Genomic DNA, 71,252 nt, shown 5'->3' with positions numbered 1-71,252 from the left:
CTCACAGTGGGGTCCTTTGACATTGCATGTCTGAATCACCTGGCATGTGTATGGGGGAGCACAGGAGATGGTGGTTGTGGTGAGGAGAGTTGCTAAAATGCAGATTGCTGGGCCCTACCCCAGACCTACTGAATCAGTATCACCAGGAGTGGTTCCTGGGAACCTGTATTTTAGCATCAAGCAATTCTTATGTAGTCCTGCTTCATTTCAACAACATCTTGAAGTGTTGCTTCTGAATGATCGATGCAGAGTAGCTATCATTTATAAACTGTCTCCTAGGAAATATAAAAAGAACATACACTATTAGTTGTCACTGGACAATGCCATGCCCTCAGTTAGCTACAATGTATGACAGTTAGCTATTGTCCATTAAGCCACAATCATACAGTTGAATATTCTGAACAATCAAAGCAAGTGGGAAACAAATGCATCTTGTGTGGCCCCTTTAAGAATCCTGCTTTGCCTGTGTTCTGGGATGGGTGTGTTCGCCTTGGCAGGTCACTCCTGCCTTATCTTACCATACCCACCACCTCTCTGAGACATCTTGCTTCATACATGTGTCTCTGGCCCGAGAGCAGATGATTTCTGATACAGGGCTGAACCCACCCTTCCCCTAATCAACCAAAAAGGACCTGGCACGTCCATGGGAGATAAACATAGCTGGGATCTCCCCTGTAGGAGCATCTTGGGAGGTTAAATATGGCATGTAAACAAGTGATGGACAGGCCAGCAGTTTCCACTTAATGCCCACTGAGGGCCCTTTGCACAACTTCGTCAGCTGTGCTGGGCACTTCCAAACAGAATTAAGTCGAAAGAGAACCACCTCTGAACCCAACTGGATCCCTGGGGACTCCATAATGGCTTGAACCTTGGGGAGGATTTCTCCATGCACCTGATGGCTCCCCGACTGCCTCCCAGCAGGTCCTCACCTGACTCCAGATGGCCCCCTCCCACTGGTCTGTCCAGGTAGCAGGCAGCAAAGACAGAGCTGATTTCAAGAAGGGGAAACTCCTCATTCAAAGACGACCTTCATGTCAGCAAGGCATTAGAGCGGGCAGGACAGGACTGCAGAAGTTTTCTTCAGCCTGTACTTATTTCATTTTTGTCAAAAAAGGTAGAGAAAAGGTAGAAAAAGGCTGCCACTTTAATTTCTCTGAAAGTTGCGATAGTAAACAAAGCCAGAGGCTCCAATGGTTTGGGGGAATGGTATCCCCCAAATCCAGCTCAGTGTCCAGCACTAACATTAGGTACTCAGAAAAGATGTGCCCAACAGAGACGCCGCTGTCTGGGTGAGGCCATCAGGGGGAAGGCCACTTCCTGCTGGCTGGCACACGTTAACACCGGGGTGACTGACCACACAGTTTGGGTTGTGGGCCAAAGACGTCCAGGCTCAGAAACCCACTTTTGATTTCTCAAGGGCTATTTTGTATTTATCAAACACACAGGATTAATATGTGGGACTGGAATGCCAAGGTGCCCATGGGTTTACAGTGAGAATTAAATGTGCTGGATCCCTGGCATGTTCCTCTCTGCAGGCCATCCTCATAGGAACCAAAGGGTGACCTAGATTGTGATGTGATGACATGGAGCCAGAAGCAGGGAACTAAACGACTCAGACGTGTCTTGACATCAGGATAACTGAAGGGGCTTCACACAACCATCCAGCCAAAGGCAACCGAATGCTGGCATGCCACTGGCTCCCATGTGACTTGGCATCATGGAGGCTGCCAAACGGTCAATGTCAAGGTCTTACGCTTCCTTCATCTCAGCCCCGACAGGTGCCTCTGAGGTTTCTATCTATGACTCTCCTTTTACTTCCAGACTTAAAAACCCTTTCTGATCAACCCCATTCTTTTTCCTCCAGTTTTATGGAGCTATACTTGACATACAGCACTGTGTAAATTTAAAGTATACAGCACGATGACTTGACATGTATATTGCAAAATGATCGCCACACTGAGCTGAGTTAATATCCATCATCTCATACAGGTACACAATTTTTTTCTTCCCTTGTGATGAGAACTTTTAGGATTTACTCTATTAGCATCTTTCAATTATACCATACAGCGCTGTTAACTGTGGTTAACACATTGCACATTACATCCCCAGTGCTTATTTATCTTATAACAGGAAGTTTGTGCCTTTGAACTACCTTCACCCAATTCCCCACCTCCACCCCCATCTCTGATACCCACAAATCTGATCTTTTTTTCTATAAGTTTGGGTGTGTTTTTTTTAATACCACTTATAAGTGAGACCACATAGTACCCCCAAGTACTAACTGACAGAAATTACATATCAGGCTCCTAGACAGAAGACCAGTTTAGCCATTTTTGTTTGATCTCTTTCTTCCCTGCCCTCTCTGTGCTGTGGTATACAATTTTTTCTTTTCATATTTTTAATATGGCTTCCAGAAAATTTAAAATCACATATGTGGCATGCATTGTATTTCTGTTGGGCGGTGCTGGGCTAGACTGTACTTCAAAGCATTTAAAGACCATACCCCATATAAAGCACAATGCTCATAAAATTAAAATGGGCTTTTAAAGAGTCTGTGAAAGAGCTGTGTTCTCCAACCATCGTTCACACTCACCTTTTAAGTGAGGGGACACAGAAGCTGTGACGTGGGAAATCGTGATGGAACTAACAAGGTAACTTGCTTATTCACCAGTAAAATTGACCCTGAGAGTACAATCGTGGTATAGCCAGTGCGATGCTTTATGTCTCTCATAAGACATCCTGGCCATAGTAATATCCTCAGAAACTATTTGAGGGAGTGCCTTCCTGAAGACAGCTTAGCACCCTCTGTCAGTGGCCAGGAATGCCCACATGGGGCAGAAGAGGAAGAGTGGGGGGCAGTACAGAGTTCCTGGAGGAGCCCCAGACAGTATCAGAAGACCTGGGCCCTGACTCTAGCTGGGCGTGCCCTTGTGTCAGTCAAAAAGCACTCTAGGTCCCTTCCTTTGTGCAGTGTAGGGGCTGTAGCACAGTCCTTACACTTAGTACCTGGGAGGCCTAGAGCAAATTACTTGACATCTCTAAGCCTCAGTCTCCTCATCTGTAAGATGGGGCCTGTGATACTGATACGTTATAGAGTGGCACAGAGGTCATGAAGATAATCCATGCACAGCAGGACTCAGTAAATGTTAAAACAAAAAAATAAGAACCGAAAGGTACCTTAATAGCCATTCTGTCCAACTCTCACCCAACCTCCAGAACGCTCCTATATGCTCCCTGATATCCAGCCCTGCTTGTTCACTGCCAATGATGGGAAGCTTACTGTCTCCTAGGGCAGATCCTTCTGTGTTTTTTAATTTTATTTTTATTGTGGGGAAACATCCATAACATAAAAGTTACTATTTTAACCCTTTTTAAGTGGACAGTTCAGTGGCATTCAGTACTTTCATGTTGTTGTTCAATCTTCCCTCCATCCATCTCCAGAACTTTTTCATCATCCCAAATGGAAACTCTATACTCATTAAACACAGACTCCCCATTTCCCTGTCTCCCCAGGTGCTGGTACTTACTATTCTTTCCGTCTCTAGGATTTTGACGACTCTAGGTGTCTTAAATAATTGAAACCCGAAAGTATTTGTCCTTTTGTGACTGGCTTATTTCGCTTAACATCATGTATTCAAGATTCATCCACACAGTAGCATGTGTCAGAATTTCCTTCCTTTTCCAGGCTGAGTACTAGTCCATTCCGTGTGTAGACCACATTTTGTTTATCCATTTATCCACAGATGGACCCTCAGTTCTTGAATGTCTTTAATTGTCTGTTCCCCTACACAGTGAGCGGAAACCTGCCTCCCCGTGACCTTTGCTCCTGTGTCCAGCTCTGCCCTTGGTGCCCACAGCGGCAGAGTGACCTCCTTCCCACAGGAATCCCTGGTTTGAAGAGAGGTCCTGACCCCGCACCACCATCTCCTCAAAAGTTAAACCGTCTTTTGACTATTTCATAATTCCCAGACCCTTTGTCATTGCAGTTCTGATCTCCTCTTAAATAAGCATTATCCTAAACGGTGCTGACCTGTACTGTGCTTTGGGGCTACAACCTCTCTTATCTCAGTCCTTTACTAACACAGCCGAAGAATGCGTTGCCTTTATTTTGGCAGCCATATTTCATTGATTCATTTATTGAACGAGTTTTATTGGGTACCTCATAAAAGGTGAGGCAATTCAGTGTCGGCAATTCAGTTCAAGCTTAGAGCTTAAACTCTGGAGTGAGACTTCCTAGGTCAGATTCCAAGATCCTTTCCTCACTATGTGCCGTGGGCACGTTTCCTGAATTCTTAGAACCTCACTTTCCTTATCTATAAAATAGGAATAATACTAATAGCGTCCTCTTGGTTGGGTTGTTGTCAGGATGAAATAAGTTAGTTCACGTAGAACATTAGACGAGTACCTGGTCCTCAACAAACATGTGATTTCTCCATGTAGAACTCCGTGCCAGGTGCTGAGGGCACAGCAGTCAGCCAGGCAGACCAGCTCTGGGCTCCTTGTGGTTTCCAGTCTAGGGAAATGGTTGGACAAGTAAACCATTACATGACAACCAGAATTTATTCATGGGCAAACATATAATTAAAAGATCTTTTTAAAGTAGAAATAAACCCCAATTACACCACAGTGTAGGAAGTCTTATAATGAGAGAATTACAGGGTGATATGGGAGCATGAAAGTGGGGTACCTAACTCTCCCTCATTTACTCATTCATTCATTTATTAAAAAATGAATATTTATTAGGTTCCTACCATGTGTTCCTACCATACTGTTGTAGCGTCTGGGAAGCAACAGTGGAATCAAAGATCTCTCCCAAGGTGCGTACATTCTCTTGGAGGAAGACAGACAAAAGCATAATAAGTAAAACGACAAATGATAACATGATATTATCCACTAATAAATAATAAATACAACTACATTTACCATCTACCGGGTGGTAGAGCTGGCACGGTTTTTGATAAATCGTCTGTTCCATGGGAATGACAATGAAGACTTTGGGATGACTCGGGGCTTCTGGCTTGAGCAACAGGAAGCAAACGTGTGATCTCAGGGTGGCTTCCAGAGGCGCTGACATTTACATGGGGACTGGAAGGACAAGTAGCACCTATCCAAGTGAAGAGAGCCAGGAAAAACATTCCATAACTAGAGCTTATACCAAGCTTATGGACAACTACCGTGTTGTGTGAAGTCTTATAGCCAGTTCAGGAATGCCCTGTCCTATCTAGCTTATCCATTATGTTCAGGATTTAAGGGTACAATGCTACATTTTTAGAAATTTTAAAAAACAACCTTGACTTTTAGCATTCCAAGAAGCTCCTCCTCCTAATATTGTGTCTTCTAAGAGGTTGATAAGTCTGCATTCCATGGCCTTTTCCAGTCGTTAGATTTAAAAAAAAAAAAAAAAAGTTGAATTGAACCTGGTCAAGGACAGAGTCCTGTGTCACACCTCCCTTCCTGCTGATATTGGCCCCATTAATCAACCCTCTTGGGGGTAGAGCTACAAATCAAGCCAACCGTAAGGTAATATCACACTGCCTGTGTTTCTCCATCCTGCTCCCTTAATAACAGCCCTAAGGATCAAACGAGATAAGATATGTGAAAGTGCTTGAATGTTCTCCCGAGTTACACAAGTTGTCATTATTTACTATAACTTGGCCACCAACTTCTGAGAATGGAGAGACACAGGGACTAAGGGAGCACCCCCCAGTCACAGGACAGAGCAACCAGGCTGTCTTTGTACCTGAATAAATGTGCTATACTGTTATATCCTGTATGGCTACCAAAGATATCAGTTTTGAGAGCTTGCCATTGCTCTTGACGTAACTTTTGTGGAGGTGAAACTAATGGTGAGAATTTGAATTGGTCCTTTTGATTATAACACTGAAATTAAATTTAGCAAGTTGTGTTCATGCCCTGGTTTTATATACTTGCATTTATCAGAAAGATTTTGATAAAAATTTTCTATACTTGCATTTTTTTTGGGGGGGGGGCAAAAGAAAACACTAAGAAAGCAGAATTAACTGCTCCTTAAGCCACATAAAATCTCTGGTGAACATAAACATGCTATGAAATATGTCCTGACTATAGGAAGAGGTGATAAACATTTGTCAAACACTAAAGGGAAATTGACATTAAAAAATATATACATACCTATATATACACACATACACACACATATATAATTTTTAATCCTGTGAAGTAGGAATTCCTGTGGCCACTTTATAATTGAGAACCTAGACTCAGAGAGGCTAAGGAATCTCTCCAAAGACACACAGCTAGGGAGCAAGTAGTAAGTCAGGACTTCTGACTTCAAAGTTCACCTCTTCTACTACGCTCTGTTTCCTCCTCAATCGATTGCACACATGTTTATTGCTGTCCTGCTATGTGCAGGAACCTGTGCTAGGTTCTGGGGATATAAAGGAGTAGAAACCAGGGACTCTGGTCTCCAGGGACTTAAGATCTAGAAGGGGGACCAAGGCATGCACCGAAACAAGCCGCAGTACAAGGTAGTAAATGATGACTGTCATGTGGGTGACGTAACACATTCGCCCTAGAGAAGTTCAATGGAGAGAGATGTGTGTGCGCTGTCAAAGGTCAGGGAAGGCTTCCTGGAGGAAGTGACATTTTATTTATTCTTTTGCATCTCTTTGGCCAATTCTGTGCCAGTCATTGTTCTAGGCATTGGGGACACAGTTGTGAAGATATGACACCCAATGTCTGTTTTTGAAGCTTACTCTGTGTGTGTGTGTCTCTGTGTGTGTGTGTGGTGTGTGTGTGTAAGGGACAAAAAGGATAAACAAGATAATTTAAGAAAGCCCTGGAGGCTATAATTTTTTTTTTTTAAGTAATGGGGGACTGGTTTAGATAGTTCTCTCTGAGGAAGTGACATTAGAGCTGATACTTGAAAGACAAGAAGCCACCCATGGAAAGAGCTGGCCCTGGATGTTCCAGGAAGGGGAACAGCAAATACAGAGCCCCAAGGAGGGAGCCAGACAGAACACGTGGCTGGAGCCTGGTGTGCAAGGGACTTGGACAGTGAGGGGCCAGAGACCATGCAGGGCCGGGGAGAGCCCGGCCTGAAGAGTATGGCTTTGGTTCCGAGGGCAATGGGAACTCGAAGCTGCATGCTCCTTGAAGACTGTGCAGCTTGGGATAGCAAGAAGGAGTACAGATGCGATTGGGGTCTTGAAAGTCCCTCTGTTCCTAGCCAGGAGGAGATGATACCAATGGAGACATAGGAGACATAGGAGCAGCGGTCCACCTGGATTCACTTGCAGCGTGTTGGACGAAGACGAGTTCATCAGTGAATTTTCTATGGCACTGGTTTCCTAGACACCTCACGCTTGTCTGCAGGGAGGGAGGGAAAGAGGATAAGTAGGGTCTTCTCGTTCTGGACTGACATTATCTACAAGTCTCATCAATACATGGGGATAGATCCTATTTTCCCTCCAAAGTACATAAATATTTCCTCATTTATAGTTATGTACTGACTTACACATGTAGGAAAGTGTAGACATTTTCCAAATTTCCACAAAGTGAACACACCTGTGTAACCAGTACCCAGGTAAAGAAACAGAACACAACCAGAACCCCAGACGGTCCCTCTTGTTTCCTGCTGTCACAGGGTAATTTCTAACACTACCACTTAGTTTTGTCCGACTTTGAACTTTACACAAAAACAATCATATTTGGTCGATATTTTGTGTCTGTCTCCTTTTGCTCTATGTGAGGTGCGTGAGATTCATCCATGTTGTTGCCCTGAATTGGTGACCATTCATTCTCATTGCCATGTGCCATTCCATTGTGTGAACATAGTACTGTTTATGCATCCATTCTGCTATTGATGGACACTTGGATGGTTTCCATTTCGGGGCTATTGTGAATTATGCTGCCACAAGCATTTTTGTACATGTTTTTGGCATACAAAGCATGCATTTCTTCTGGGTATATATTAGGAGTAGAATTGCTGGGTCAAAGGTTATGTGTATGTTCAGCTTTAGTAAATACTGTCAGCCAGTTTTCCGAATTGGTTATGTCAGTGCTGCTTAGTTTTAAAAACCAGACTAAAAATACTTCTTCTGATTATGTTGACTAAATACCCTGGTTTCTGATAACCTGTTATAGGTAGGCAGACATCTTGGGGAAAACCTGCTATGTAGTATACTGCTACATAGACAGACTTTTCAAATGACCACAGTTGGGCTAAATTGAGAAGGATGTATTTCTTGTATCAAACGGGACTCTGGTAATTAACAAAGCAGATTTAAGGACTTCACAGCTTGTGTGTCGCAGGATTTTCCCATAGCGTGGGCCTTTAATTTAGGAGAAAGGTACCTTCCAGCCTATTCTAGCATAACCACATTGAAAGGCTTGGGTATTGATGCTCGTCCCGCCAACACAGTAGCTGGGGAATGCAGTCTGCGAGCCTGAGAGAAGGGAGAAGATCTGGCTGTTCTCTGAGGCTACTCATAGGACTCTTCCCTCCTACCCACCATTCTAAAGGGAACTATGGAGATGGGTAAGTCCGTGGTGAGAAGGTTAAGGTAAGGTAAGGTAAGGAAGGTTAACCCTCCTTCCTTATCTGAGAGACGCCCACTGCCGACTCAGCCTTTGCTTTGTTCAGTGATGACCCTGGACACTTCCAACAGCACCCGAAAGTGAGGTGTACACTCGAGAGACATTCTATGCATAACAGGATGCTATGGACAGAGAAAACAAATAGATAACCCAAATGCATCATCACAACAGTGGGTACTCCAAATCTCAAAGGACCTGCTTCTGACAAGGCAACTCTTGGAAGGAGCAGATATTTAGTTATTGAATCCCTGTCTGTCTCCAAAGCACATGCTTTTTATTTTTACATTGCACCATCTCCGGTCTCCTAGAGAGCTCTTTTTCTGTGCTCAGTGGTCTTATTAGAGGCATTGGGAATACAGCAGCCACACTGTCTGAAGGACTCTGAGCAGCAACCTCTTATGAATGATGCCTAGTTCTCCGTGTAAAACTCACCTGTGCTAAATATGCTGTATCATGCGAACCTGGGCAAAGTGGAGAATTGATGACTATTGATTTTTACAGAGCAGGCATTAGTCTGAGATAATGACTAATGACAGCAATAAAGGAGTCTTATCAGCCTTACAGTTTATTTTAAAGGTGGGTCGGTGGAGGAAAGAGTACTGAATGAAACCCCTGGTTTTTTATCCCAGTTCTGCCACTAACCACTTCTGTGTCCTTGGACAAGTTACTTTATCTCTTGGATCTCTTTTGCTCACCTGTGAGATGGGACTTCCAGATTATATCATATTCTAGGTCTTTCCAGTTCCCCAGCTTTGCAACTCCATGTTCCTAAGAAAAGTCGCACCCTAACTTAGCATTTGTGACATCTACTTTGGAACACAAGAAAATGTCACTTTTTTGGTCTCTATGCACTGTGTTCAAAGCCTCAGAATCTAATGTGCAACATGTTTTAATTTCCTGGAGATCATGAATGTCTGCAATACTATAATATTATTATAATATAATAATGGTATTACACAGGAATAAGGAGCTCTTTTGAAGGAAGCATTAACTCCTTTAATAACTATTTATTGTTCATTCAATTGGCATCTGCAAGAAACTTAGAGTGTAATGGGACAGTAAAGGCATGGCTAACGTGAAGTGGAAGGTGGTGAGGGCCACGAAGGAGACATGAAAGAGTGACAGTTTCAGCTCATGTCTTCCACGTCAGGGAAGGCTTCATGGAAGGGGAGCCAACGGAGCTGAGAAATGAGTACCATTTAGACAGGTGAAGACATGGAGCGCCCTCCCTTAGAAGACAAGGTAAGGAGGGGACAGAGACACAGGTTTAGGGAGATGGTTTTGGGGTGGAAAGTAAGGGCTGGCTATAAGTAGGGTGACCATATGTCCTAGTTTTCCTAGGACAGTCTCAGTTTACACTTCCTGTCCTGGTGTCATGACTAACAGGGCCTCATTTCATTCCCAAAAAGTGTCCGAGTTTGGATGACAAGTTATAGTCACCATAGCTCTAAGTGATGCTCTTGCAGAGACCAGGTCCACACATGGCTAATAGGATCTGAGAGGTAGAAAGAGAGAGGAAGCAGGAATGCCTCAAAGGTTGCAGCTGGTTACCTGGTGAAACAAGTAAAATACAGTGGGGAAATGGCATTAGAAAGAGTCACTGATTACGAGGAATGTTTATGAATTCAGTTTTAAATCACGAAGATAGAGCTGGAGGGAGCCCTACATACCTTTGGGTCCAATCCCTCCTTTTACAGGTAAGGGGACTGGGGCAGAGAAACTAGACAGGACTAGCACCTAGGCCTCCTGCCCTGTCGTTTGCAGCTCTTGCCTCTCTCCCTCACTGTAATGAGTTGAAGAGTGTCCCTCCAAATTCATGTCTACATGAAACCTGTGACTACGACCTCATTTGGAAATACGGCCTTTACAGATATAATCAAGTTAAGATAAGTCAGACTGGCATAGTGTGGGCCCCTGATTTAATATGACAGGTGTCCTTATAAGAAGAGGGAAATCTGGACAGAGACACACAGGGAGAAGGCCATGTGACAACGGAGGCAAAAATTGGAGTGATGCATCTATAAGCTAAGGAATGCCGGGAGCCACCAGAAGGTAGGAGGAGGCAAGAGAGGATCCTCTTCCAGGGGAAAAGCCTTTTGAGGGAGCATGGCCCTGTGGACATCTTGATCTTGGACTTCTAGCCTCCAGAACCATGAGAGAGTATATTTCTGTTGTTTCAGGCCACCCAGTTTGTGGTCTTTTGTGATGGCAGCCCGAGGACACTGATATGCTTTCTGAGTTTTAGGTTCATGTGGAGTATTCAGGTGGAGCTGTCTGGGAGGCATGTGAAAATGTGGGGCTGGGATGCAGAGGAGGGGTCAGGATTTAAAACAGTCAGCGTTGGTAATGGGAAAGTGGGAATGGAAGAGAAGGGAAGGGAAGGGAAGGGAAGGGAAGGGAAGGGAAGGGAAGGGAAGAGGAGGGAAGAGGAGAACCTCTGAGGACAGGGCATGGAGAGGAAGGAGAGGTAGAGAAGGAGGCAGAGGGCACTGTAGAAAGGGCAGGAAGCAAGCCGAAGTGAGGGAGGGAATTCCAGAGGAGGCAGAGGTCACACTGGGAAAGGGGGCTAATTTAGCATTGAGATCATGGGTGACCTTTTCAAGATCGAGGGGGATCACTTTTTCAGGGACTTCAGGACAAAGAGAGAAATAGGGCAATAGCTTAAGAGGAGGGATTTTATTAGGCTGTGGAGAGTTGAGTATATTTCTGGGAAACAGTGAGGACAGGGTACAATCACAGATGTAAGCTCTTGTAGTGGGTGGCTATCGGATGGCCCTAGGCCCACGCATGCAAACACACAGATTTGGCACAGCCTACCCAGGATGCAGCCAACACTTTGCCTCAACTGAGCATGAGAGCTCCTTTGCCACCCCCTCTGTCTACCTCTGGGGCCTTGAGCCGTCCGCTAGGGGATGGGCTCTTGAATGAGAGTGGGATCAAGAGCAATTCAGTGACAGTGCGGCCCCTGGCGTGAGGAGGGGGCAGCTGCCATCGTTGGGTCTCGTCAGTGAATTGGAGGACGGCACAGGAGGCAGGGCACTGTCTCACAGCACTGGAGCCTGGGCCACGTCACGTGGGATGACTGGACTCAGCCGTCATGTCTGCCGGAGCATGAGCACAGCAGGCTCTTGGGAGGCAGAGTAGGTCAACATTTCTCTCAACCCTCACGTCTGACCCTGGCCCATCACCACCCTTTGTAAGCCTGGTAAAGGGAGGGAGATCTGCCTTCTCTGTACCTGACGGCTCTCTCCCACCCCTTCTTTGTTTGCCGAGGCTCCGGAGTGAGGCTAGCTTTTCACCTTCGTTTCTTCTTTTTCACGGGAGACACATGCCTAACTATGAATCACAGATAAGCTTTTAGGAAACACAGTGCTGTCCTTGGGAAATTGAGAAATTCTGGGATTACAGGCCAGATCTGTATGTGAGGGAGGGACCTGCATGTCCAGAGGTGCTTGCAGCCCTCACAACATATAAACTTGACTTCAAATTAATGTGGTTACGTATGGCATCCATTGAGAAAAACAAAGACAGGAAACACACCTCCCACCCTGGTGCCACACCACACGGTGCTCCATGACACATCAGACCCACGGCAGCTGCTCCATGACACGGGCCTCCTCTCTGGTAGAGGAATGCCGGGGCCCCAGTGGGAGACACAGCGTGGGCCACATTTCTGAGTAGGGTGTTAGGGTATCTGTGTGGACAGGCAGATGTCAGAGCTAGAATAACTACTGTGAAAAAAGTAAGAGTTTCGAGAAAGACTGAACCTCTTCCCTTTGTACCCGTAACTCCTTTCTGTCATCTTTCCTCCCAGCACCCCAAAATTATATATACTTCACCAGGATATTGTATTTTACCTTTTTTCTATATTCCCCTCACCATGTGTTAAGTATCAATGCCCATGGTCAACCGACGAGGAGGCACGCCAACCAAATAGGCCAGAGCCATACAGCTAGTAAATGGTGGAAGCAGGGCTTGAAGGGCCCATGACTCCAAAGTCAAGTGCTCGTCACCCTACAATGTCTGTAGTTTCCCCTTTCTAAGTGGAGCTTGGTTCTCAGTTGAGTGAGGGTGGTATGATGACATCTCCAGAACCTTAACGTTCAGGAACTTTATGTAAGACTCTGGTGGAACTAGCAAGTCATTCTGAGTCCCACAGGAGAGGATCACTGCTCTGCTCCTGGGTCCCCATGCTGCTTCCTTCTTGTTGGCAGTGTGGCCAAAGCACTGGGTTATGGTGTCTGGGATGTCACCCTTCTCCCAAAAAGGCCTTCTGCACAGCTCTAGGACCAGGGCTGGCTATTGTATTCTGACATCCAGGAACGGCTCCTTCATCAGGATGCCCTCTAGCTACTATACACAATACCATTGGAATGGGCAAGGAGTCGAAGCTAGGCTGGGCCACCAGGGATAACTCTCAAATCCACACTGACAAACTGGCTTCTGCAGGGGACTTCCACCACTGAGGTAAGGAAGGCCATCTGCTGAAGCTGTGGTACAGGGTTCAGGAGACTGCTACCATCACTGCTGCCACCCCCACTGCCACAATTGCCTCACAACACCCATGAATGTGGTGACCAGATACTGCAATGCTGTGGCAATAGGGAAGCCACTGCCACCCCAACTGCTCCTAACCCAAGTAAGTGTCTGTGACCTTGCTAGGCAGCAGAAACCATCAAAGCAGCCGGAAGGTGCCCTCTATCTCTCTTCCACCTCCCAGATCTTCCTAGTTCGTTGAATTGGCAGAATCTAACTTACTCTAGACTCCTAGCTGCAAGGGAGTCTGAGAAACGTAGTTTAAAATTTTCTGGCCACTGCAGTACAAGGAGTTTGAGATGGATGCTGAGTACCAAACCTCTATATTTACCATATATGGTGAGAAAAAATATTGCTTATAATAAATATTCCAAAAACTTTCTAAATGGTTCTGGATTCACATTTATTTACTAAAATTAAAAAAAATAATCTTATGTCTCTGAAGATTATGAGCATGTTCACATTTGTCAAGAGTCTTCTTAACCAGCCCAAGGGTGACTTTTTTCCACCAATATCACCATGGTAAAGTTCAGAGGTTTTCTCATCCATTGGGAGATTATATTCTAAAAAGAGTGACTCATTTTCATTTTTTATATTATAGAAACAATAGAAGTATTACTTAAGTCTGAAAAACATAGTAAAAGTTGTTATCTATAATCCTACATTTCTATCACAATAAGCACTTCACTCTTTTCACATGCATATTTACATTTTGTAAATGTAATGTTTATAGAATCTTATTTGGTTTTTTCGCCTAATGTGCCTCATAATCATTTACCATGTTACATGATATAACCACAGTTTTTAATGGCTCCATATTTCACTAATACATGTGTCATTAATTAGCCATTCCTGTCTAGTTAAACATTTGGACTGTTTCCATTAAAGCATTACTATAAATAATGCTTTGAAGAAGAGCTTCATGCATATTCAGAGTTTTGTGTCACATTCTCAGAAGTGGGACAACGGGCTAATATGTACTGGGTATCCATTTCAAAAAAAAATTTTTTAAAAAGGATATCCATTTTTAACTGAATACTAACAGCTTTTGATCAATGTGTTTTAAACATCAACTTTGGCAAAAGCAGGGAGTTCTTCTCTAGCGAACACTAAACACAGAGCTTGTTTCTACCCATCACGTCTTCAGCACTTGTCTTGGGAGCCACCATTGGCAGCTGTCAAAAACAGGGCAATGCTGCCTTGGCCTTGAAGCCTCTATTGACAAAGCTCCCATCACGGTATCTCAAATCCCTGAGAGCTGCCTGGGTTGCTGTGACACGAACCTTGGGACCAGGCAGAGGGTAAAGAGCAGGCGCAACATCTTCAAGGTCTCCTCCCTCTCATATCTCAAGGCCCAGTTTTCCTAACCAGAAGTCTTCTCTGAATTAGGTGTCTGGTGCTGTAGAGGTTGATCAGCTAGAGGCAAGTCTTCAGCTCTGGAACATGGACATTTAGACGTGCAAATGCCATACTTTCACGGAAACTTCCATAAACAGGTCACCTCCCTGCTTTTTCATTCCTTCTCTTTCCCCCAGATGGAGCAAGACAGTATTATTTAGGTTGAAATAAAGCAGCCTGGGTTACACTTTATTTAAGAAGCCAGCTTGGGATGAGTTTAAGATCTAGGAGGGTTGAGTCTTAGAAGACAGGAGGAGATGTAAGATTGCAGGCTGTTCTCTCAGCCACTTTGCAGCCCTACCCTGGGACTTCCCAGGCATATCATCCCAGAGGAAAATGTGCTAGAGGTGCCTCATCAGAAGGGCTCCATCCTGGTTACTAGTTATTGTCTTGGTCAGTCCAGGGCAGGGTGGATGTAGTCTCTTTGTGAGAATAAGGGGAAGAATAAATTTAGCTATTATGTGTTTGCAGTGAGAGAAAACATTTCGAAAAGGGTGTTCTCGAAGCAGCCTACAAGAGGGCCTTGTTTTGAGGCTCTCCACAGTATTTGACCTCGTGTTGCACAAAAGGAGGTGCACTGCTATGGCGCAGGGTGTCCTCAGTTCTAGAACTCCACTCCATCCCCACGTGCACCGCCCCCCCCAATATGGCCACATAACTGCTCCATAAATGACATTCGCAGTAATTCTCCCCACCTCCAGGCCTTAGGAATGCCAAAGCCTGCTGAGCAATACTGTTTGCAAAACCATGGGCTCTGGGGGCCTATTTCTCCTGAGCCACTGTTCCTGCTCTCCCTCCACCTCTAAACATACCCCCTCTACGGCCCGGCTGACTTTCCCCATGGACCGCCCCCCATTGCCTGCCCCAAGCGAGGCAGCACCACCTCGCTCGAGGTGGTACAAGTTCCCGGGACACCCCAACGTCTCCTCTCGCCCCCGTCCGGTTGCTTGGAAATTTGCACTGGACAGTGACGTCACACAGGGAGGCGGGTCCACACTGGCCCACACACCAATGGTGCGGCCGCAGCCGGCCTCTTCTTTTCCAGTGATTGGTGTCTTGGGCCCCTCCGCTCCACCCCAGCCCGCCATGGCGTCAGGCGCCGCAGCACCCGGGAGGTGGTTCCCACTTTAAGAAGTGAAGTTTTTCGCCCCCTCCCCCTCCCTGCCCACCTCCTGCAGCCTCTCGCGCCCTGCGGAGCTGGCGGATGGAGCTGCGCTGCGGCGGCGTGGGGAGCCAGGCTGTGGGGCGCAGGATGGATGGGGACAGCCGAGATGGCGGCGGCGGCTGCAAGGACGCTGGGTCGGAGGACTATGAGAACCTGCCGACCAGCGCCTCCTTATCCACCCACATGACAGCCGGAGCGATGGCCGGGATCCTGGAGCACACGGTCATGTACCCGGTAGACTCAGTGAAGGTGAGGCACGAGGAGACTTTAGGGACTGAGCGAGCAGAGAGAGAGCGCGCGTGCGTGCGTGTGCATCCCGCGCAAGAGCACCCTGAGGCAGCGCCCCGAAACCACGCGCTCCCGGCGCCGCGGCGCCCAGAGTCGATCCGCGAGCTGGCGTGCGCAGTTGGGGCGCTGGGGAGCGCGCCGTGCGGCTCCTTCCGCCCCGGGGCCGTACCCCCGCCCCCATCCTAAGCCCACGAGGGTGCCCAGCCCGCACTCCATACGGGCGCTCCCGCCGCGTTCCTGGCCAGGGCTGCGGCGGGGGAGAAGTGGTGAGCAACGCTGGCCTCGGTGGAGGCAGCGGGGTTCCCTACGGAGGCGATCGGTGCAGCTTTGCAGTCTTACCACGCCTGCCCACGCGATCCAAGGGTTTTAGGGTCCTGGCTCGTCGCTGCTTCAGCTGGCGTTCCCGCTGGCGCTCCTGGTGTCCGAGGCGCTGCGAGAGGCGTCCACGGACTTGTGCGGGATGGTGGGGGCTGCCCACACGTGCGCGGTTTCTGAGGGAGCTCGCCGCCGGGGAGCGCTAACCACACTCGCGCTGAGAAACGTGGCCCCGGCCGGGGCAGCTCTCCCTCCGGCCCTGGTGTGTGGCTTCTGCTTCCCGGGTGTTTGGGGGGTTGTGGGAGTGGCAGGGTTTCTCGGTTCTTGGCAGCTGTCTTGGGGGGTGCCGGTTCAGCGGCGCGGAACCCTTTTCTTTGGATTTCTGCACTTTTTCCCTTGGAACTTTTGGGCAGCCAAGCAGCAGAGTCCGTGAGACCTGCGGTGACATTTGCCTTCTCTTTTTCTGTTGCAGGGAAGTGGGCCGGCAGGGAGAACGGTGTGTTATCCAGCCCTTGCTGTGGGTTGTGTAATAGTCACTCACTGCGCCCGACACTTCTTCAGGCAGGTAGTTTTAAATGCATTTCTGCAAGGAGGCAGTTTTAGACAGGCAGAATTTGTCTGTTCGACAGAGAGCTGTCAAAAAGAGTAGTGAAAAGAGTAGTGGAGGGAAGTAATAGTAGTGTGGACACGTTGCATTTGTGTAGGCATAACTCATCTGATAATTCATGCAGCAAACCTGGGGATTAATAGATGAAGAAATCGAGGCACAGAGAGGTGAACTGATTAACCTCCCCAGGCTAACACTCCACCGTATCCTCTAGCTCCAGCCCCACTGTGCTTTGGAAGGCTGGGGGCCTCTCTAGGTGTCAGTTATCTTGAAAGGCAGGGCCCACAGAGCCCTGGCACTGGCAGCTGTATCTTATTGCTGATGCTGGCTCCACATGAGCGTTGTGAAGGCCAGAACGTCTAACTCAGAGGGTTTCCCTGCCCGGGGCAGCTCTCGGAGAGCTGGCAGTCAGTGACTAGAGAGGCACACGTCCAGGGAGAGAAGGCACAGGCATTTGCAGGGAGGTGAGGCCCGGAGTCTGTGCTGCTGGGCCTGAGCCATCACCCTTTCTGTCCCTCCAGTGTCCCTGTGTGGAATTAAAGTAATGATCCTTGCCTGCCAGGCGTGGGGGAGATCTACTCTCTTAGGTTTTCAAAGCTCCTCCGGGAAAGACCCTGGACAAATACCAGGTGACATTTGTGTAGGAAAGAATCCCTCCCATGTAATAAAATTCCCCATATTTGAAGCTGTTGTCTCAAGTGCCTTGGACAGAGTGTGGGGAAAGTCAGGAGCAGGGAGATGTTATCTCAACGGGCATCAGCCCCACTGGGTCGTGGAGATGTTCCTTCCGTCAAGGAACGACACCGCTTCTGAGGCCCTCGGCCTCTGCGTGGAGTTTGGTTCAGAGCATCCTTTTAGTTTATCCTTAGGATTAGAAAAAATTAGTCATGCCTTTTGAGCTCCCTTTGACAGGTTAAAGAGGCATTTGTCTCACGGGTTTAAATTGTGTGATCTGTGTTTAGTTTTTTCCCTGCCCCTTAGACACTGGTATGTTTTGATCCAGTCATCACTGTGTACTTAGTATTACTTCCTGTGGCAGTTTTCAGCCATGGACAGGTGAACGTAACATGGTGTATGTGGTCGAAGGAGCTGGTCTGGCTGTCACCTTATGGGGCTTTACTGTGACGTGAAGGCGTGGGTTCTCTAATGATTCAGTCTTCTGGGTGCTGGCATTCTAACTCTGACCCAGAACAATGACCCGTGGAGGTTCTTCTGTTTTTAAGCCCATAGATTTCGTTTTAAAGGACCTCTCGTTGTTCACTACAACATTTTTGGAAGGGGTAGCAAGGCTTAGTCTTGTATATTTTTTTCAGCTGAGACAGAGAGAGAGAGTGAAGTGGCGGAGCCCCTGTATAGGACCCCCGTGAGGCTGTAGCAGAATGCCAAAATCTGCCAAGGTCAGCACGGTTGTCTGTGCCGAGCCGGAGATAGCAGGGATGCATCCAGGCCTGAGTCATGGCGATGCTTGGGGACTTGACTGTGATCTTAAGTATTTTGGATGATGGAGACTGGGAGTGAGTCAGGAGCTCTGGGTTGGGTTTCAAGCCCTGCCCAGGACTTGCTTGATGCCGGAGGCACTGTGGTGTGCCTTCGTTTTGTCTGGACCAGTACAGTGTTTCTCCCCCTTTTAACTTGTCCCCCTTACTATGAACACAGAACACCCATTGTCCTCTTTTCTGTTACTTGAAATTGCAAATAATTATGTCAACTTGAAGCCACATCAATGTAAATTGTATCCTGGAAGAAAAAGTTAAGTATTATTTTATAAGGCACACATTTTTCACTTTGATGTCGTGAAGTTCAATGAGAACGTTGGGTGGCCTGGTTTTTCCAGTTTTTCTATCCTAGATGGTATGGACCATGGAATAGAGACCACGATGCGTGGTGGTGTGGTCGTAAGTGCTGAAAGCCAGCCTTGCTAAATGCTAAACATTACAGTATTACATACCTTTTTCCCGTGGAGTCCCATCCCACACTCCAATGTCAGTCACTTTCATGACCTGCGGTTTTCAAACTGTGGGTCATAACCCGTTATTAGCGGGATCAACATTTTATTTATTTATTTATTTTGGGGGATCAACATTTTACAAACATCTTGGCCAGAGTACAAGTGTGTATGACGTGCAGTAATGAGAAGCGTTGCTCCATGAAATTCTATTTGGGTTTTATGGGTATGTGTGTGTGTACCTGAATGGCTGGGTGAAGTGTACTTCTGGCTTAGGGTTATGACCAAAAAAGTATGAAAAACACTGAACCCGATGGTCACTAATATCAATCTCTGGAGCTCCAGCCATCAACAGCCTGTGATTACTAGATAGGCGTTTGGAAGACCCTCGGCAACTTTTCTGCCCCTTCCTATGTCTTCCTCTCTCACCTAGGCCCACGGTGGTGGGCTATGAGTGCTCGCTCACTAATCTTGAAAGGGCCAGACTTCCAGGAACCTTGCTACGGATTTTCTCCTTTAGGTTCCGAGCCCCCACCGTAGGACCGAGGGAGAGAACCTGGGGACTCTCTTGGGCTTTCGCCAAATGGTTAGCAATTACTTGTTCCTTTCCCACTGGGGTGGGCAGCAAGTTTTCCATGACCTTCTTCCTGGTGCTCCAAAGTGGCAAGTGGCGTAGTCACCTCGATCAGCTCTTGGGATAGATGTGAGAGCCCCTGGTCAGGAGTGCTCAAGACCGTGGGGAGAATGCCAGGTGGGTGGAGAAGGAAATTCCAACCCGATTAGGCATACCACTTGTAGACCATGCTGAGTCCTGTGGTGGTGAAAGCAGGAGCAAAAGGAAACAGGAAAGATTTGAAGCGAGGGAACTTCCGTTGACCTTTTCACAGCCCTTCTCTTGCTTTGCTTGTCAGGGAAACTGCTGTCCTGAACTCGGCTAGGAAGAGCCCTCCTTCCCAACCAGGGTACAGACGGCTAGGAAGAGCCCTCCTTCCCAGCCAGGGTACAGACGGAGGGCTGACAGCATTCTCTCCAGGAGTTGGTGGGGGCTGAGCCAGGTGGAAGCTTCAAGTTGACCTGGGGGTTTGTAGTGGGCCCTGCTGGGCTCTGAGCAGCACTGAGCCAGGCAGGTGCCAGGACGGCCCAGCATTCCTCAGACTTCCGAGTCTGCTCCTGATGGTTCTCAGCAGTGCAGGCTGACTGTTGGGAAGCGTGCTCAGGGGAGTGAAGGCAGCTGCCCGGAGTCTCCTCCTATCCACTTCATTGCTTTTGAAACAAAGTATAGTGTTGTTGATGCCATTCAGCTTCAAAAGGGCGTGAAATCCCGAATTGCTCTAGTTCCAGCAACAAAATTACAGTGATTTTTCTGTCTCTACCCCTGTCTTGTCTGCTTCGGATCCCTCCCCTCCCTTCTCTTCTGCCCTTCAATAGGAGGTGCTTTTTCTAAAAGGTGGGTTTGGGAAGGGTATGGAGTCAGAAAAGGAGCATTCTTGAACTTTTCTCCTAGTCTTTGTGTCATGGATTTCCAGGCCAAATGCTAGTACCCAGAGTGGCATGGGTGCCCTGTAGGCTTGCTGCTGGAGGGGTGTGGGCGGGGATCTCACCCAGTCCCAGAGTCAGCACTTGGCCCCAGATGGCAACTTTCCTGCCTGCTCTGGCCCTCTCTGCCCAGAAATGGGCAGGGGTAGGCTGGGGTGGAGGGCTTGGAGGGGAGCCCCTCGCATTATAGTGAGTAGTGAAGGTGACCTCAGGTGACCTCAGCTCCAGGAGGGAGAGGCACTTGGGGCTTAAGGGGGGGATTTAAGCGACTGCTTTGTTTAAACCCCACAGGGGTGTGAATATGGAGGTTGGGAAGGGGTGTCACATGGAGGGAAGGTGGTACTCGGTCCAGAATGCTTCCCATCCCTTTCCTGGTTTCCACTAGGGCACATTTTAGCTACCTGTGGCCATCTCATTTATGAGGGCTTTTGTCCCATTGCTCTTTGAAGCAGTAACCAACCTCAGGACTTTAGTCCCACTTCCCCTTTTTGGACAGGTGTGGGTTCTTGACCCTTTTCCAACTTCAGGAGGGTTGCCTTGCCCTGACCCACTGGATGAACTGTCTTGCTCGTATTGAATAAAGCCTTTGGCAATCTCTCTTGAATCCCAGAACCTTCTGGGTCTTCTTCTATCTCCCCTAGTACCCAACCTTTTCTTCTCAAAGAATTTCTATTTTTGTTTGTTTTTCATCTTCAAGGATTCGTCTGGCCCCATTGGTGCCGGCCATAGACACATCTCTACCCTCCTGGCATTTGTTAGTGCCCTCCAGGAGGGCGTGAGCTCTGCTTTACCCAGAGCCTGCCCTTCCTGCCCTACCCTGCCCTGCCCTGCCCTGCCCTGCCCTGCCCTCCCCTCCCCTCCCCTTTTTTCCTCTCCCCGCCTCCATCTTGAGTGTTCCCAGCTGACATTTTTCATAGGAGGGATGTGTCAAATCCCTTGCTCATGGTTTAACTGTAAAATCCTTCCCTCAAGCACCTTCTGAGCTGGGATTTCTCACCCATAAGGGAACTGCCTTGGAAAGATATACAGATCCCAGTCTTTGACTTCCTGGTTGAGCAGGACACAGCTTTTCCGAGTTTTAATTTCCTTACCTATAAAAGGCAGATACTGATTTTCTTCCTGCTTTCTCTCTTCCCAACCAACTTTCCATGGCTTCCTTCTTCCCTTATTTTGCCTTCCCTCTTCACTGAGTGCTCCTTCTGCCTTCCTGTCCTGTTACCGGTTCCCATCAGCTCAAACCCAGGCGCCTTTGGGCTGGGTGGGGGTGCCGCTGCCTTCTTTCCGTTACTTGACCTCCCTCGTATCAAGCTGTCCTTCCCCTTAGAGGCAGGATAGTGCAATGGTTGGTGCTTGGACCCTGAGCCAGACTGCCTGGGCCAGGTCCCAGTTTCCACTTAGGTGTGACCTTGAGCCAGTTTCTTCACCTCTCTGTGCCCAGTTTCCCCATCTGTGAAAGGGGAAAAGATGGTACTGATGTCACAGAGTGGCAGTGAGGGTGAAATCCTTACAGCACTTAGAACAGTGCCTGCTGGGTAGTGAATGCTCTGCAGGTGTCATCTTCATCTTCATCATCATCACCATGACTGGAGGCGCTTTTCCTCATTGTCTTCAGACTTTGGTGTTCGCTCACAGACCGCCTCTCCACAAATCCTGTCATCACCCCGAGAATGTCCCCTCTCGGTCACCACCTAATATTCAAGTCCCTCTATTCTTTACGCCCCTCACCTCAAGTTGATGGCCTTTGCCTCATGGGAACTTGTCCCAACCCAGCACCTACCTGCCTCTGGGATCTTAAATTCAGACGTTTCATAGCCTGGCCACAGCTGTCTCAGGGTCGCACTGTGCTCCAGCTGCCACCTCCTCTCAGCCCATCCCTGTCCTCCTCATCCAGCCTGGACACTGTGGCCCATCATTGCAGCCGCTGGGCCCTCAGTTCCTCTGCTTTTGTTTCTCCTAACACCGGCCTGCCCAACCCCTGATCCTGAACCGACCGTCAGGCTGCAAGCAGCGCGCCCTTCAGGAGAAAGCCACACAATGCCTCTTCGGTGCCGGTGCCGGTGTGCCCATGCCTCTCGGGCCCTTAGCCTGTCCTTCCACGTGTTCTGGTCAGGCTGCTTCCATCCTCCCCAACAGCTGCTTCAGATCATGCCCTTGTTCCTCAAGCCCCCACCTCTCCACTCTTTCGCCCTCTGCATGGCATCTTGCTTCCGACTTCCTAGAGGAACCAGGACCCCACTCAAACTCATCTTCCTGTCACTGTCCTTCCAATTCTCCCTCCATCCCCTACCCCTCCACCTACGTAAGGTAAGAGGGTCCTTCCTTCCTCTTGGGTGACTTAGCGAGGGCGGGGAAGGGCGATGTGTGGGAACCACCCTCACACCTGGAGTGGAATCCTGGCTCCACACCTGGGGCACACTGCTTAACCTCTCTAAGCTCAGTTTCCTCGTGTGCCGAGTGGGGACATTAATACCAACACCTACCTTATGGGGTTGTTGGAAAAATTAAGGGAGCCAACATATGCAGAGCTCTTGCTGCTGTCGTGCATACATTCTCGAAAAATGGCCATGATGGTAGTTATTTTGGTTCTCTCTCTCTCTCTCTCCCTCTCTCTCTCTCTCTCTCTCTCGTAACCGAGTTCCATTATCTTGATCCTCCCCCTCCCCCAACTGGTTCCTTCTTAAAATCATTTATCCAGGTCCAAGCCTGTCCCATCTAAAATTAACAAATAAACCACAGACATCTAACCTTGACCCCCACAGGCCCCAAGTAGCAACTTCTTTCTTCATGGAAACAAACTTTTGTTGCTGTTCTTTTTTGTTTTCTTCTTCTTCTCTCCTTAAAATAATAGATGTTATGAAAAGATCATTGACCCTTGGCATGGACTCCCTCCCCGTGTCACCCCCAGGCCTCTGGTTTTTGTGCCTCCCACTCCACTGAAACCTCACCGAGGCCGCTAGTCAGCTCCTTGCTAAACGGAGTCATTGTTTTCCTTACCCCTCTGCTGCTGTTGACCCCACCCTGCCAAGGGCACCTCTGTGAGGGTGGCCCTGCGACCCCGAGACCCCACAGCGCTCTCTGTTCCCCCTTTGGGTCTGCTGCTGCTCCGTCCCTTTGACCCCTCCTGGTCTCCCTCAGCACGCTGCCCTCCACCCTCTTCTTCCCCCAGGACACACGTCTCAGTTTTCACCTGGGTCCTGATAACTCGCAGATCGCTGTCTGTGGTCCAGTCCCTCCGGGAGCTGGGTATCCAGTTGCCTCACAAACATGTCCACTTGGCTGCCTCGTGGGCTCCTCGGCCTTGGCATGTCCAGGGTGGACACCCCGACCTTCCCTCGGCCTGCACTTCAGCTTGGGCCCCGTCTCTCAGGAACGTGGTGGTCATTTTGGTGGTCATCTTCAGCTTTGCTGCCACCCCTGCCCCTGCCACCTCTCTACCCGCCACGTGTGTCTGTAATATCTCTTGAGTTTGTTGTCTTCTCCCTACCCCCAGGACTACCACCTCGGTTCGGGGGCCTCACTCAGCTACCTTTCATTGACAGCTTACCTGACCACCTGACTCACAGCTGAATACTCCCTGCCCTCCTCTCACCCACACTTCCCTGCTTTGTTTTTCTCCACCGCATTCATCACCTTCTAACACACGATACTGTTTACTTCTATTGATTATTTATATATTTTGTTTGTATTTATAATATCCTTTATCTTGTTTATGGTCTGTCTCCCCTTATTTGCATGTAAGTTCCCATTGGGCAGGAATCTTTTGCTCTTTTGTTCTCTGGTACATTCCCATTGCCAGAAACAGTTGCCTGGTACATAGTAGGTGCTCAGTGAAGTTTTCGTTGACAGTTACCACCAGTCATTCATAGCCGGTCCTGCTCACTCCGGCCTCAGAGCCCTCCAGCTTCCTGGTGGACTGGTTTCCACATCTTGAATAGGGAAGAGGAGCACTGCCCGTGCTGCCCACCGTTCAGGTCTACTTACTGCGTCTAGGAGGAAAATGCAGCCAGGTTTGCAGTGAACAAACCTTTCTACCATTTAAAAATTATAAGGCTCTCTGCAGGTGCCAGGTCATGGTGTATATTATCAAGTTGGGATCCTGATTGGAATGGAAAATCCAGCCCCTTCTCCAGGGTGTAGCAGAGCCTGTGAGGGGGGCTAAGGAGCAGCCTTCGCCTGCAGGTCACAGCAGGTGGTGTCTCCCCACTTCATGCTCTCCTAGCCTTCCCCGTTGCCTTCAGAATAAATCCCGAACTACCTTGTGTGGCATGCAGAGACTCAGACCCTCCTTCTCTGGCATGTCTACCAGAGCAAGACACGAAAAGGTATTCTGTAAATGGCGGTTAAATGAATAAAGACACAATTGTTTTAAAGAGGGGAAAAAAAGTGAAAAAAATGCTTTTAAAACTGCTATTAAACAAATACTCGTTTTTATTTTGTTTTGTGTTGTGTTTTTGTTGATGCCATAATGTGTCTTGGCCACAAACAGATTTTCTCTGCCCTTTTGTTTGTCCTTTTTTAGCGGTCGGACCGGCAAGCCACAGTCATATCCTGATGAGATTATGAATTCACCTGGCCACCCACTTCATTCATTCCACGGGAACCAAATGCCCTCCCTGCCAGGCTCTGTGCTAGACAGCGGGTAACAAAACTAAGTCCTGGCCCCTGTTCCCGGAGCGTGTTCCCTATAATTAGACGCTGAGCTTCGATGACAGAACTGGGTCCCTCTGAAGAGAAGAATGGCCCAATTTGATATTTACTTTCAAATGAGCATAAGGTCTGGGGTGTTGAAGCTGGGGTCCTCAGGCTGCCATCTTGAAGGTCTGGAGCCTGCTGGAAGCATCACGCGATTTGGGGTACGGTTGTGATACTCAGGCTTCTCTGCTGGGAATTCTTGAGTTGGCTCCTTGCTCTGTAGAAGACAGTGGCCATCAGTTGTACACCCTGCCCCCGCCTTCTCTTCCTCACTCCTGAGGTTGTTAGTCATTCTGAAAGCCAAAATTGGCTCATATAAGGCACTTTTGAAAACATACCCCACCCTGCCAGTAATCCCAGTCAGTAGGGAAGGGCCGTTCGTTGTCTGGTCACTACAAGGTGTTTTGGTTTCACATTCATGCCTTTTCTCTGAAGGGAAAACAAAACATGTTGAAATAGAAATCCCAGCAGCAGCTTGGTTGAAGCAATTGTTGCATCACAGGTTTAGGAAACATCTGGCCATTGTGGGTCAAGTTGGGGGCCGTAGCTTTGTGTCACCAAGAGGACTTCCTCTGTGGCCACCAGCCTCTGGATCCATAGGGCGCATCCAGTGAGAGACTCAGAAAGCTGGGGTACCCTGAGGTCTGATTGGCAAACACCCCTGACCTGATGATCTCATCGTTCCCTGGTATAACCATAAAGGCTACACTGGAGAGGCTGCTGTGAGCAGGGGCTGGGGAGGGGGGTGTGGGTGTCAGACTTGTGCTGATTTGGAGGCTCTAGAAAGGGCATCGAACCTGGGGCGAGGTGCAGGCCCCATGGATTTAAGTCTTGGTCCTGCCATTAACCAGCTTTGAAACCTCGGGGGAGTTGTTTCTCTGGGCTGTTGTCTGTGTCTAGTAGACTAATATTAGTCCCTTAGAATAATATCATCGGCTTATCGATTTGACGGGTCTGTTGAGAAGCTCAGGTGGTATCACGTTTGTGGATGGCTTTTGTAAACCTTAGCATTCCCAGCTAAAGGCAGATCGTATCAGAGACAATGTGCTTAACTATTAAGAGTAGAGTGGTTCAGGTTAGCAGCACAGGTGCTAGGGCCAGACTGCCGGGGTGGCGCCTGGTCAGGTTACTGAAGCCTCTCTCTGCCTTATTTTTCTCATCTGTAAAATGGGGATAGTAATAGTACCCACTTAGAGTGTTGCTATAAGAATTAATTATGACACACCTAGAATAATTGTGTTAATAGTGTTAATAATAGTGTCAGGTACATGGTAAGCACTCAATTAATATTAGCTTCTATTATCGTTGTTGAAAGTGTTATTACTTGAATGGCTGGTTATGCTTGTATGTTGCTATTGCAATTGTATATTGCAGTACTTTTGTATTGTCTCAACCTATATTCTGTCATTTGATCCTCTTAGCTGTCTTCTGAAGGTGGGAAAAGGCATGTGCTCTTTCTCATTTCATAGATGAGAGAATTGAGCTTCAGAAAAATAACATGCCCTGGAACTCGGGCCTCTTTCTGCTACACCAGAGCTGAAGGGGGAGAATCGAGGAAGAGAATCATGTAGGAGCAAGGAAGTGAGGTGCTGGGGTGCAGACTCAGATGTTCATGACGGCAGAGCCCTTGAGCTGGGTTCTGAGAGAGGAGATGATGGGTCCCCAGCTGCGTTCTTGGGAGGGAGGAACTGGAGTCAAGGGAGTACCAACAGGAAATCAAAGTAGGGCATGGAACTTAGGGCTCTAATGTATAGGTAGGAGCTCCTTGGTCATCTATTCCATTATGGAGGACAAGGGGATGATGACAAATGTTTATTGCCATAGGATATTTTTGGCTCTGTCTGGCTTCTCTCTCTGGAGCAAATTGCAGCTGCTGTTGGCACCTCCTCATTTCAGCAGGGAGTTCAAGTTGGACTCAGTATAGTGAATTGAGTGTGAACTGGCCTGAGTCTTCCTTTCCAGATCACAGCATAAAAATGACCTGCTGAGAAGAGCACTATCAGAGTTTGTTGGTCTGCTAGGGCTGCAGTTTTCTCATCTAGATAGGGAAGAGTAACAGTGCCTGTCTTGCCCACCTTTCAGATCCATTTACTGCATCTAGGAAGAAAATGCAGCCAGGTTTGCTGTGAACACAGTTTAAAAAAGTATAAAGCTCTCTGCAGGTGCCAGGCCATGGTATTTATTATCAAACTGGATCCTGTTAAACAGGTGAGGTTAGCTCATTGGAATGGAAAATACAGGCTCTCATTCCAGGGACTGTAGGATTCACAGCAGCTGTGTGGCCTTGGACACTTAACCTCTCTCCTGACAGTGTCTCCCCTCTTTTGGATAAAGACCAGGGGGCCCGACTGCTGGGGAATGAGCAAGAGCCAATTATACTGCCGGCGTGCTCAGAAATATATTTAACACTGAGAACGTAGGACCTGCGATGAGAGGAGCTGGAACAAGCCACGGTCGTGGAGGACAGCTGTGTGCCCAGGGTACTTAGGGCCCAGTCATCTCTGTGGGGTTATCATTCTGTATGCTCACTTTTTTAAGTGAGTCTGCCCCTTTGAGTACCAGGCAGATGAGGCTGGGGACTTTCCCACCTTGGTCCCTGCCATCTCTGTTTCCTTGTTTGCTCGTGATGCTGACAGAGAAAAGTTAAGAGGGGTAGGAGGTAGGACACAGATGCCTTTGTCTCGGGGTCCCCCGTCCTCCCTTCCTTGTGCCACCCACATAGAGGGATTTGTTAATGCCTGGTCTTGGCCTGGGCCTGGCAGCAGGCACAGAAGGTGCAGGGTGGGCGCCTCAGCCAGTGGGCAGCCGTGTTCGCTGGGCACACACCAGAACTGCCTGTGACTTCCGGCGCTCCCCTCCCTGGAATAGAGGATGTCCCAAGGGTGACCTGGGACTGTCGAGAGCCTGGATTAAAGGAGCGGGGTGGTTGGGCAATGATCCGATCCAAGAAGTCATACTGGAGAGGTGGGGAAGCCTTTCCAAAGCATAAGATGCCAGTGTGTGTGCATGTGTCTGAGAGGGTGGATGGAGGGTGAGCCCAGGGTGTGTTTTTACTGAAGAACCAAGATAGTTTTTCCTGAGTCACTGTCTCCACGGCTTGTTGGCTAGATGTTGGCTTGTGTTAGTCTGGTTCATAGAAACATCGCTACCTAGGCAGAGTTGAAAGAAAGGCATTTGTAAAAATGCACCTTCATTCCCTGGTCTTCATTGATTGACTCAATGAATCAAGGAGTGGGGTTAAATGGGGTGTGGCTTTGTGTACCTTGTGCCAGGGAGCTGGGAGGCTGACAGCTCTGAGGTCTTTTCCCACCGAAGTCCCGTCTGAAACATTCCTGTCAGGGTTGACGAGCCTGACCTCAGGAAACCTGAACCCTTGTTGGGAGGCGTACAGAAATGGCTCCTCAAGGAAATACTATCTCACTATGTATCTTAGACCGAAGGAGACGTAGACGTTCGTACAAAGCTGTACGATTCTCTCCGACCCCCAGAATGTCACATCCTGTTCCCAAGGTGCCTGGCCATCATCAGGACACTGGTATGCCCCCTAATCCTCTGATTTTGGGGTTCTGCTCTGAGCCTTCTGCCTGCAGAATCAGCTGAGAAAGTTTTTGTGGTTTGGGGTTACCACGCAAGACCTCCAGGCAGGATCCCCCTGCTTCTGACTGTTTCTCCTGCTTCTCCTTCTTCACCTCCTCCCCCAACCCCGCTTCTTACTCCTCTTCTAAAATTTTATTTCCCTGTTTGGCCACCAAACAACTATCCAGTGGCTTCCAGGGAAGCCCAGCCTCCTCCCTGGGTGGGAACTTTCACTGCAGAGCCAAAGACCCGAGGAAGGAGGAAACACGAAGGAAGGGAGGAAAGCGGTTATGCCAAAGGCCTTTCTGCTCATAATTGGTTCTTATTTAATGGGTGGCATCAGTGGCACATGCCAGCTTGAGTAGCAGCGAGATAAGTGGCTAAAAAATTAAATACAGCCTTTTTTTTTTTTAAATACAGCCATGGGATTTGTGGAGGTTTATGGTTTGCCTGAGTGACCTTTACCAACCCAGGCCACAGTCAGTAGGATGATGAGAGAGAGACTTGACAGACAGCGTAGGTGAGCTTTCCGACGGACAGTGATTGATCTGGAGCCCGGAGCCCTGGGACCTGTTCTTGACATTCAGATTCATACGTCATTCCTTGTTGCTTTTTAAAGGCAACTGTGTGGCTGAACATTTTTTCCTGCCCTCTCTTTCCTTTTAGTCTTCCTTTCTCCAGTGGAGCCTCCTATAAAATGCAGAGGGTTCAGTTCTCTGGGCTTGTCCATCAGCCTCTAGGGATTTTGATAAAGGGCCTCAAACCGGGGAGGATTTTTCTCCTGACATCTGTATCAGTCCAGGGTTTGGACAGACAATCCTGGATCTCGCAGCTTCTGGAAACTGAGTCCTGTTTCTCCAAAAGGCCAGTGTGGTGACATGGGCAAGAACCAGCTGACCCCAAGGCCAGCCCTCTATTTCTGTGTTGGCGGATTCCCCTGGCACAGGAGGTCATTGTTACTAAATCTGTTTGCTGGGTGTTTTCAAGGAGGACTTGTGTGGGCCTTTTTCAGTGTCTTTACAATGCTGAGCTGTTACCCAGTCAAAATAGTCTAGATTTGATCTGGTTGAAGTTACACCACAGAAAATGTCCAGGAAGAGGGGTTGTTAGTGAAAGGACTACAAGCATAAAGTGTGTATGAGACTAGAGAACTCTCTTTTAGTGTAATTGTATTAAAAATAATTTTTTTCCTTTGAATCTTGGCTTCTCAGACAATCACTATATTAATATACATTTATTCATTATACAGGCCAGGAAGGGTGACATGTTAAATGAACTTCAAAAATAACTGAAGATTTATAGTGAGCCCTTAGAGCTTCAAGAATATCAGCTTCAGAAATGACTTTTCATGATAAAAACAGTATAACAATAAGGAATATATTGACAAGTTGGAATGACTCTTAGTTCCTTTTCTTCCAAAACAAATCTTTCAAGTTTTGGAAGGAGGTAGAGAAGAAGTTGAAACTAGGTTGTCGTGATAGGGTGCGTTGTTGGTACAATTTTGGCGCTGTTCCCTCCACAGGCCAGAAAATGTGCCCCCCCGCCCCCCGCGATGCTTTCCCTGACCTTGGGAAAGAATTCTTTTTAAACTTCCCTCGAAGTGTTTCTTCCACGGGTCTTTTGTATTTTGTATTTTCCATTAATCCAAATCATAAGAATGTTTCTGAAATTCTCCTTCACACCCTAAAATCTGAAAGTTACCACAAAGCTGGGCTTTTACTAGAAGCTGCTTTAAACTGAAAACGGATATCTGATCTTTGAGCAACCGCAGTTTAAGGGACAAGGAAAAGTTTTGTCAACCATGAACTGGCCACGCGGGGTGTTCTTGAATGAGGAGGGCAGGGAATGAAACATGGAGAAGCAAGGCAAAGCAGAGTCTTCCTGCATATGTGCGCACAGAACATTGATATTTGCATTTTAGGGCGAATCGTAATGAGCTTAAGATGACCAGAGGCGCACCAACTGAGAGACTCTGGAAGAAACACTTTACTTGTCTGAGTCTCAGTTTCTTCATCCATAGAATGGAGAGATTGAACTAAAACTAAATGGTTTCTTAAGTATCCGGTTCTAAAATTTCCACTCCTTTTTTGCCCAGGGGGCAATATAACTTTTGGACATCCTCTTTTGACTTTGAATGCAAATTATAGACTTACAAGCACTTTTTTTTTTTTTTTTTTTTTTTTTTGAGGAGTAGGAGGAGGAAGCTAGGAAGACCCCTGTCTGGAATTCTTCCGGAGGCTGAGAAGCAGGGAGAGGACCCAGCTGCCGATATACGATGTGGGGGCCCCTGCATCCCAAAGTGTCTGCTTAGAAATTACAGTTTGTTTAATTTACTTGAAACCTCCAACTACAACACTTAGAGACGGCAAACCATGCATTCAGGCAATTCCAGAAATGCTGAATGGCCACAGCCCCACTCTGGAATCAAGGGGAGCATGGAGCAGATGCTTCTGGAAGGCCCTCTTTATAGCTCTCTGATTCTTTCCTGACAGATCTTTAACAAATCTACTCCCAGGAAGCTGAGTCATTGAGGGGATCGGAGATAGCCAGCAAGGTTGCCAGTAGCACAGATGGGGTTAGTCCAGGCAATCTGAGCATTTTGGGGGAGCGTTGGAGGGAGTGACAGGGTTAGGGGAGGCTTGCAGCAGTGTCTCCCATCATGGTGACAGGAACACCGTTGATCCCCATGGTTTGCGCTCCCTTTAGATTTCACAGTGAGAAACCTTCTCCTGTTTCATCCACCTCATTCCTTCCCTCCATTCCTTTTCTGTTCACAAATCCAAGGCAGGCAGGCAGGGCTGGACAGACTGAAACACAGCACGAAGGATAAACATGGACCTCCTGTGCCATGGCTTTCCGCGCTTGCCGTGGGCTCTGTGTCCTTACGCTTCTGTCCAGATTCATCTCTTGGTACTCAGCAGGCTGCCAGGGACACCAGCCTCCTCAGGGCCTCTGTCCCTATCCCACAAGCCACTGTCTGTGCCCCCACGGAGACCCTTTCTCCGATGCTTCCTTCACCTGCTTGACTCCTCTCAGCCTGCAGGTATCGGCTTCGAGGTCCCTTCCAGGACCCCTCCCCACATCTAAACTAGGTCCCCTTCCTCCTTTGTTCTCTTGTAGCACTTAAGAGTTTGTGATTGATTGTTTACTTATATGACTTTTGGTTTACTCTCTCCATCCCCTACTAGACTAGAAATTCCTTCAAGGCAAGGACTCCATACCTGCTCTGCTCATCCCAGCACCCCTAGCGACGCACTATTCATGGTGTAGGGAGAACCTTTTGGTAGAACCACGCTGTTGTTGTACGAGCTTGAGGCTACTGCAGTCTGGCCACTCACTCCAGCCCCAGCACCAATCTCCTTCTCTCCTAGAAACCCCTAGTCAGACAGCTGTGTTTTAATCATAGATCTGAGCTCTTGTTTCCAGGACGAGGCTTTGAGTCAGCATGAAGTCTCACACAGGATTGAGGGTTCCTGCCGTTCGGCGCCCAGTAAAACTTAAAAATGACTCCCTAAAAAGCTCATGAAATCATTTATACCTGCCAATATTTGTATATGCAAGTGGATTCCGGAAGCTGAAAGGTGAGTCTTTAGGATGTTTCCTTTGGTATCTTCCCTCCTTTCCCCGCCCCCAAGACCATGAGAGTATCAAGCCTGGTGTTTCTGGTCTTTTATCATGTTTCCATGTGATTGTCTAGTATGAAAGGTGTGTGAAGAAAGCAGGAGAATGTGCCCTCCAGCTGTGACCTGACCCCGCCTACACATAAATCACCCAGCATTATGATTTATGTGTAGGTAACTTGGTAGTAGTGTTTGTGGGAAATCTGGCTTTGGTAGGTAACATCTGGGAAATTTACCCTGGACATCTGCTTAGACTCTAGTGTTCCCTGAACTCTGGAGCTGGCTGTTACCCTTGGTGGTAGACTCTAGAAAATGGTGAGGTGCATCAGACTTTGGAACACAGATCCACATCAGGCTGATAGCTGTTTGGGGAAGGGTCTTCAAGAGCCTGCTTTGTATATGCCAGTGGGTGAAATTGAGTACATCTCTGAGTCCTTGATAAGTAGTTGAGTGTCTGTTGTAGTTAAAGCACAGGGCTGGGGTGCTGAGACCACAAATGGGTGAGGCCGTCCTTTCCTTTGAGTTTCTCAGACTTTAATGGGAGAGACAGGCCTGCAGACAGGTCACCTGATATAATTATAAGTAGAGGAATGAGCAAGAGAAGGCTGGCGACAGGACTACTTTGAAAACTCTTTTTTTCCTGTGGATAATAGGCTAATAGTGGGGCATGCTTTAGAAGGTGTGGTGAAGGGTGTGGAAGCCATTCTTGCAGAAGGTGGCAGGACCACACTTGACTTGAAAACCGTGCATGGGACTTCTGAGGTGCCCAGCTCTCTGGGCCTGTCCAGGGTGGATTCCAGCAGCGCTGTCATCCCAGCACTCAGACCCCTCTGCTCCCTGGCTCTGCTGGCAAGACAGTGCCTTGGAACTACCAGCATCATTCCCCAGTCTCTCCTATAAAAACATTTGGCTGGTTTTCGGCAGCTACCTCTATGCCTGAGCAGTTGGGGTATTGATTCCTGGGAAAAATACCTTTTGGGGTGGTACAGGCTAGCATCTTGCATCGGGACCAGGGGCCAGCATGTGAGAAAGGATGAGGATTCAAATTCTGCATCTTCAGCATTTTCTGTCTTCCGTTAAGGGTTTGCCTTCTGACCAAGAGCCCCTGGGCTGACCTTCCAGGTCGTTCCTTCCAAAGCAGGCTCTGGAGCCAGTAATGCTGTTGTGTTCAGGGGATCACAGTTTGGCATTTGGGACCTCTGGTTGCCTTCACCAAAACCAGACAGACAAAAACTGCTATCCCAGGTGATAAAGGAAGCTGAGGGACTTATTTGGTTGTGACAGAATTTCAGACTATGAAATGCATGTGGAATGAGCTGTTGATTAGGATTTTTTTTTTTTAAAATTAGGGTGAAATAAGCATAACATAAAATTTACTCTCTTAACCTTTTATAAGTATACATACAGTTCAGTAGTGTTAAGTACATTCACATTGTTGTACAACCAATCTCCACAACTTTTTGTCTTCTCAAACTGAAACTCTAGACCCTTCAAACAACAATTCCCATTTCCCCTTCCCTTCCCCCAATCCCTGGCAACCACCATTCTAACATTCTGTCTCTGTGAATGTGACTGCTCTAGGTACCCCATATAAGTGGAATCATACACTATTTGTCTTTTTGGATCATGTCTGCCTTGCTGCATAATGTCCTCAAGCCTTATTCATGATGTAGCATGTGTTAGAATTTTCTTCCTTTATGAGGCTGAATAATATTCCATTGTATGTACTACATACCACATTTTATTCATTCACCCATGGATGGACATTTGGGTTGCTTCTACCTCGTGGCTATTGTGAAAAATGCTGCTATGAACATGGGTGTACAAATATCTCTTTGAGTCCCTGCTTTCAATTCTTTTGGTTGTATACCCAGAAGTGGGATTGCTGGATCATATGGTAATTCTACAGAGGGTGCTGAAAAAAATGTATACACATTTTAAGAAAGGAAAAACTGTATTACAATTGTAATACTCAATATATACCGATAACAAAAGACGAATCCAAGTCATGTTTGACTTCTGCAATTACAAGAGGTGCTCAGAGTGGTTATCATCAGCGTCCAGACCCTTCTGATTATGGCGAACACTGTTTGGTAGACTTCTGTGGCGAGCGTGTGAACTGTTCCAACACCACAGCAGAAGCAGCAGGACTTGTTGCTGTGCGAGGCCTCCCGGATCTTCCCTTGTGCTCATCACACACAGCACCATGCGTCTCAGACTTACCACGGATGCGAGCAGTTGTTACGCATTTGGAGGTTCTGTTGTAGACTCACGCCTCCATTGTCATTGTACTGCCACCATTCTCAAATTTCAAATGCCACTTCAAAATGGCCTTGCGCTCCTCTAACGACAACCGTGCTTCCGCCATTTTCTTTGACTGTCCTGCCTGTCGCTCGGTGACTCTAGCATTCATTTGATTAATGCCACCTTTTGAGTGAACGTCATACTACATACACATTGCTACTGTAATTCAATTCAACTTCAAAAAGTAACACATAGATAACATCTCTTAAAATGTGTGTACATTATTTTGGCACCCCCAGTATATTTACTTTTTTTAGGAACCTCCATACTGTTTTCCATAGGGATTGCACCATTTTACATTCCCACCAGCAGTGCATAAGGGTTCCAGTTTCTCCTGGAATTCTTTTTTATACAGGTGTTTAAAAACGGGGTTTATCTCCCCCCAAATAAAACACACCCACACACATTTGTATTTTGAAGGATTCTTTACCCGGTTTCATAGATTTAGATTGCTCGGGGCCGAAAAGGACCTCCTTAGAGACAATCTGTTAACTTCATTTATTCATTCAACAAATATTTACAGTTGTAGGAGATGGGTGAACAAAACAGAAGAAATCCCCTGCCGTCTCAGGTTTACCTGCTGGTGGCAATTCATGTTGGTGTCCGGCCAGGTGAAAGGATTGCTCGGAGTTCCTCGGGGATTTGGATGCAGAGCTGACGGCAGTTTGGGTCTTCTGACTCTTGGAACAGGGCTCTCTGTCATGCTCACATTTAGGTGCACGTTTTGGGGGATCGCTCCTCTTGGGAAGGTGAGACACACTCCGTGGAAACATGTCCCACAGTGCCACGTGGATTAATCCTCCAGAATCCAAGGGACTTACTGGCACCCATGGATGGGGCCCAAGTCCTGCCGGGTAACTGTGGAGCGTGGGGGAAGGAGCAGACCCCTCAGAGGGCTCCTCCTGCCCAGTCCTGTAGCTCAGCTTGGCCCCCTCTGGCTGTTTCCTATAGTTCAGAGGCTAGTGAGTCCTTGAGCAGTGGGGAGGCCCTTTCCACAGCAGCGACCTTGCGGGAATGGACATCAGTCACATTGTCAGGGAGCCTTGGTACTTACAGTCCCTGCCCTGGCCTCAGACTTGAGCACCAGTTGAAGGTCTCCAGAACTGCCCTTGGCTCTGAGCAGCCAGGCCAGGTGAGTGATCTTCCTGTCGCACCGTCATCTTGGCCCTTTTGTGCCTGTGTAAACTGACACTAGTGATTTTTCTCCCCTACCTCTCTAGCTCTCCAAGTTTCCTTTGTTACATAACCAGGATTAATGTAAGCAGCTGGGTCCATTCATTTAGAAATGGCGAGGGAAGGACGGTAAGCATGGGAGTGGTTGGGAGGGACAGAGTCCCATATGGGGCTGCTGTGGGCAAGTCCCCTCACTTTTCTGGGCCTCAGTTTCTCTCCTGTTAAGAGGAACAGCGAACTAAAGGGCTGCTCGGGCAGTCCTGACAATGACTCAGGTCCTATAGTCTCACTGTTCAGTGATTGCTCCCAACCGCAATGAATCCTGAAGGAATTCGTTTTATGAAGGAGTTAGAGTAAACATGACATCTTCCTAGGAATTCACTGTTTATCAAAAAAAAAAAAAAAGAAGAAGAAAGAAAAGAAGCATAAATAAAAGCAACAGCAGCTATAGGCCAGCCCCCCAGGCAAAGGGCTTTTCATTTATTATTTTCTTTAATCCTCACAGAGACTTTAGGAGGTAGGTACAATTATGAATGCCATTTACTGATAAAGAAACAGGCTCAGAGAGATTGAGTAACTTGCTTAAGGTGTACAGGTGTGAGAAGGAAGCCGCAGAGCTGGGATTTAGATGAAGGTGAGGCTCCAGGGCCTGTTGTGCTGGCCACTGTGGGTCTGGGCTCCAGTGGAAACTGGAAGCCACCTCACCTTTGTCCAGCCTCTTTCTGGTCAGAGGGGGTTGGGGTTGGATCTCGTTCCTTTCCCTTTCTTGTGAGGTTGGTGGAACTGTGGCCTGGAGTCCCCCACACCAGTGCCCTGTAGCTGGTAGCTTCCTTCTGGAACCCTGGGGTCTGTTGTGTGGCTTACGACCTGTCCTGTTCTGTAGTTAAATGATTCAGTTCAAACCTGCAACGAGATCCTTTGTACCAAATGGCCATTTATCAGTAAGCAAGGAAAAATCCCCACACCTTTTAGACAAGATTAAGTTAGTTTTGGTGGTGGTTTTTAATAAAATTCCATTTTATTTACCATTTGTATTATATCCAGTATCATTTGTATTAACATAGTTCGTGGTTCAGGGGACATCCTGGAGCCCTTCTCGAAATAATTACAATGATGACTAACCTTTATTGAACACCTACTGTACTGTACCAGGTGACCGATGTGCTTACGTTTCCTCATTTATCCATCGCAGAAAGCATGTGAAATAGGAGTTGATACAGATGAGGGAGCTGAAGGTCAGAAAAGTTTAGTAACTTCCCCAAGGGCACACATCTGAAAACTAGAGTAGGATTTCGATTGTGAGGTGGTAGGGGACGGGCCATCTCTGTGTCCTCAGGTCCTATAATAATGGCACCTGGCATGGAGTAGAAACTCAATGTGTAGTTGTTCAGTGAACAGATGAATTCAAAGCCCAGGGCACTGGGTACGGGGTGGGTGCTTGAACAAGGTTTCTTTGAGATTTCATGATTGGGATTTTCAGCAAAATATAGTTGAAGGGTGGTCAGACAGGTGGGGTCTGGGAGTCAAAGTGCTCGGGGTCTTGGCGCTGGGAGCTTGGGCAAATCACATAACTGTTTCCTCACTAGCAAAGCAAAGTTAGGCTGGGAAGGCTAGATGGGTGGCAGCATCTAAAATCAAACAAAGCCCATGGGGAGCCCCACTATGTAAGAGAGATGATGGTAGAGCTGCTGGCGCTGAAATAGGGAGCAGGGATCAGAGCCGTCGTGTAGAGAATCTTGGCACATGCTTTCAGAGCTGGGATTCTTTTCTTCTCCTCCCCACAGTAGGAATCCTGGTGCCCAGAGTGGCTTCATGTGCTTCTAGGGTGCTTCCAGGTGGACGCTTGTATTTTGTTCTTCCATGTGGCGTCATGATGCCTTAGTGAGTTTACCTATAGGGAAAACTTTGGACAATGTGTTTCTCCAGTTCTGTCTCTGACATCTTGTCTTTACTTGTAGGTGGGGTGTTTATAAGCCAATGATAAACAAGGCTGCTGAGTCAGGGGACGCCTTAGGGAGGCCAAGGGACTTGAAAGCAGTCTGACTGTTGAAATATTCAGTCTCAGTCTTTGCATACCGATGGAGTGCCAGGCTTTCATCCATGGGCAAATGATTTCAGTGTGGGTGGGCAAACGGTTCGAATTCTTTCCGAGGAGAGAGAATGGGTTTGTGTTGAACCAACCATTCGTACTGTTTGGGACCAGTGGCCAGGTGTTAGCAACTATTTCTCAATGTCCTCCATCAGACTGGGCTTGCAACAGCCTATACGTATACACTGCTTGCGGGCTGGACCTAGACAGACCCTTCGGGAGCTGCGTGAACTTAATCAGCAAGGATTTAGGTGACCTTGACATACCAGGCCTTCTCCCTCTTCAGAAAGCACATAGGGGTGGTATACATGTGACTTCCCGTGGTTGTAGCCAAAGTTGGGGATCACTTATGATCCCTTCCAGTCCACTCTTTTGTGAGAGGTTATGTCACCTTGTGGTTAAGGGCATCTGTGGAACCAGACACCTGGCTTCCAATTCTTTCTGTGCTCTGACCTTGGGGCAAGTTGCTTATCCCCTCTGTGCCTCAGTTTCCTTTTTTGTAAACGGGGCTAGTTGGCTGCTAATGTGACTGTTTTGATTATTATCAGTGTTTTGTGACTTAAGAGGCATTGGGACTCAGAGAAGCAAGTTAGTTCGCCTAAGGCCACACAGTCTATGAGGGTCAGATATGGGATGAGAGTGTAGGGCCCTAGCTGCTGCTCATCTCGCGAGAGCCCGGCAAGGTAGGTACGAGTGACCGGTGGTTCAGGCTTCCCGTGCAGCCCAGTGCTCTGCCTGCTCTCTTGTTCCCCAGTGAGGTCATCCATCCCACCCATGGAACATGAGCCCCATTACCTGGAATCTTGGGAATTTGCCCACCTATAGAGCAGAAGTAATTTAATCCTTTGGGCGGGCCACAAACTGAGCGAGTCCTGGGTGTATTGGGCCTTAGCCAGGCACAGATTCTTTCATCCCTCCCTCCTTCTGCTGTAGAATTCTCTAGAGAAGGGGCGGAGTGACTAGGTTTGGCTCCTAGGATAAAGGAATGTGGGAAAGCTTCAACCATAAGGCAGGGTGGTAAGCTGTTGCCCGAGGTTAGGGACAGAGAGACCTCAGTGGCATGTGGTGTTAACGGTGACCTTGCAGGCAACCACAGCTTGGAAGAGAGTGTAGCATGACCTGTGGGTTGGACTTCTGTTGCATAGGCCAGCTCCCTCTGCCCAGATGCAGGAGAGCACATCTGTCCTGCTTACGGTGTGGCTCTTCATGGCTCCTGTCTTCCTTTGTAGTAAGTACATAACTGGAAAACACTTGACGATAAAGTAAATTCCAAATTCCTTTGCAAGCTCTTCAGGGCCTCCCATAGTCTAGCCCCAACCTGCCTTTCTCCAAGCAACCATTTATTGATCATTTAATGCGTTGCCACCTTCCCGAGTCCAGGGCTCCCTGACCACCCATACTTCAGCTCTGCATCCCGCACAGGTCCCCTCCAGACACACCCTCCTTTTACCTAGATCCGCCAGCATGTTCACATTCCACCTCAGCCACAGTTGTTCTCCCTGCTCTCTTTCCCTTTTTTTCCCCTCCAAAGTAACACATGCACGTGGTCAAAGAAACCCAAATAGTATAGAAGGGAGTGTAATGACAGCTCCATTTCTTATCGATTGCAGTGTCTTCCCTCTGTCTATGTTCTGCTCAGATGGCTCCTTTGCAGCCCTTCCCTGTGATCTGGGGTCTGGCTCCTCCCACTGTGCCCTGTTTCTAGGAAGAATGGTGTTTGGTGCTGTGGCTTCTTCCTTGGGAGGAAGGAACTGGATTTTTATTGTCTTGCATTCTACCAAATTCATCATGAAGGCTCTTTACTTCGTCATTTTGTCCCCAGAAACAGCAGTGCCCCCCACCCTGCACCTGCCCCTGATGGGCCCTGAAGGTTTCAGTGTTGTGTCTGGAGAGTATTCATGACAGGTGGCGCAAACCCTTTGCAGTCCAGGCCCACTGTCTCAGACAACAGGAACATCGGAGTGTGACTGGTCTGTTCAGAAGGGCAAATGTGACTTTTCTGAAATTGGGCCCCATGGGACATAAGTGAAAAGGCGGCCTTGAGGGTTTGTTTTCACACATCTGAGCCACTTCCTCCTTCCCTCCCCCAACATCGGGGCGACCTGGAAACGGAGGGGCGTCTCGGGCTCCTAGAGGAAGACAGGGACACTGATGCGGAGGTGATTTAGCTGGAGGTGTGTTTCCACCATCTCTCATCTATCTCTCCTCTGTACAGCTTTTCTGCTCGATTTTCCCATGAGCTGGCCCTTTGCTTGCTCTAAAACCATGGTTCTGAACAGGGGCTTTCAGCACAGCTAGGCCTGGCACTCCCCTGCACCACTCTGCCACATGCTTCTGATATGTGATTATCCCCCCAACACCCCCATTTTATTGGGGGGAAAGGCAAGAACTGCTTTGGAGGAGTCATTTTTCTCTGGCTGATTCCTAAACTTCAAGAGGATCGAGTTTTCCTTTTAATTAAAGAGAGAGAGAGAGACAAAGTATATTCCCTTTGTGCACAGTTTTGCCAATTTGGGAGATGTAAAAAGATGTGATTTGGGAATTTGAACTTGTGAAATACGTGCACAGCAACATATCTCTGCGTGCCGTCAGCAGCCGGATCCCTTAAAGGACTTTCTGCATTGCTCTGTTCCTGGTTGACGTGTGTGGGAATGATGCTGGATGGTGTCCTCGTGCCTCATTTCGGATGATTTCTACACTTGTTTTCAAAAGGCCAGGCTATGATGGTCAGAAGCACCATGAGGAGTCCATCGTCTGCAATGAGTATAATAAGGGCACATGCAGGTCCCGAGTCAATGCTGGCAGTTTTGAACTCAGAGTGCTGAAAGCTTGACTGTGCGTGCTTTGCCTTGATGTGGTTTGTGTGCTTCCCAAGGATTCTGGAACGTGAGACAGGGCTTTCCAAGCCCTTGATGAGGTCCATGGCTGTCTTCTGGAAAGCAGTCCTCTCCCCACAAAGCACTGTGCCAAAACTGCCTCTTCCCGCCGGCCTTGCCGTGATGCCCGGGGGGGTCTCTCAGCAAGGGAGGCCTGCCCGGGAGCGGGCTCCATGGCCTGATGCTCTGCCCTGGGTGGGTGTGGGCAGGAGCTGGGGTGTCATCAGCAGACCCCCAGAGCAGCAGGCACACAGCGCTGTGGACGGGCCATGGGTGGAACTGGGAGAGCTGCAGGCCAGAGTGACGCCCGTGACCATGGGTAGGGACAGGGCTGGGGCCCTGCAGTGTGGCTTAGACATTTTACTCTGATTCGACTTAGAGACTGGCAGTGCTATGGGGCAGCCGTTGGCAGACGGGGTAGAATTAAACTTACCAACTAGCTTTCTGATTCTGAAGTAGATACTGGGTGGCAGATGCTAACATTATTTGGCATTTTCCTAGCACTTTCTAGGTGCCTGAACCTTCTTTCCTTTCTCCAGGAGAGACTCTAGAACAGAGATTCCTGGCTAGCTTTCTGGAGCACAGCCCCAGTCCCTCGGTGGGAGTTGTGCCCCTTGGTGCTGTGGGGTTTGTTTGTTCACACCAAGAACTGGGAGCCCCCATCCGTACCCTGTCTCTCCATCGACCTGCCTCTGTAGGAGCGCAGCAGGTGCTTTTTAGCGGATGAATGGACAGATTCTGCATTATCTTCTCCTGGTTCTTTCAGTGCTTCATGTGCTTTCGGCACGGGAAGTTTTTTATATTATTAATATTATTTGTTTCTTATTCTGAAGAGTTGAGAAAGGAGGGTTGGGAATCCCCAGCCGTGTCCAGGTCAGGGGTGGGGGTGAGGGTTGAGGACAGTGGCCGAGTGAGGCTGCAGGGTCTTGGGCTGGGCGGGGCTGTCCCCGGCTGGATGCTCAGGGTGGTCCCAGGTTCCCCTGCCAAGTTCAGCTCTCTCCCTTTGCTTTGCTTTTCTGGTCCTGGCCCAGGGCCCAGAGCCTAGATCCGTGCCTCCTTATCTGTATGAACTTGGCCAAGTGGCTTCCCTGCTCTGTCCCAGTTTCCCATCTGAAAAGGCAGGTGCTGAGTTAGATGTGCTCTCTGCCCAGGGCCTGGCGGCTCCCGTCATATGATCCAGCGAGCTCACCTGGGACAGCACGCGTCTTTTCCACTCTCTTCCCTCCTCCCCTCAGTAAGAGGACAGGCCAACAAGGCAAGCTGGTCCTGTTTTGTCCTCTTAGGGGAGACTTTGAGTCAAACGGGCTCGATTTTGTACTCCTTTCTGGCCAGTTCAATGACACATACAGAGTTTATATCATTGACATGGCGCCTTCCTATAGCATTGCTATTCTAGAGCCAGAGGGGACTTGCTCAGGTCACGCAGTGAGTGGCAGGACCAAGCCAGAGACCCGGGTCTCCTGGTTTCTGGGCCAAGGTACTTTTCTCCATCCTGCTCCTTTGAGAGCAAACAGCAGTTGTGCAGTGGATGTGGAGTAACATGACAACATACAGCAGAGGGTTCCTCCTGCTTATCTGCCACCTCCTTTTTCAGGCCTTGTCTTCCAGGGGTGTGGATGAGGGACATCCTTCTGACACCTGGAGCTGATCACTGCACTTCCTGCTTCCAGGGCCCACCGTGGCTTCAGCTGTGTTTTCTGAAGTGTGTTCTGCACGGTGGAACTGGTTATCCATTGAGCCAGGGCTTCCATTGCCAAAGACAAACGTTTAAGAAGTGCCTTGTTAAACCACGTTCAACAGGCTGCTTTCCTGAAGATCTGCTTTCGGAGAACTTTTACTACGCTGATGGGCATTATGCATTTTCTAAGAGGGGAGAATTAAAGTGCACAGAGTGGGAATTTGCTCTAAGGAAACAGGAGAGCCATGCAGCTAGGCCTTGAGCAGGAAGTGAAACCCAGGACAGGAAAGGCGGTTTGTGAAATTCTCTGTCTCCGTTTTTGTTTTTGTTGTGCGTTTTCAATCTCCGCCCTCTCTTCATACATCCTACTTCATTAAATTTCGCTTTCCTTCTCTCCACCCTCACCCCCTGACGTTTTGTTTTTGAATGTGGTAAAACACACAAGATATCAAATACCCGTCTTCATTATTTTTAAGTGTACAGTTCAGGGCCCTGCAGTACATTCACATTGTTGGGCTAACATCACCGTCCTCCATTTTAAGAAGTACAACTTCTGTCCCTATTAAAACCAAAACTCGGTCCCTATGAAACAACCATCCCTCTTCCTCCTCCCTTCAGCCCTTGGCAACCACTGTCTACTCTCTGTCTCTATGATTCTGACTACGCTACGTACCCATATAAGTGGAATCATACAGGATTTGTCCTTTTGTCTCTGGCGTGTTTCACTTAGCATCCATGGCCTCGAGGTTTATCCATGTTGCAGCATGTGTCAGAATGGCCTTCCTTCTTAAGGCTGCATAATGTTCCATTATACAGATATGCTACATTTTGCTTGTCTATTCCTTGAACACTTGCGTTGTTTCCACCTACCCCTGACTTTTTCTTCTCTGGTCCACAAGCAGATAGAAAATGCCCAGCTCTGTGTGGTACATTTCACAGGCAGAGTCACTCAAAAGGAAAAAGAGAAACTAAACGAACTGCTTATCTTCTTTCGGGCTCTAGCCTTTTCTGCCTCCCTTCTTGCCCGTCTGCCTCCGGCGTCTCTCAGCCTTTCTTCTGAGGAAGCTGCCATGACTGTAACGGTGTAGCTTGGTCATTCCTCATCTTTCCTCTGAGCCTTGGAACCCTGGGGTGTCCGTGTCATTCTGCTCTTAGCTCACACTTTCCTTGTTTCCTCATCAACTTTTCCTCTGTGTTCCGGTACCTGACCCCGAGGGAGTGCTCTCTGCAGGCAGGTTGAAGAATCATGGTGCATCAGGACTAAAGAGGCTCTGGCCCCAAACCTGGCCACTGTAGCCTTGACTGGGTCCTCTGCGCTTATGGGCCACTTCCCTCTGTTCCAGGTATGTAGGTATGTGTCATTAAAAATGACCACCCCCCCGAGGATAGAGAAGTCCACTGAGTGTGCAAAGGTACCAGGTGTCCTCCTCTTTCCCATAAGAGGATGATGCGTGTGGGCTCAGTAATATTTACTCCTCCCACTGCCTCACCCCTCCTTTTAAAAAGAGGAGGTGAGAAAGCAATCCGAAATTTCCCTTGGGAGTCTACGTGAGCGGCTTTGTAAGGGAGAGACCTCCTAAGGCCTTCACGCACATAAAGGGCGGGTAGGAGAGGGAACGGTCTTTGTTGACTGCCCATCCATACCAGGTATTTCCCACTGTTATTTCAGCCGGCCAACGTGCTCTGGGGGGATTATTTCATGCCCCCAAATTAAGGAACCTGATCAAAATCCCAGAGCTAGAATTCAGACGGGTGGCATTGGCTTGGCTGGCTTTGCTACCATGTGCCGCAGTGTTTCCTGTCTCTACCTCCTTGGCACACACTGTCCTCCCCAAAGCACCCCCTCCCCGTCCCCTCCTCACATAACCAGAGATGACTCCCTTACTGCCAAGGTGGGATGGAGGTTGTTAGTAGAAAGTGCTACGAGTGGAAGGGGCCTTTATTTAGTGGCTCTCCAAACTGAGTGAGGTGAAGTCTGGCAAGTCCAAAATCTGCCGGGCAGGCTGGCTGAAGACCCAGGAAACAGTGGACATTGCAGTTCAAGTCCAAAGACTGTCTAGAGGAAGAACACTTTCTTCCTTGGGGGACATCAGAATTTTTCTCTTCAGGCCTTCAACTGATTAGACGAGGCCCACTCACTAGGGAGGGTAATATGCTTTCCTTAAATTCTACTGATTTAATTGGTAATCTTGTCTAAAAAATATATATATACCTTCACAGCAACACCTAGACTAGTGTTTGATCATATCAGTTACCAGTGTAGGTTCCATGGCCTCACTAGATTAACTGTCACGTAAGATTAACTGTCACACTTATGCAAGTGCTTGGTTAGCCTGATGGCATTAACAGAGATGGGGAAAACCAGGGTCTCTGCCTCAGGAGGCAGGACTGTCTGTATGAAGAAATTAAGGACAAGACCATTCATACTTAAGGGCTATCTTGTAATGATGAAATGTAAAAAATATTTAGAGGAAATGAGAGAGAGGTGAAGGCTGGAGGGGTTCTAGGTGCTTTCACTGCAAACATTTTTGCTGCACAACTAATTGTCCGTTAGGCAATTTTAGGGTAAAAGATAAAGTAGCTAGTTGATAGTCTGCTTTACATTTGGCGGCCTTCATGTATTTAAGCTAGTTGTTAGTTTGGTTTCATTTCTCCATTGATAAAATTCTCGTAGAACTCCTATTTTTATATGATATAAATCTCAGCACTCACGATGGTCATACAGAGTGATGAGTAGATGTGGTGCTCTTAAAATAGTGGATGATAGCAACTACGGGTAAAGCAGATTGCGAAGCTCCATGGAAAGCCAGATTGCATCCTATGCTAGAAAATGATCACATATCAGTTTGCAAATCCTTTGGGGATCACAGTCCTCCCTCCCACCTGTCAACACCAAAAGTTTACCAAGCTATGCAAATATGAAAGAGGTCGCTACTCATTCACAACAGTCTCTGAGAGCGTTATCGATTCTTTAGTTGGAAACTGATACCTCTCTTAATGAAGGAGGACATGGTAACGGAAAAGAAAAAGTATGATGCCAAGTGAGGAAACACAAGTAACTAAATGTATCATACTAAAGACTTCCAAGACGAAGTATATCCCCTTTTCACAAGAAGTCTTTTTAATGTTTCATTATGTCCTTCTTAACGTCCGTCTTTATTTTTTGTTACTTTATCTTTGACAGCAAAATTGCCTTGTGGCCAATTAGTTGTGCAGTGAAAATGCTTGTGGCAAAGATATTTATAGCAAACAAGCTTATGGCAGAAATTCTGGACATGGGCTCAAGGATTCTGGGGAAATTTCATGGTAGGGGCTGAACAGGAGCTTTCAGAACATGAAAGTCGCAGATAAGTGAGGACACAGAAGACAGTAGAACCCGAGCGGGACCAGGGTAATAATAATACTTTTGACTAGATCTGTGAGTTTACTGAGGGTTTTCACACGCATTGCTTCATTTGATGCTCATGAAAACCCTGTGGTTTTTTTGTTTCGTTTTTGAATGGAGGATCCTCAGGCCAAGAGAGGTTCAGGGATTCGTCAGAGGTCACACAGCTTGCTAGGGCCACAAGCAGGTCTTCCCACTCCTATCCTTTGCCCCCTTTGCTGGGTAAAATGACACTGTGTGAATATGTGTGTGTCGGGTGCGGGGAGGTGAGGGGAGGAACGGGTACTCCAGGAAAGAAAGAATCCATGCTTTCTTCCCCAGGAAATTTTGTGAAACGATGAAAATGGACCGTTTTCTCTCACTCTCCCTGGGTCTTCCCTTTCCACCATCCTCATTAATGCCCACGCTTTTCTTGTTTTCTCACCCTCCCTCAGACACGAATGCAGAGTTTGAATCCAGATCCCAAAGCCCAGTACTCAAGCGTCTATGGAGCCCTCAGGAAAATCATGCGGACTGAAGGCTTCTGGAGGCCCTTGCGAGGTCTAAACGTGATGATGATGGGCGCAGGGCCGGCCCACGCCATGTATTTTGCCTGCTACGAAAACATGAAAAGAACTTTAAATGCCGTTTTCCACCACCAAGGAAACAGCCACCTAGCCAACGGTATTTGAAAGCGTTTGTCTGGAGTTAGAAAGTTCTGTCCTTCAACAGACCCTTCCCCAGGGTTCTTCTCCCTGTGACCCAGCAGCCTGACGTCTCGTCTCCGCCACGCTTGCTTATGAATAAAGAACTCTAGAGTCGTGTGTGTGCACACACACCCAAACACACGCACACACACATGCTTTTTTTCCATACCCCTCCTTCGCTTTCTGAAGCCTGGGGGAAAATCAGTGACAGAGGTGTTTCAGTTTTCATTGTTGTGTGGGTTTTCGTTTTGTGTTTTTTTTTCTTTTTTTAAACAGTCAAAAGCCATTAATGATCAGATCTAGGAAAACAGTAGCCCTGACTAGGAACAAAACTTTTGAATGCTGGATTCCAAAAACAAACAAAAAAATGTTATCTGGACAGCTTCTTTGAGACTATTTAAAAACTGGTTCAACAGGTCTCTACAACGTCAAGATCTAAACTAAGCTTTAAAAGGTCAAGAAGTTTTATGGCTGACAAAGGATTTGCTCCAGCGCAGACGACCTTTCCCACTTTAAGCTTCTGGGGATTGGGGAATTTCACCCCCATTCTTTTCCGTTTGTCTGAGTTGCATCTCTCTGCGATCAAGGGCTGAAATAGTTTTGTTGTTTTGAGGGAGTGGGGTAGGGGCTTGAGTTTGGCGGGCAGCTCTTACATAGACATGTCTTACGGGGCCCGGCTGAGCGGTTATTTTCGCCTCTTCTGTGGGTTTGGCTTTTGTTGGTTTTTGTTTGGGTATGGAATGGGACTATGGATAGCAGCCTCCGGTGTACTTATTTTAACAAAATTAATTGTTCAACAATGGCGAGAGGTAGACGTGACCAGCAACGACTTGCTTCCTTTCTCTTTTTGTGCTGCTCAGAACCAAAAAGCAGCTCTTCCATCAGCAAACCTTGGTAATAATAACTGCACCTGGCTGGTTTGCAGACATTTGTTTTGCTTTTTAAAAATTGGCTGTTAATTGCATTTATTGAGATGGTCACAGAGAGCCCCGCGTCCATAACCCTCCTTTTGCTGCAACTGCCTTATGTGAGGATGTAGCTCCTTGGTCACTAAACCCCTTGACGGCGGTTTGATGGAACCCAGGTTATGCCAAGTTCTGCCCAGTGCTGTCACTGCTGCACTGTGCCGTGTGCTGTGGTTGCACTTTGACCTTTCCGGGGATAATCAGAAGTGTGTGTGAGGAGGGAGGAGGGTGTGTATGCATATCTGAAGCCTTATCCTGGTATCCCACACTCCTCCGACCTTCCAGCCGTAATCTTAATTACTGGGCATGTTACCCGCATGAGGCCGGAAGCCCACAGCCCAAAGCAAGATTCTAGGCCTGAATCAGGCTTTTGAAGCTCCTGGTTCTTGAAGCCAGATGAGACCCTGGATGGGGTCGGCCACCTCGGAGACAAGTCATAATGTTCTAAATTAACCCTGAAAATCTACCACGTGCAGATCTTCCTGATGTCCTCTGCGCATGCCCGTTTTGTTAAAAAAAATGCCTAGATTTTATTAAGGAATTTTCTTAAAGATTCCTCTTCTGGCATTTTCTCTCTCTGAGAAGTATACATGGTATCACTCCCTCTGACTGCCCCCAGTGTAAGGGGCAGAGTGAGTTCCTCTATAGACAGAGATGAGCGAGAATTAAAACCTAAACAGTAGAAAAAGCCACGAAGCGTGGTTTCTGAGGACCATCCAGCGTTAGCAGGTATAGCCTGTTCTCGGGGTTGACGACAAGAAAGAAAATGAGGTTTCTGCAAGATGAAGATGTGGGTGTCTGTGCCCGTGTCACTTTCCCCACTTTTATCCAGTATTTCCATGATTGCTTTAGGGTTTGAAGAGTCAGTGCTCATCTGGGTGGAGTTGATAGTGACTTTTGCTTTTTAGAAAGCTGTGCTCAGGGTTCCGTCTGATTTTAGGTTCCAGGAACTTCCTCAGAACGCCTAGTCCCAGAGGGTAATTTTCTGGAGTTTGTTTTGCAGGGATAGCTGGGAGTATGGCCACACTGCTCCACGATGCAGTAATGAATCCAGCAGAAGGTAATGTTTCACGGTCCCAGGGAGCGGCAGCCGGGAATGTCAAAGGGGCTGGACAAAAAGGTGTTGGGGGAGGGATATAGAAGGTTGGGCAAGAGGACTCCTGGCCCCCAGGCAGAATAAGCAGGAGAATTCTTTATAACGTTATTAAAGGCCTTGACAAGGGACATGAGCATTTGACCTTTTAGTATTCCTGTTCTTTTAAACGGAGTTACTCAGAATGTGACCTGGGGACTAGCAGCCACCAGCATCTCCTGGGGACATGAGAAATGCTTTCTTAGGTCCCAGCCCAGGCCCACTAAATCAAAATCTTGGGGTAAGGACAGGGAATCTATTTTAACAGCTCTCCTGGCCATTCTTCCGCATGCTTTTGCACTGTAAAATCTGTGTGCACGCACACACACACACTACCTCTGGCCCTTGTTCACTTATCAACCCTAGACAAATTTAGGGGGAAACCCATCAAAGGCCTTTCATGAGGGCTAATATTCAATTTGCTTTTTAAAAAGAAATTTGAAATTATTATGGAAAATTTCAAACATTTGCAAATGTAGAGACAAGAATATTATGAACCCCTTTGTATGCATCATTACTTCATAAATTAACATTTGGCCGAGTGTTCGAAAACAGTTGTCAACTGTGGATACTTGAGTTCTGTCAGCGTTGTCTGTGTCCTAGTGTCCTTAGCCAACTGGGTCTAAATAGCGAGGAGTTCTGGGACCTCGTACTGGGCCTGCTTTCAGCTGGGTTAGTCTCTCAGAGATGAGGGACTCCCTCCATCTTTCTCCCCCATCTGAAAATGGTCTCTTGCCAGAAGGGAGAATCAGAGGTAACATTTTAAGTCTAGTCTCATAAGTTTGTTTTTGTCTTTTATGGTTAAATTTTCTTATTTGCTCTCAGCTGGCTCCAATGCCCTAGCAGATGTGGGGACTGGTTCTGTCCTGCAGCAACCCGAGGGGTCAGAATGGGAGGTGGGCTTCACTTGTTGTGTGTTCAAGGCAATTCATACAGGGTCAGTGACCAGTTAGCCCAGAGGAGGGCTAACCAGGCAAGAATTTTGGTTTTACTTTTTAAAGGAGAAAAAAAAAAAAAGAGGTTCAACTTCCCCTTCTCCTTGAGGTTATATTGATTTCAGGACTTGATTTCTTGAAAAGAAAAGCGCACTGTATGAGTTCATTTTGGCCACGTGCGGGGCTGATCACAAATCTAAGCCTAAGGGACCATAGTTGGCCCTCACGTGCCTCATGTCCTTGGAACCAACCACCAGTTCCTTTTGTATTAAAGGCAGGGTCTTCACTGGAGGTTGTCATGGAACTTGGGCTGACATAATTCTAGTGTCTCTTCCAAGAGCACTGTGACACAGAAGCTAATGACACTTTCAGAGGTCCAGACCACAGAAGAAAAGACAGGGCACGAGTCCGGGAGATGTGTTCGGATGGAGGAAGGCAGAGGGGTCAGGGCAGGATTTAGATTTGTGGCAGGTGCAATTCCCCCAGGTAGCCAGGATCTGGGGGTCAGGTTAGGGAATCCAGTTCGAAGTGGTGGCCTGGTTTAGGGACTATCTTAAACAAGATTCAGGCCAGAGAAAGTTTAGGAAATAGCCACCTTCCTGGCACTGGGTTGGGATTGCCTGGAGCTGGCCCTCTGTGGTCTCAGGCTGGGGCTGTGTGTGTGCTAGGTCTCTGTGACCTGTTACCAGCATGTCTAAACTTGCTTGTTTCTCTTTATGGCTTGGCTTCCCATTTCACTCCGACCTGGGGTGGGGCCAAACCAACCAACTGCTCACTGACTGATTGCCCGTCCATTGTGCCCTGCGGCCCCGACGACAGTTGTGAAGCAGCGCATGCAGATGTACAACTCGCCCCACCGGTCGGCCCTCAGCTGCATCCGGACAGTTTGGAGGACTGAGGGCTTGCGGGCCTTCTACCGGAGTTACACCACGCAGCTGGCCATGAACGTTCCCTTCCAGTCCATCCACTTCATCACCTATGAGTTCCTGCAGGAGCATGTCAACCCTCACCGGGGCTATAACCCACGGTCCCATATCATCTCAGGAGGGCTGGCCGGGGCCCTCGCCGCGGCCGCCACCACCCCCCTGGACGTGTGTAAGACCCTCCTCAACACTCAGGAGAACATGGCCCTCAACTTGGCCAACATCAGTGGCCGGCTGTCGGGCATGGCCAACGCTTTCCGGACAGTGTACCAGCTCAACGGCCTGCCTGGCTACTTCAAAGGCATGCAGGCCCGTGTTCTCTACCAGATGCCTTCCACTGCCATTTCCTGGTCCGTCTATGAGTTTTTCAAGTACTTCCTCACCAAGCACAAGCTGGAGAATCGAACTCCATACTGAAGGAACAGGCGGTGGGCAGTGGTTCCAGAATCTTTTATTTTTAAAAGGCTTTCCCTACCTGCTGCCATTCCCTTGCCCGCACACCGAGATCAGTTTTGCAGGGTGTTTGCAGGGTGGGCCTACCGCTCCCTGACACCTTACAGAAAGGAGAGGATGGGACAGCCGCTTACCAAGAGGCCGTCCGCAGGCACATCCAAGGTGGTGGTAGGTAGGGAAGGACTTTGGAAGGGGAGCAAGAAATTGCTTTTTCTCTTCCTCCCCTAAGAGGAGGGTAGCTTTTCTGCTTCACCGTGGCAGGCTCTTCCCCTAGAATTGTAGATCTCACAGGTGGGAAGAAAATGTGCAGTGACTGAAAACATTAAAGCAAAAAAACAAAAACGAAAAGGATATAAAAGTTCCGTACACGATATAAAAGGGATGGATAATGTTTATCCTTTATTTTTCTATGTAGAGGTTTTTGGATTTGTGTGTGTGTGTCCATGTGTGTGTATGAATCAGTGTGACAGCTGGGACTACAAAGCTGTGTTGTGTTTTTTTTTTTAATAGAGGGCTGAATGCTTCCATTTGGGTTAAGTAAAAGGCACCAAAGTAATAAATTGCTGGATCTGACCTAAAATTATGTTGAGACCCCAGATGGGAAATTTCACTTGAATGTAAAATAATAAACATAAGTTTATATTTTGAATTTCTCTTTTCATGGGGGAAAAAAAAGTACACTGAAAAAATCAAAATAATATGTATCTTCCAGCTACTTTTCGTTTTTCTTTTATTCAATCAGCCACCTTCATGTGCCTTTTGCCTTTGTCTCTCCTTGAAATTCCAGGACCAAAGACCTGGTTCTGGGACATCTGCTGTTTGCATGAACACATGCTGGTTGACAGGGTCGCTCACACTGGAGGGCAGTGGCCCCAGGTGAAGTAGGATGACTAGTCTTACACCTACTGAGACCATCTCCTTCCCTCGTTGTGAGTGACACAAATGTTCATTCGCCTCCCTGTGCCAACACTTAGAAGCCCTTGAAATGCCAACATCTGGCTACTTGTTGGGCAGGCCGTGGGCAGTCCTACCATTACGCTAGGACTTCTTTCTGCATCTATCTTTTAACTTAGGCCCTTCGGGTATTCTGTTCTGTGTGTGTTTGACTAAATCTCCTGTTTCCCTGTGCAGTTTTAGGCATTTTCAAAAACAGCAAGCGTACCTATGACATTTGTCTGTTCTCCCCTGCCCTGTCACAGAGCCTCTCACTGCACAGAGACAGAAGCCAGGCCCTCTAGCCGGCGCCCTGCAGCTGGACCCTCATGCATGAATTAGGACACTTCTGGAGCCATCTTCAGCCTCACTAGGTCCACGACAACTGAGAACATAAGGCCTCACTGCCTTGTTTTCTGAAATGGTGAATCTGGGCCAGGTTGTCACTAAGAGAAAACAAATGCGAGCCTGTTGCCTCCAGCCACACCTTTCCACTGGCTGCCAGACCTCTCACCACAGGAAGGCCAATGGCTGCAGTTTCTTTTCAAGAGCCTGTCTCTTAACATGAGCAGGAGGCACGTACCTTCCTTCCTGCAGGCTGGTCCCAACCTTCACCCTTTGCCCTTCACCCTTCACCTCAGCCCCAGTCAGTGTCCGGGATCTCACTGAGGCTCAGACCTGGGCTCCCATAGCTTCCTGGGAAGAATTCAGGTGGCACTGGGACAGTCTCCGTCTTGGACCCCGACACACAGTGCCTCTGGTAGTCTCAGGTCAGGGACAGGCGAGTGTCACGGGCAGCTCCCACGTGTGCCCAAGCAGGGCCTTGCTTCTGGGCTGGAGGGCTTGGCTGCTGGCCTGTCAGGTTTAACCCCCTCTACTCCCCCAGTGCAAACCAGTTGCAGCAAGCATCTGTTTCACTCGGGATACAAAAGCCCCTGGAGACCATGCTGCTGTGAGAAGTGTTTACCTGTCTCTAAAAATGTCCTATGTTAGTGTTAACTTCTGCGGATGGACAAACTCGAGCGAATTCTAAAATAATTATCCAACCACCCCTTTCGTCCACTTACGATTTGCCACACTGCAGCAAAATATTCTTTATTTCTTATAGGATTTTATTTTCGATATTATTCTGAGAAGAAGCTGTTCACTTCTCTGGGAAACCTCCTTTGGGTGGGGAGATGCAAGAAGCAGAGGTAAGGAGGGGATTTCAGAGCGCTCGGGGCTCAGAGTCGGGAGGTCTGACCCTGGCTCTCCTCTCACTGTGCAGATGCATTGGCTGGGGAATGGGGGTGACATCACCGGTCCTGCCTTCCTCACTGGGTCTTCCTGAGGCTGCATAAGCCCTAAACAAATATAAGTGATCATTAATTTTGTAAGAATTAATCTTCCCCACTCGCCCTGAGCTCCAAAGTTTGTACTATTGCCCCGTCCAGACTGCAATCCAATGGTTGATTGTGACTTTGACATTGTGAAGTACTAAATGGGAAAATGTTCTCCCCTACCCGCCACCCCCAGTGATGACCAAATTAATATTATGTACTGGGTCATTAGTGTCTTGGGAGTGACATCGCAGCCAGGCAATGCCACTTGAGTCCAGGTACTCAATAACTCGTGTGTGTGTGTGTGTGTGTGTGTGTGTGTGTGTACTCTCCTGCTCATACCATGATATGAGATTCAGCCACTTGTAGATCAGAGTTTATTTGCAAATAAAATATTTATTTAAAAAAATGGGTAAACGTTCAATCCATGACTATGTTTTAAAATTTTGGATTGAATCTAGCTATTTTCTGGCCTACGTCCATTTGTATGCTTTCTGTTTCTGTGTCTTTTCTTTTTTCCTTTCTTTTTTCTTAAATGCGGATGTCTTATTCCAAGCACTGTCCTCTAAAGTCCCCCTAAGGCTGCATCTGCAACACATTGTTGTGCCAGTGAGGTCTGATTTAACTTTATTTAAAGATGATTGTGCCTGTTAAATGCGAAGGTACTGCTGCTTCCTACCCGCTAGACCCACAGTGTGTGTTATACGGGGAGTAAGTGTTGTTTCTTGAATGCCTGCAGTAAATATCATTCTGCCTCTCAGTTGTTGCCAGCTCTTTGAAGGGGAGAGCTATGTGTTTTACGTGGGACTAGTTCTGATATGCTGCTACAGTTGTCACACTGGAGCTAGAGAAAAAAATAAAGCCTTGCTCTCTGAAGTATTGGGGGCTATGTGGTGCGACTATTGAAATAAGAGGAGAGTGGGTGGAGAAAAGAAACTAATTCTGGAGCTTGTGCCTATTCCAGGCCCACGCAGGAAGGACCAGGGTCTATGGCAGCGATAGAAAGTACCCTTTCAGCCAGCTCTCTTATCACAATGGAAGCAGATCGCCACACAGCCAGCCTAGAGAGGTCACATTATTGTGCCAGGGCAGTGCCCGGGGGCCTCCTGTGGCATTGTCCACCATGCTGGGGAAGGTGGCAGCTGTTCTTTCCTAGTATGGGAGTGTGAGTGTGACAGGCTGCGAGTACATGGTGTGCCCAGCCCTGGTCCGTGGTACGCTTATGCCTGTTTCTCTCACACACACTAATTAACTCCTTTGTGGAGTTTCCATCAGAGTCCCTCTCCATGGAAGGTTCTGAGAGTGACCAGAATCCATACAGGCTTCCTATAGACCACAGGCAAACCAGAGAACAAAACCTTTTCTGGAGTTGGGAGTGGGTGTGTGTGGGGGGTAGTCTCAGACCCCTTTGAGAAGCCAGGGGCGACTCTTGACTCCTCACACAGTTTTGGAGGTTAGAGCATCTACTTTCACTGAAGACCTTAGCAACGGTGGAGAGTCAGAACTGAGGTCAGGCCTGAGAACCAGCCATGGGCAAAGATGCCAGGGGGTGGAAAGGAGGTGCTGGTGAGAGGGAGAAGAAGGCCAGAGTTACACTTTCTGTTTGGTGATGTGAACAAAGGCCCATGTTGTGTTTCTCAAAGCTGACTTATGGATTGGAGTTGCTTCCACCCTGGGGTAGGTGGCAGGTATGGGAAGACCTGCTTTCACTGCATGTGTATCCTTTCAGCCCCCATGAAGTCAATCTGCCAACAAATCTGGAGTGCCTTCCATGAGCAGAGCACCGTGCCTGGTATAAGATGTGGTTCCAGCACTTTCAGGGCTGACAGCTGAAATAGAAGAATATAAGAGAAGACGTGAACTTTTGTAATGCAGTCAAATCTAGACCTACCAGGATGGTAGTGGAGGCTACCATGGAAGTAGAACAGTAACGTGATGTCATTAGCCAAGCTCCATGAGGCACTTGTCTATCTCGTTCATGGGTCTGTCCCCGCCAGTGGTGTGCTGGAGTGGCCTCTGTACAGCCCCCAGGAGCTGATTGTCTGCATTTGTCCCCTCTTCGCATTCGTAAAGTCAGATTGCTAGCCTGAAGTTAGCAAATATAGGAATCTGCACCACAGAAACAGACAGGTGCTAAACTCTTGTTAGCACTAGCTCTTGTTAGTGCTAGCTCTTTTTGAAGCCCAGTGTTACATAGAAGAGAGAGACTCAATCACTGGGAGGGAGTGGAGATGCTCTAATCAGGGAAATAAATACTGCTTACAGGAAAAGAGAGAGTTGTCTTTTTGATAAGCTGCAAATAAGAGCTTTGCCTGCCATCCTAAGGCATTTGACCTTTAAGGGTCTCTGAGCAGATGATACTGTGATTGGAGCTCAGCTTTAGGAAGAGTCGTCTGGCAGAAGTGGACAGGACCGAGTGGAGAAGGAATACTGAGGAGGCCGGGAGATGATTGGCTTGATGTCACAGTGAAATTGTCCAAAAGAAGGACGACTAAGGGAAAGGCAAAGGAGACTGGAACAGAATAAGTGCAACCAATGAGAGTGTAGAAATGGAATCAACTGGGACTTGAGGGCGGGTGGATGCATGAGTGCAGGGCAGGACCACAACAGGCTGTCTGGGAGAAGTGGCAGTGTCAGGAGGAAGACCTGGCCAGGAGGAACAACAGGTGGTGGCAGAGAAGCAGTGCCTTGTCTCTAAATCTAATGGATTCCCCTTAGTCCTCATTCTCCTTGGGCATGTACAACATTGGAGCTCTGAGCTCTCAGCGAAGAGCTCACTCTTTAGCTCCCTTTTCTTGGTTCCCATTTTCCTGTCCTCCTTCATGCTGCCCACGTTGACTCCCTTCTTTGTCCTTTCTTAAAATGTGTATACGTTTTTTTTGGCACCCTCTGTATATAGTAAATTTTGAGGTAGTGTCAGTCCTTTGACTTCGTTCTATCCCTTCAACATTGAGTTAGTTGTTCTGGGTCTTTCATCTCTCCATATAAACTCTAGAATCAGTTTGTCAATATCTACAAAATAACTTCGATTGGAACTGTATGGCATCTATAGATCAAGTTGGGAAGAACTGACATCTTGACAATATTGAGTCTTCCTATACATGAACATGGAATATCCGATTTATTTGGTTTTTGTTTGATTTCTTTTATCAGTTTTGTAGTTTTCCTCGTATAGATCTTCTATATGTTGTGTTAGATTTATACCTAAGTATTTCATATTTTTGGGTGCCAATGTAAATGGTATATATTTTTTATTTCAAATCCCACTTATTCCTTGCTGGTTATAGGAAAATGATTGACTTTTGTATATTAACCTTATATTCTGAAACCCTGCTATAATCAGTTACTAGTTCCAAGATGGGTTTTTCGTTGATTTGGGGGAGTTTTTTTACATAACAATCATTTCATCTGTGAACAAAGGCAGTTTTATTTCTGCCTCCCAATCAGTATAATTTTTATTTCTTTTTCTTGTCTTAATGCATTAGCTAGGATTTCCAGCATGATGTTGAAAAGGAGTGGTTATAGGGGACGGGACATCTTTGCCTTGATTCTGATCACATTGGGAAAGCTTTGAGTTTCTAACCATTAAGTATGATGTTAACTGTAGGGTTTTTTGGTAGATATTCTTTATCAAGTTGAGGAAGTTCCCGTCTAGTCCTTGTTTACTGAGAGTTTTAATCACGAATGGATGTTGGATTATGTCAAATGCTTTTTCTGCATCTATTTTTTATTTTAATTTTCAATTACAGTTGACATACAATATTATATTAGCTTCAGATGTACAACATAGTGATTAGACATTTATATAACTTATGAAGTGACCACCCATTAGATAAATCTAATACTCATCCGACACCATACATAATTATTACAATATTATTGGCTATATTCCCTGTGATGCATCTCGTGACCATTTTGTAACTACCAATTTGTTCTTAATCCTATCCCCCCTTTTTTTAACCCATCTCCCCAAACCGCTTCACATCTGACAACCATAAAAATGTTCTCTCTATCTATGTTTATTTCTGTTTTGTTTGTTAGTTTATTTTGTATTTTAGATTCCACATATAAGTGAAACCATATGGCTTTTTTTTTTTTCTATGTCTGACTTGCTCCACCTCTAGGTCCATCCATGTTGTTGCAGATGGCAAGATTTAATTCTTTTTTATGGCTGAGTAATATTCCATTGTATGTGTATATGTACCACTTCTTTATCCATTTATCTATTGATTGACACTTAGGTTGCTTCCATATCTTGGCTATTGTAAATAATGTTGCAGTGAACATATGGAGGTATTTGTCTTTTCAAATTAGTGTTTTGGGTTTATTTGGATAAAGTGAAATTGCTGGATCCTTCTTGGTCTCTTGCTGTAGCCTTTGTTTTAAAGTCTGTTTAGTCTGGTATAAGTATTGCTACTCCATCTTTTTTTTTCTTTTTTTTGCTTCTTTTGCATGAAATCTCTTTTTCCACCCTGTTACTTTCAGTCTGTGTGTGTCTTTCAATCTGAAGTGAGTCTCTTGTAGGCAGGACATGTAAGGGTCTTGTTTTCTTATCCATTCAGCCACACTATGTCTTTTGATTAGAGCATTTAATTCATATACATTTAAAGTAATTGTTGATAGATATGTAGTTGTTGCCATTTTATTCTTCATATTTTTGATCTTTTATCTTTTTCTTCACCTTCTTCTTGAAGTCTCTCAAACATTTTTTGTAATACTGGTTTGGTGGTGATGAACTCCTTTAGCTTTTTCTTGTCAGGGAAACTCTATCTGTCCTTCAATTCTAAATGATAGCTTTGCTGGATAGAGTAATCTTGGTTGTAGGTCCATGCTTTTCATCACTTTGAGTATTTTGTGCCAATCCCTTCTGGCCTACAAAGTTTCTGTTGAGAAATTAGCTGACAGTCTTAGGAGAGCTTTTTCATAGATAACTGTTTTCTTCTTGCTGCTTTTAAGATTCTCTCTTTGTCTTTACATTTTGGCATTTTAATTATGATGGGTCTTTGTGTTGGCTTCTTTGGGTTCATCTTGTTTGGGACTCTCTGTGCTTCCTGAGCTTCTATATCTATTTCCTTCACCACATTAGGGAAGTTTTCCATAATTATTTCTTCAAATAGGTTTTCAGTTGCTTTCTCTCTCTCTTCTCCTTCTGGTACCCCTATGATTCGAATGTTGTTATGCTTGATGATGTCCCAGAGGCCCCTTAAACTATCTTCATTTTTAAAAGTTTTTTGTTCTGTTCTGTTTGGGTGTTTTCTGCTACCTTTTCTTTCAAATCACTGATTTGATCCTCTGCTTTATCTAATCTACTATTGATTCCCTCTAATGTATTCTTCATTTGAGTTATTGTATTCTTCATTTCTGACTGGTTCTTTTTAATGCTTTCTGTTTTTATGTTCCCTATCTCTTTGTTGAAGTTCTACCTGAGATCACTGAGCATCCTTATAACCAGCGTTTTGACCTCTGCATCTGGTAGATTGTGTCTATTTTGTTTAGTTCTTTTTCTGCAGTTCTGTTCTTTCATGTGGGACATGTTTCTTTTGTCTCCTCATTTTGGCTGCCTCCCTGTATTTGAATCTATGTATTAGGTAGATCTATGTCTCCTGGTCTTGGTAGAGTGGCCTTATGTAGTAGGTGTCCTGTGGGGCTCACAGAAGCAATCTCCTTGGTCACCTGAGTCAGGTGTTCCAGGTATGTCCCTTGTATGACCTATGTGTGTCCTCTGGTTGTAGTTGAGCCTTGATTGCTGTTTGCCTATCAGTGGGAGGGAATGACCCTCAGGCTTGTTGCTTATGCGGACTGGACGCGACTACAGTGGAGGAGCTGTTGTCAGGGGCTGACCCTATGGAGCAAATTTCGCTTTAGCAGGGCTCTGGTGCCTGTGAAATCTGGTGGGAGTGTTGTTTGTGGAGATTGTTCGGTGGTGCTCTGGTGTGGTCTGAAGCTGGCCCCCAGCTGTGTTGGTTCTAGAGCCTCTTGGGAGGGGCTCTGTTGCAGGCCGAGGTCAGCTGCTTCCCTACCCAAAGCTATTTGGAATGAGCTACAAAGTGATTTGTAGATGATTGCCACTTGTGGTGGGCTTGGAGGTGTCTTGGAGAGACTAAGCTGCAAACTGAGGCCAGCTGCTGTTAGTGCTGGGCTTGGGGCTGCTTAGCAAGAGGCCAGATGCTGCTTGTTTGGGGTTTGTGAACCTTTGAGAGATTTTAGGGCAGTCTGTAGCATGAGCCAACAGGTCATTTGTATGAAAGGCCACTGGAAGTGGCTTGGATGGGCAGAATTCGCCCGCATTAATTTGGATGTGGCAGGGTCCTAGGCAATCACCAGGGTGGGTTAAACAGTGTTAGTTAGGTTGATGAAAACTCAGATATGGCACCTGCCTGCATTTGCATGCTGAATGGGGGCAGGGTTCATCAACGGACCAATGGCTCTGCTAGCACATCTCTCTGGGAGATAGCTGCCCCTCTAGCCATTGTCCTGAAGCCAGGCAATTCAGTTTCTCCTCATATGACCCTGGTGCCTTTCAAGCTGTGCCCCAGTGCTGGAACTCAGAGCGAGTCAGTCCATCAGCAAGTAAGTTCATGCGCCGGCCCTTTAAAAGGATAACCTGGGATTCTAGCAGCTCTCAGTCTCACTCAGCCATAATCTCTATTGGTTTTTACAGCCAGAAGTTGTGGGGAATTCTCTTCCTGGCACTGGAACTCTGGCCTGGTGTGGGGCTGGGACCCCTGGCTCCTCAGGGAGGACCTCCAAAGCCAAGATATCCCTCCTGGTTTTTAGCCACCACATGGGGGTGTAGGATCAGCCAGTTCCGTGTCTCCACCATTTCTACTAGTCTGACGTGGCTTCTTTTGTATGTCCTTAGTTATAGGACTTTTGTTCAGCTAGACTTCAGGCAATGATGGTTGTTCTGTAGTTTAGTTGTAAATTTGGTGTGGTTGTGGGATGAGGCAAGTACAGCATTTCCCTACTCCACCATATTGACTGGAACTCTAAAAGTTGTAGAGGCTAAATGTTCATGATGAAGGTGTCTGGTGAGAGCTCTCTTCCTGGCTTGTAGTCAGTTTCTTTCTCGCTGTGTGCTGGGGGCAGGGGTTTCTGCATTTATTGATATGATCATATGATTGTTCTTTTAGCCTGGTGACATGATGGATTATATTAATTAATTTCCAAATGTTCAACCAGCCTTGCATATCTGTGATAAATCCCAATTGATTATGGTATATAATTCTTTTATACATTTGTGGATTTGATTGCTAATATTTTGTTGAGGATTTTTGTATCTGTGTTCATAAGAGGTCTGTATTTTCTTGTAATGCCTTTGTCTGGTTTTGGTATTAGGGTAACTTTGGCCCCAGAGTGAATTAGGAAGTATTCCCTCTGCTTCTCTATTCTGGAAGATAGAACTGGTATAGAGAACTGGTATCATTTCTTCCTTAAATGTTTGGTAGAATTCACCAATAAACCCATCTAAGCCTACTTCTTTCTTTTTGGAGTGTTATTATTGATTCAAGTTATTTAGTAAATACAGGCCTATTGAGATTGTCCATTTCTTCTTGTGTGAGTTTTGGCAGATTGTGTCTTTCAAGGAATTGGTCAGTTTCATCTAGGTTATCAAGTTTATGGACGTACAATTTTTATAGTAGTCCTTATTATCCTTTTAATGTGTATGGGACTTGTAGTTATGGCTCCTCTTTCATGTCTGATATTAGTAATTTGTGTCCTCTCTTTTTCTTAGCCTGGCTAGAGGCTTATCAATTTTCAAAGAACTAGCTTTTGGTTTCATTGATTTTCTTTATTGATTTCTGTTTTCAATTTCATTGATTTCTGCTCTAATTTATGTTATTTTTTCCTTTTTACTTTGGATTTAATTTGCTCTTCTTTTTCTAGTTTCCTAATGTTTCATCTTAGATAATAGATTTTAGATCTGTCTTGTTTTCTAAAATATGCAGTCAATGCTATAAATTTCCCAGTAAGCACTGCTTTTGGTGCATCCCACAAATTTGATAAATTGTGTTTTCATTTTCATTTAGTTTAAAATATTTTAAAATTTCTCTTGAGTTTCTTCTTTGGCCTACATGTTATTTAGAAGTGTTTAATTTCCAAGTATATTGTAATTCTCCAGCTATCTTTCTGTTATTGATTTCTAATTTAATTCCATTTTGGTCTGAAAGCAGACATTACATGATTTCTATTCTTTTAATTTTGCTAAAATGCATTTTATGGCTCCCGATATGGTCTATCCTGGGTGAATGTTCCATGTGAGCTTGAGAAGAATGTGTATTCTGTTGCTAGATAAAGTAAGTAGTCTAGAGATATCCATTAGATCCAGTTAATTAATGGCACTGTTTAGTTCAGCTGTGTGATTTTTCTGCCTGCTGGATCTGATAGAGGACTGTTGAAGTCTCCAACTATAATAGGGGATCCATCAATCTCTCCTTGCAGTTCTGTCAGTTTTAGTCTTATGTACTTTGATGCTCTATTGTTAGGTGTATACACATTAAGGATTGTTTTTTCTTCTTGGATAATTGACCCTTTATCATTATGTATACCCTTTTTTTTCCCTGGTAAATTTCCTTGCTCTGAAGTCCATTCTGTCTGAAATAAATATAGCTACTTCTGCTTTCTTTTAATTATTTTTAGCATGGTATATCTTTCTCCACCCACTTACTTTTAATCTATTTATATATTTAAGTTTCAAGTGGATTTCTTGTAGACAACATATAAGTAGGTCTTGTTCTATGATCTACTCTGACACTCTGTCTTTTAATTGGTGCATATCTAAGCTTTTTCTAAAAGCATCCAAATATATAATATCTGCAAAAAGGCTTGATTATGTTTATATTGACCTTTTCCATTGAATAACTCTTAGTCTGAGGGAAATTCTGAACTTTCCAGTACTGTCAAAATTGGTCACTTATGTGTAATGATAAAATATCACAAATTATCAATTGTATAAAATGCAAATAATTTAAAATAATTCACACAATAAAAATTATCTAATTTATAAAATAACACAAAATATAAAAATTATAAATTATAAAATATTTTTAAATCACAAAATATTTTTAAATTTAAAATATTTTTAAATCACAAAGCATCCATTCGTCACTGAAATTTTCTTTGCTCATGAAAGAAAATTGTGTTTCACCAAATATCCTTGAAAATATCTATGATGTCATCTTCACTCTTCAGAGATCAAATTTTTGCTGAAAGTTTGTCAGGGGTTAATCACTGGATTTAGGGTGAGGTGACAGCCAGCCCTATAGATTGGACTAGGGGGCTTTAGGAGGCTGGTAAATGTCTATGTGTGAATTAAGGATTACATCTGTAAGGACATCATAGGTTATAGCAAAGAAGTGTTTTGAGGGTAAATGTGGAAATACACTGTCCCCACTGGGATGGAGCACATTGCTTGCAGAATGCAATGTTATATTTGGTTCCCAAAGCAATCAATTATTTTGCCCAGCTAAATCCCTGAATTTCTATTTCTGGCCACAAGATGGCATCTGATTTTCATTAATACACTAGTCACACTCCTCAATTTGCACCCCTCAAACTGGAAACCTACATCTGTCTCAGCTTCCGGACCCTATTGTACCAGATTTTTTTTCAAACAGCAGCATTTCTGAAAGAAATTGCATTAACCTGTGCTCGTCTAGGAGCCTTGAACTAAACTTTTTGTATCTGGCATGTCATATCAGTATTAAGGCATGCTTGTGCATTTTTAATTTTTTTAAATTGATCATTGTGTTGAATATACGTCATAGTTTGGGAACTTTCCCCATGTATTTCTTTGCCTTGCAGTCAAGCGTCGATGCATGAACTATTTTGACATATGCTTATTATATGCCACACTGTTTTGCTTGTGGGTGGGAGGATGCAAAGGAGCCTTACTCAAAAATACAGCTTTTAAGCTGGGTCCATACAAAGTACATGCATGAAATAACCAGGAAGGAAAAACTCACAAAGCAAGTTGTCTAAGTTCCAGACCATTATTATGAGTGAGGTCTCTAGATCTATGACGGAAGGGATCAGTCTGATAGGTTTACCATTGTGCCCCTTGCACCTTGCACAGTGTTGGCACCTAGTAGACACTCAAGAAAAGAAATACTTATGGAATGCATGGGTAAAGGGGTCTAAGAAGTGTTTCACAGAAGAGTCGAGTGAAGCTGACTCTAAAATGATGGGTGCGAGTTAGATGGAGAAAGTCAAGTTGGGAGCGTGTGTTGCAACGTGGGCAGACAGCACCCATAGGGTGTGGGGAGCAGGCCAGTGGGCGTGAGAAGGAGAGTAGGCAGGCCTGTGCTGGCACAGCCAGGGATCCACCTGTGCAGGGCCCTAAGGGTCGGACCCAGGAGACTGTCCTCTCTCCAGGGAGAAGATGAGAACCTCTTTAACGAACTGTCAAAACACTAAGTGCATTGCATGGTGGTCAGTGGGGACACCCAAAAAGACACATGGTGCCTACATGCATAATACTCTAGGGCAATATGGGACAAGTGCCCTTAAGTGGTATAAAACCTGAGCTGGATTTTTCAGAGAAGGAAGCCATCTGTCTGGCGGGGTGCACCAGGGCTTGCTGCAGGGCGAGGTGGCCCCTTAGCCAGGCCTGCTATGATCATGGCTGGTACTTGAATAACTTTTTACAGTTTACCACGTGTCTTTTTCAAATGCCAGCGTATTTAATGCTCAGGAGATCCCTGTGATGTCAGCACAGTTACTTACTATCTCTGATTTAGATACGGGGAGCTTGAGGCTTAGAGAGGTTAAATGACCTGCCCAAAGTCGGTCTGGCCCTATGTCTGACACTCCTTTATTGAAGGATAGGCAGAATGAGGGTCAGCAAAGGATCTAATGGACAAAAGCAAGATTTCCCCACTAAGCTTTCTGTATATTATTATAGCCCAAAGATGGTGATAGGCGCAGCTGCTGCCTCAGTCTAGTTGCATAGAGAAAACACACGTATGCTCACCGCAGCAGATCTTGTGACTTGTGTGCATTGCACCAAAAAGAGGCAGCCCTTCTCTACCACAGGGCTTTCTTTGTAGCTAAAAGTCACTTGGCTGTGTCAAGTGTGACTGAAAGTACACAGGGGAAGGGGTGGGGTGGGGGTAGTTAAAGCCTCCAATGGCAACCCTAACCCACGGGGGCAGGACTACATAGCCAGATGGCCCAGCCACCCCTCTTCAGTTAGGACAATGCCCAGGAACATTCTACATGGTTCTTCAGAGGATCTCAGTGGATTTGAGGCCCCCTCCCTCCTTCTTCCCCAGAGGAGGTGACACTTCCTGATGGGTGATGCTGGAGAGGGACCTCAGCATGGGAAGCTCATATCTGTGTGGAGCGGCTTATCCTTTGGATGACCTGAACTTGGCCTCCATGTGGTCAGCTCCAGAGCATGCCCTGCCTCTGCGGAGGGCCAGCCCTCAGTTCTAAGTGGTAGGTCTAATGTGGGATGTGGGTAAAATGAACATTTTTGATTTGATGTGGGATGATGACTTAGGGACTCGGGCCTGTGAAGTTGTTAAACAATTCTGCTCCAATGGCTGGTGCATTCATGGAATCCTCATGGCTGAGCTTGGCTTGGCATGCCAGATGAGCCAGGGTCTGGGGGTGTGTATCAATCCTGCTGACCTGTTACTGTCCTCCAGCAGATAGATCAGGAACCGTCGGGCGACCCTGGAAGAGGATAAGGAATGGATTGGACCAGAGTACTGCGGGCTCTTTCGTATTAGTGGATATTCTTTAGCTTGTCAATGATAAGGCAATTAACAACTTAAGTTTGACTTATACTTATAACTTTATTTTAAAAATTTAGCAGTATTTATTGATCCCTTCCAGTTGAACCCCAGAGTAAGAAAATAAACGCGAGGAGTATTTTGGCAACATGAGAGGACATTCATATTTTAACCTATTTCTTCTTATTTACTAAATTCATGTTTTATTTAAGTATATCCTCGCCCTGTGTTGCGTTATGGCAGTGCCTTCACCTTTTATAAAGTGCTGGATGGAGCTGGGAGATAAACAGAAGCAGCTGTGTCCTCCAGAAAGAAGAGGAAATGCTCTGTTAGAAGCTGGAAGCTCCCCGGAGTGGTTTGGATATCCAGCAGATGAGTTCAAGTCATGACTCCCAGTATCCCTGCATTAAAGCATAGGTAGTTTTAAGAACCCAGGAGATTGACTACTGCACTGTTCACCAGAAATAAAAAATCACTGTGTACCAATGAGGATTTAATGAGCTAGAGAAAGTGGCAAGCATAAGAGAAAGAAAGAGGGAAGGAGAAAAGGAGGAAGGGAGGGAGGGAGGGAGGGAAAAAGAGAGAGAGAGAGAGAGGCGAGGGGGGAGGGATTAGCTCCTTTACAAAAGGAGACTTCAGTGTGTAGAAAGGGCTCAGGGCTTGCTTTATAGGGAACTTCCCTAGACGTTTATTGTGCTCTATGAAATGATAACAATGAGATTTGCAACCATTGTTTTTTGAGGAAGTTATCGAGCAAAGGAGGTACACCTTCCTAGGAGGGGCAAAGACAGCTGTCTATGACTTGTTTGAAAGACTACTGACCCTGAAACACAGCTTGGAAAAGTGAGGCCTGAAGAAATGTGACCAGGATGTGCAACTGGCAAGCAGAACACCTGAGCTAACTGTGGGCCTAGGAGGCAGCCAGAACAAGGTGCACAAAGTTTACCTGGTTTGTTGAACAGGTGTCATCTCTGACATAGATCACTAAGCACGGGGCTGAGAGAAAGGTGACTTCCTCCTTCTCATGCTGTTGCTGTTTGCACTTGACATCAGGGCCTTCTGAGGCTGGCAGCGTGAGAGGACGGATGTGGCTATGATCTGGCTCAACGGGGCTCAGGCCCCAGTGACCTTTAGCTGTAAATGCAGCCTTACAATGGGCAAGACCCTGCGCACCCAGGCGCCCCGAACCCCTTGTCCCAACGTCCTCTTCACTGAGTCCGAGAACGTGGATTTCTCCAGTGTCAGGTCCTGGGGGACTTGACCTGCCCCAGAGTGCTCCACCTTCTTTTCTTCCAGTCCTGGCCTTGGGAAAGGCTGTGAGAATAACTTAACCCTACCCGTTCCTACTCAGAGCTGCAGAAAAAAGGAACAAGCATATCCTTGTCAGAGGTGCACAGTCACCTCATTTTAGACAGATGATGAGATTCAAAACTCCAGTTTCCAAGGATAATAGCAAGTATCTGAGGCCCTAAGCAAGCTTACTTTGCAAAAGAATTCACAGTAGGAGGCTTCTTAAGAGCAGTCATGGTGAATTTTTAGATATTTAAATTTACGAGAGTCCAGTTTGTGTTCAGCTTTTTGAAACATGTACGGTGACTCAAGGGAGGGAACTGGGAAGTTGAGGAAATTAACAGACTGCTACATTTTAAAAATTTTATTTATACATTTACATAAAGAATAATGAGCATTTTGGTGTTCAGTTCTGAGTGTTGAGAAATGCATAGTCATGTAATCTCTGCCTCGATCAAGGTACAGAATAGTTCTATCCCTCCCCCAAATCCCTTGTGCTGCCCTTTTGTAGTCAACTTTTCTCCCTCCACCCCTAACCCTTGACAAACTGTTCTCCATCTCTATAGTGTCTATATGCCTTTTCCAGAATGTCATATAAATTGTAAACTATTACCTATTGTATGGATGTGCCACAGTTTGTTTATCGATCCATCTATGGAAGGACATTTAGATTGCTTCTAGTTTTCAGTAATTATGAATAAAGCTGCTCTAAAAACCCGCATACAACTTTTTGTATAAATATAGGTTTTCAATTCTCTGGATATATATTTAGGAATGGGATTGCTGGGTTATGTGGTAAGTGTATGTTTGGCTTTATAAGAAACTGCTACATAGTTTTCTGAAATGGCTGTATCATTTTGTATCCCCACGAGCAATGCATGAGAATTCCAGTTGCACTAAACAATATAAAGTACTTCCTGATCTCAATGTTCACACAGATTTTTCAAGAAAATTTCTTTTAAGACAAGAAAAATCGTCTATTATTGTAATCCAGATTTTTAGACTTTTTGTTGCTCTTCATCCCTTTATTCCTGAAGATTTACGTCTCCCTTTGGTATTATTTCCCTTCAGCTTGAAGAACTTCCTTTAATATTTCTTTTAGAGTAGATACTCTGATGACAAATCCTTAGTTTTCCTTTATCTGAAAATGTCTCTATTTTGCCTTGAGGAGTATATTCAATGGATATGAGGCCTGGGATGACAGTTCTTTTCTTTTAGCACTTCAGAGGTTCTGTTCCATTGTCCTTTGGCCTCCATGGTGCCTGATGAGAAATCTGTAGTCATTTGAATGTCTCATATATGCAATGTGTTGTTTTTCTTTGGCTGTTTTCAAGATATTTGTTATTGTCAAATAACATATATTTGTTATTTGTCAGTTTGATTGTGATTTGTTGGTTTTCATTGGGTTTGTATTGCTTGGGGTTTACCGATATTTTTCAATTTGTAAATTGACATCTTTCACAAAATTTGGAAGTTTTTCACCCTTATTTCTTCAAAGGTTATTTCTGCACCAATCTCTCATTCTGGGACTCCAATGACATGAATGTTAGAACTTTTAACAACATCCCACAAAGCCCTAAGGCTTGGTTTATTTGTTTGTTTTAAAATTTGTTTTCTCTCTGTCCTTCAGATCACAAAATTACTATTGATCTACCTTAGGTTCACTAACTTTTTCCTTTGTCATTTTCATTCTGTTATTGAGCCCATCCAGTGAATTCTTTATTTCAGACATTGTATTTTTTTTCAGTTCCACACTTTCCAGCTTTTATAAAATACTTTCTTTTTCTCTGATGAGAATATCTATCTTTAAATTTTGCCAGAAATGTGTATCTATATATCTCATGGAGGTTGGTTATAATACTGAAGTCTTTATCTGATCATTCCAGCATCTAGTTTATCACAGGTTTGGTATCTGCTAATTGTCTTTTCTTGAGAATTGGCCACATTTCCCTGGTTGTTGGCATACTGAGTAATTTTAGATTGCATCCTCAACACTTTGAATATTATTTTCTGAGGGTCTGAGTTCTATTAAAATCCTCTGAAAAAATGTTTATTTACTTATTTTTGTTTTAGCAGGCAAGAAACCTGATTATGTTCAGGCTGCGGCATACTGTGGGTGGTGGGTCCAATGTCAGATTGGTATCCAAAGCCATTGCTATGCTGTGTGAATCTGTCCTACACATGTGCTACTCAGAATTTAGCCTGGAACTTGGTTGGTAGTTTATAACATAGTTCCGTTCTTAAAACCCTTGCTATGCTTCTTTGGTTCTCTTCTACACATGTACAGTTCAATGGTGAGCTTAGGAATTGTGTTGGTTCCTACACGGAATTATGGTGGCCACTTTTCCAGGTCTGTTCTCTACAGAATTTCCCGCCCCCAACTCTCTGATTCCATGGCCTTGTTGTTCTGGCTCCTCCAACCAGAAATATACATTTCTCTCAGAGTCTTAGTACCCCCTCGCTACTCCTGTACAGTTCTAGATGGTAGAGCCACCCTACGGGCAAAGTGACAAGAGAAAAGAGAAAAAAAAAAAAACTAGTGGGAATTGTCCTCACTCTTTTTGTTCTGATCTTCGGATCACAGGAGTTTCTTTCTCTGGTTTCCTGTACCCATACCTCTGTTGTTACTGCAGTGATGGTAGAAAAGAGAAGGGAAAAAAAAGAGACAGCAATGACTATTTCTTCCACACTTTCTAGCTCATAGAAAATGGTCGTTTACCTGGTCTTATTGCCAGAAACAGGGGGTTTCTCTCAGAGATTTTGCTAACTGTGCCTGTTGTGCAGTTCAGCAGTCCAGGCCACCCTCAGGTCAAAGCCAGGAGAGAAAGGAGAAAACAAAAAAACAACGATGAAACTCATTGTTACATTAGTCACTTAAGTCTGGACTTCCCCACCGCCCCTTAATCTCCCTGCTATTCTTTACTTTTCAGAGCCCTCAGATACTTGCTTTTTCTAGTTTGTCTAGAATTTTTGATAGGTTGTAGTGAGCGTACTTCATTTTGGCCAGCACTGGAGGTCCCGGGACCACTGAATTGTAACCCGTGATAAGGGCCTTGTTGCTTGTCTGCTCTCCTGGCCTGGGCCTCCCTCAGAAGCATAATCAGTGCCCACCGTGGCACCTTGTCCCCGGCTCCACACCTATCTGTGCACCACAGGCCTCTGATACTGTTCCTTACAGGCACTTTGCAGCAACTCACCTGCCAGTGCCTCGCAGCCCTGTCGTCTTTGGTCACGTCCCAGATGGAAGTTTCTCTGACCACTTACTCCCTTTGATGCTCTCATGCCCATAATGTTTAGAGCCTTCTCTCCAGGACCCAAAATTCTGCTGTTCCTTTCACTCCTAAACATTTCCATAGTACCCTTTTAGAACAAACTCCCTACATCCCCAGCCTCTTCTCCCAATGTTCTTTTTACCTTCTCATCGTAACTAAAACATGGTCCTTCACCTGAGGACACTTTCTCCCCCACAGTCCTCCCCAGGGGAAATGGCTCATTCGCTCATCTCCCTCCTCCACTTCATAGCCACACTCTTTAAACATCCTGCTGCACAGAGACACGAGCCACCAGATGGGAAGGCCTTCACCTCCTGACCTTCCCATTTCCCGTGTCTCTGAACCTATTTGTGTTTCCTTCTTGCCCCAATGAAAAGAGGAGTTCCTCTCTCCTTCCAAGGCAAGGCCCCTTTGTTTATGCATTCGATACCATCCTTTTTCCATCTCTTCAATTCTAGCCAATGGAATAAAACAAGGAACAAAAACAAAAGCAATACATATTCTTTAAATAGAAGACAAAATCACCACTATTAATGAATACAATGGCTCTTCTATCAATCCAAGAAAATCAGCTAAAAAACCAACAGCAAAAACAATGAGTGAATTAAAATATGAAATTGTCCCCAAAGCACAATACCTTAAAGTCAAATCAATATAACAGAACAGAGAACCCTCAAACAAACCCAAGCATGAATAAAAATTTTGTATATAATAAAGGCAGAATTGCATATTAGGAGATAAGGGAAGAATTAGTCAATGAAAGATGCTAGGATACTTGGAAATTTTCATTAAAAAAGGAAAAAATTAAATTATATTCCTACCTCACATTTATTTATTCAAAATAAATTCAGATGAATTAAAGTATTCAATGTAAAAGATGCAACCAAAAAATAACTAAACAAAATCATGGATTATTTTTCTGCAAAAGTTGAAACTACAAAGCAAAAGATGGATAGAGTTGACTACATAATTTCCAATGTATGTATATAAAAAATATACAGTATTGTTAGGGGTATATGGGAACTTTGTTATTGTTTCAACTTTTCTGTAAATCTAAAATGATTCCAAAATAAGTCATAAAAAAAGTCACACATGCAGACACTGGGACACACAAAATCTATCAGAATTATGAATCTATACGTCCTTTTCCATTTCTGGAAATTTATTTTCCAGATATCCTTGCCCCTGTGCAAAATGACCATTATGACAAGCTTCTCCTGGCTCTTTCTTGCAAAGTTATTTGCAATAACAAAATACTGTATACAACCTAAATTACAACTACAGGAAACTTTAAAAAAGTATATTCACACAAGGGAATACCATTGATTGTTTAAATACTAAGAAAATTTCTGATATGGAAGGCTGTCAAAGACACCTGTTTTTTAAGTAAAGCAAAATTTAAGTTAAAAAAAATGCAAAAATACCCCCCCACACACACACACAGACAATAAAACAAACAAAACCCCCAATAAAATAAGTTTTATAATGTTAATTTTGGGTGAAAAGGGGAGAGAATGAATATTTATATTGCTTGTCTGTGCAAATGAAACTCTGGAAGAATACGTAGAACACCAATGGTGATGTGAGAATATGGCAGCAAATAGGTCGTGAAGAAAAGGAGTGGGAGGAAGACTGTTCACGTGTCTAACTGACCTAGGAAGTTATGTCTGTCATGTCCGACCACGTGGATGCAGTGGATGCAGGATCTATTTTAATAACTACATTAAAAAATAATCTCAAGTGTATCTAGAAAAAACCCTCTGCTCAGAAAAACACTCCAAAAGGCCATGCACAGCGTTCAAGACCAACTAAGTGTGGCTGTAATGGCAGGATTTCAGACATCTGT

The 71,252-nt window shown here is 46.1% G+C and overlaps 1 protein-coding gene across 4 annotated transcripts; it reads left to right on the top strand.

The window, feature by feature from the left end:
- The first annotated feature begins 15,642 nt into the window (after positions 1–15,642).
- SLC25A37 (solute carrier family 25 member 37) lies at positions 15,643–51,503 on the top strand. Of its 4 annotated transcripts, XM_033134124.1 has the most exons (5): positions 15,823–15,925; positions 42,292–43,718; positions 46,195–46,423; positions 48,415–48,471; positions 50,298–51,503. In XM_033134124.1, the coding sequence occupies exons 2-5, from the start codon at positions 43,695–43,697 to the stop codon at positions 50,816–50,818; spliced, it is 831 nt and encodes a 276-aa protein (XP_032990015.1). In that variant the 5' UTR covers positions 15,823–15,925; positions 42,292–43,694; the 3' UTR covers positions 50,819–51,503. The 4 variants fall into 4 exon arrangements, with proteins under 4 accessions (XP_032990014.1, XP_032990015.1, XP_032990017.1 ...); XM_033134123.1 differs by lacking the exon at positions 42,292–43,718 and having other exon boundaries at positions 15,643–15,925; XM_033134126.1 differs by lacking the exons at positions 15,823–15,925; positions 42,292–43,718; positions 46,195–46,423 and adding an exon at positions 46,430–46,900.
- The last annotated feature ends 19,749 nt before the right edge of the window (positions 51,504–71,252 follow it).

This window comes from Rhinolophus ferrumequinum, chromosome 18, assembly GCF_004115265.2.
Source record: "Rhinolophus ferrumequinum isolate MPI-CBG mRhiFer1 chromosome 18, mRhiFer1_v1.p, whole genome shotgun sequence".
NCBI lineage: Eukaryota > Metazoa > Chordata > Mammalia > Chiroptera > Rhinolophidae > Rhinolophus > Rhinolophus ferrumequinum.
The sequence above is the reverse complement of the archived record's forward strand: the minus strand, read 5'-3'. Positions and strand labels throughout refer to the sequence as shown.

What these genes read in the sequence shown, in the direction of transcription:
- SLC25A37 (XM_033134123.1), top strand. Translation starts at nt 15,716, where the DNA reads ATGGAGCTGCGCTGCGGCGGCGTGGGGAGCCAGGCTGTGGGGCGCAGG. An exon ending in ACCCGGTAGACTCAGTGAAG is followed by an intron (nt 15,926 to 46,194) that starts GTGAGGCACGAG and finishes ACCCTCCCTCAG; the next exon opens with ACACGAATGCAGAGTTTGAA. An exon ending in AGTAATGAATCCAGCAGAAG is followed by an intron (nt 48,472 to 50,297) that starts GTAATGTTTCAC and finishes CCCCGACGACAG; the next exon opens with TTGTGAAGCAGCGCATGCAG.